Source organism: Primulina tabacum, chromosome 9, assembly GCF_025594145.1.
Source record: "Primulina tabacum isolate GXHZ01 chromosome 9, ASM2559414v2, whole genome shotgun sequence".
Lineage (NCBI taxonomy): Eukaryota > Viridiplantae > Streptophyta > Magnoliopsida > Lamiales > Gesneriaceae > Primulina > Primulina tabacum.
Genome location: NC_134558.1, coordinates 32,627,022 through 32,698,024, shown reverse-complemented (window position 1 = coordinate 32,698,024; position 71,003 = coordinate 32,627,022). Strand labels below are relative to the sequence as shown.

The 71,003-nt window shown below is 32.9% G+C and overlaps 8 protein-coding genes and 2 pseudogenes across 13 annotated transcripts; 5 read left to right on the top strand and 5 right to left on the bottom strand.

Moving 5' to 3' along the window:
- Positions 1–7,121: 7,121 nt before the first annotated feature.
- LOC142556571 (protein BIG GRAIN 1-like E) lies at positions 7,122–8,223 on the top strand. The gene has a single exon (XM_075668034.1). It carries the CDS (start codon positions 7,234–7,236, stop codon positions 8,131–8,133), a length of 900 nt encoding a protein of 299 aa, XP_075524149.1. The 5' UTR covers positions 7,122–7,233; the 3' UTR covers positions 8,134–8,223.
- Positions 8,224–17,668: 9,445 nt separating this feature from the next.
- Positions 17,669–20,691, top strand: LOC142555292 (squamosa promoter-binding-like protein 6). Of its 5 annotated transcripts, none has more exons than XM_075666094.1 (4): positions 17,669–17,757; positions 18,569–19,203; positions 19,329–19,432; positions 19,850–20,691. In XM_075666094.1, exons 2-4 carry the CDS (start codon positions 18,620–18,622, stop codon positions 20,440–20,442), a joined length of 1,281 nt encoding a protein of 426 aa, XP_075522209.1. In that variant the 5' UTR covers positions 17,669–17,757; positions 18,569–18,619; the 3' UTR covers positions 20,443–20,691. The 5 variants fall into 5 exon arrangements, with proteins under 5 accessions (XP_075522209.1, XP_075522211.1, XP_075522212.1 ...); XM_075666096.1 differs by having other exon boundaries at positions 17,714–17,757; positions 18,503–19,203; XM_075666097.1 differs by lacking the exon at positions 17,669–17,757 and adding an exon at positions 17,764–17,831.
- A 6,154-nt stretch (positions 20,692–26,845) lies between these two features.
- Positions 26,846–28,660, bottom strand: LOC142504411 (folate synthesis bifunctional protein, mitochondrial pseudogene; annotated as a pseudogene).
- A 779-nt stretch (positions 28,661–29,439) lies between these two features.
- On the bottom strand, positions 29,440–31,399 carry LOC142555291 (uncharacterized). Its single transcript, XM_075666093.1, has 5 exons — positions 31,019–31,399; positions 30,644–30,714; positions 30,367–30,542; positions 29,991–30,099; positions 29,440–29,899 (listed from the first exon to the last, which is right to left on the bottom strand). The coding sequence occupies exons 1-5, from the start codon at positions 31,287–31,289 to the stop codon at positions 29,597–29,599; spliced, it is 930 nt and encodes a 309-aa protein (XP_075522208.1). The 5' UTR covers positions 31,290–31,399; the 3' UTR covers positions 29,440–29,596.
- A 4,755-nt stretch (positions 31,400–36,154) lies between these two features.
- Positions 36,155–39,604, top strand: LOC142555290 (UDP-glucuronic acid decarboxylase 6-like; annotated as a pseudogene).
- Positions 39,605–41,144: 1,540 nt separating this feature from the next.
- LOC142555289 (UDP-glucuronic acid decarboxylase 6-like) lies at positions 41,145–45,430 on the top strand. The gene is made up of 13 exons (XM_075666092.1): positions 41,145–41,292; positions 42,024–42,139; positions 42,558–42,644; positions 42,739–42,826; positions 43,451–43,542; positions 43,873–43,937; positions 44,015–44,103; positions 44,179–44,256; positions 44,339–44,432; positions 44,574–44,640; positions 44,734–44,797; positions 44,894–44,934; positions 45,065–45,430. The coding sequence occupies exons 2-13, from the start codon at positions 42,050–42,052 to the stop codon at positions 45,248–45,250; spliced, it is 1,041 nt and encodes a 346-aa protein (XP_075522207.1). The 5' UTR covers positions 41,145–41,292; positions 42,024–42,049; the 3' UTR covers positions 45,251–45,430.
- A 3,745-nt stretch (positions 45,431–49,175) lies between these two features.
- Positions 49,176–52,086, top strand: LOC142555288 (ninja-family protein AFP3-like). The gene is made up of 2 exons (XM_075666091.1): positions 49,176–50,520; positions 51,494–52,086. Exons 1-2 carry the CDS (start codon positions 49,875–49,877, stop codon positions 51,898–51,900), a joined length of 1,053 nt encoding a protein of 350 aa, XP_075522206.1. The 5' UTR covers positions 49,176–49,874; the 3' UTR covers positions 51,901–52,086.
- Positions 52,087–56,622: 4,536 nt separating this feature from the next.
- LOC142555287 (uncharacterized) lies at positions 56,623–59,824 on the bottom strand. The gene has a single exon (XM_075666090.1). The coding sequence runs from the start codon at positions 59,452–59,454 to the stop codon at positions 56,761–56,763; it is 2,694 nt and encodes an 897-aa protein (XP_075522205.1). The 5' UTR covers positions 59,455–59,824; the 3' UTR covers positions 56,623–56,760.
- Positions 59,825–63,707: 3,883 nt separating this feature from the next.
- LOC142555286 (uncharacterized) lies at positions 63,708–67,150 on the bottom strand. Of its 2 annotated transcripts, XM_075666088.1 has the most exons (6): positions 66,883–67,150; positions 66,641–66,735; positions 66,147–66,215; positions 64,891–65,914; positions 64,358–64,768; positions 63,708–64,242 (listed from the first exon to the last, which is right to left on the bottom strand). In XM_075666088.1, exons 4-6 carry the CDS (start codon positions 65,910–65,912, stop codon positions 64,143–64,145), a joined length of 1,533 nt encoding a protein of 510 aa, XP_075522203.1. In that variant the 5' UTR covers positions 65,913–65,914; positions 66,147–66,215; positions 66,641–66,735; positions 66,883–67,150; the 3' UTR covers positions 63,708–64,142. The 2 variants fall into 2 exon arrangements, with proteins under 2 accessions (XP_075522203.1, XP_075522202.1); XM_075666087.1 differs by lacking the exon at positions 66,147–66,215.
- Positions 67,151–69,496: 2,346 nt separating this feature from the next.
- Positions 69,497–70,053, bottom strand: LOC142504410 (uncharacterized). Its single transcript, XM_075617283.1, has 2 exons — positions 69,807–70,053; positions 69,497–69,576 (listed from the first exon to the last, which is right to left on the bottom strand). The coding sequence occupies exons 1-2, from the start codon at positions 70,051–70,053 to the stop codon at positions 69,497–69,499; spliced, it is 327 nt and encodes a 108-aa protein (XP_075473398.1).
- Positions 70,054–71,003: the final 950 nt, after the last annotated feature.

Sequence of the window (71,003 nt, the reverse complement as noted above, 5' to 3'; positions counted from 1 at the left end):
TTAAGAAAACAATTTTCTCCAAGTTAAGTTTTAAAGACAATTGAGAAAAAGTTTTTTTTTTTTTTTTTTTTTTTTTATGTTTTTAGAATAAAAAACACGACCTCTCGGATTATTCAAAGGAGTCATTCCTCGTTTCTTGTGGGTTGCACCACTTGGTGGCATTATATTTTGCTGGCTATGAACTCATAAGAAAAGCGATGGACTGAGATATGGAAGCTGCTGACCAACTCTCATACAGAAGCACGAAATGAAGCTCTGTTTTGATCAAGTTTCTATAAGGTTAAAAACTCAAGTGTCCTCTCAGTGCTTTTTCATTACGCAAAATGTTTTGAGATGTTTCCGTAGTTATGTACTGTTGACTTGTATCGCTTAATTAATCGTAATCTCCGAATTTCTGTCACTGTTATGTTTCTTTCATTTTTGTACTGGTCAAGAATCATGCGTCGGGCCCTTGTGAGCAGAGCAGGAACATGGGCAATACTTTTTGATGACGTCCGTGTAGATTGGGTAAGTTGGGTAGGTAATCTATCGAGCAGAGATGATGTTATTTTCATGTAATGATTTTTGACTTGATGGGATCGGTCTGGCCTGACTTGATGGGATGAGCACGGGTGGCATGAGCTTCCCTGGCATGATGGGATAAGTCCGAGTGTCCTGACCTGTCCTGACATGATGGGGCGAGATGAACCCTTGTCAGGTGACAGAACCCTGGCCCTGATTGGCAAGATGAACCATGGTCAGGTGAGATGACCCTGATTGGATGATCTAAGCCTTGGTTAACTTCTATCGAGCTCTACTCAGTTTTCCGAGAGCAACTTGGAATCTGGTCTTGTTTTTGGCCCTCCTTTCCTGTCCGAGTCCAAGGATGACCAGGGCCTTTCTAAGGCATCACCACTTTCAAAGTGAACATTTAAACACATAACTCCACAAAAGCCAAAACTCTTTGCGTTACAACTCAAAATCATCACATATACGTCTTTATCTTGTCTTTACTAGAAAAAAAAAGAAGGAAAAACCATTAGGCCAGCAAATATGAAATACTTCAATTTCACTTTTATCTAGAATTGTTATAAATGGTGAGTGATACAGAAGTCACTCAATGAGCAAGGTGTATTCCTCCATTCAAACATTTTAAAAATAATAATACAGGAATAAAAAAGGAGAAGGACCGTTTTTATTCTCACAGAAGCATAACAGAAATAGAGCATAATTGTGCCTTATTCGAATTCAGAAACAAAGCTAGTCGTGACAGAAATTTTCGATCCACATGCACATAAATATTTATGTTATCTTAATTTGACTCAGAGACGGATCCAGAAATTAAAGTTGATGTGGACTTTAACTTAATATAATTAGTTAATATATATATACATATATATATATATAGATATATAGATAGCATAATTGTGCCTTATTCGAATTCAGAAACAAAGCTAGTACTCGTGACAAAAATTTTCGATCCACATGCACATAAATATTTATGTTATCTTAATTTAACTCAGGGACGGATCTAGAAATTAAATTTGAGATGAGCTTGAACTTAATATTATATATATATATATATATATATATATCAAATATGAGATATTAATATGAAAATAGTTAGCAAAATGACTTTGGTATTTTTTTAAAAAAAAAATTATTGTTCCTAGTGTATTCGAAATAGGAGAGTTAATTTTCAAAATAGAAGTTTATTCAATATCATTTTTCAAAATTTATATATTATTTAAATTAATATGTAACCCGTGTAATATAAGACAAGTTTCACTTAGATTCAAGATTTACATTTTAAAACTATTTTTAAATGTACTTTCAAAATTAAATTCTATTAAATAAAAGAATTGATAAAATAAATTTATCACTTTTATGAGTTATTTGCACTAAACTCTTTTTGAAATATCGAAAATCTACATTTATTTACTGTGAAAATTAAATAGGTATTCTAGATATTAACTTTTATGAGTTGTTTGTACCGTGATATCTTTAAAAAATATTAGACTGTGCTTAAATCTCTATATATATTTACCAAAAAAAATCTACAATGATTGAATCTTTGCACTCCCTAATTAAAAAAGGGTTCTTGATTATGAAAACCTTCCAGCAGACCCTAGACAACGACCCACAATATGAAGTTATGATACTAATGATAGGAATCGGGTGCGAATGACTTATTTATTAATTAAAGAGATCTTTTCGGTCTGTTCTTCATGACTTTACACAAACTGAAATAGAAATGTAAGAAAATGTTTGTTGCTAATTGGTTTCAAAAATATCCGAACTTGTTGGAGTATAACATATCCAAAAATAGTGCATATTGTTTATGCGACAATTTCATATCGTGAAAATATTGAAATTTTATAAATCTCATATCGATATTGATATCAAATATTTATGTACGATATCCCGTAACGAAAATTTCAGTATTTTCAATACATTAAGTGCGGTATATTTTCGGTAATTTCCTGCCCCTGGTTTTAGGCGTTTGTTGATTCAAGATAATTAAATGGTTTTAGGCATTTGTTAGTCTTATTCTGTTATCTTTATTCTTTGACAATTTTAGTAAATTTTTTACGTTAAGTTGATATAGCACATATGGAGCGCAAATATCGTCATCTCACATCATCTATTCTAATGAAAAATGATTAAAATTGTCAAAAATTGAAAGATACAAAACTAAAATTGAAAATTAACAATATATATGACTAAAATAGCAAAGAAACAAATATACAAGAATTTTTTCATTTATTTATCACATATTACCTTTTATTAATTTAGTCCGACTTAGAATATTAATATATTAGTAATTCATATATATTTTTTATTCCTAAAAGAAGCGTACCCTAGAAAACTAAGTGACGAGCCATTTCCTTTTATTGTGATAAAGGTACGTAGGGCTTTGTTAGATAATCGAGAAAAGGACATGACAAAGTTAAGCACGTATATGATATTTCTACAACTTGAATGATATTATAGATTCACATAATAATATTATTATTGTTTAATGAAGAAATTTATTAAAAGCAAAAAATTGTGTGAAACGTTCTCACATATCGTATTTTGAGATACAGATATCTTATTTGTGTCATCCATGAAAAAATATTACTTTTTATGCTAAGAGTACTACTTTTTACTGTGAATATCCCATCTCACAGATAAAGATTCGTGAGATCGTCTCACAAGAGACCTACTCTTTATTAAATAATCGCAATTTCTGTTTTCCATCATCATGAAGAGATCACGTCATTTTACTCTATGTTTGGAATGTAATATTGACATGTATCCTCGAAACACAAGTTACACAGCATTATGCCTTTTCCGGTCTCTTTGCTTTAACCTCTTGTTTGGTATTGAGTTGGTCATTGTCTAATCTCAATGAGATGTACATGAAAAGGTGCAATTTGATATTTTATCCCTTTTTTTTCCTTTGAAAGATAAATATTAGGTGAGAGGTTTGTTACAACTAGATTTCAAACTCGTGAAGCTGTCTCAAACTTGGAACATTGGTAAGAGATGGATTACAGACTATCGACCGTTTAAATAAAGTTTGAGGATGTCTCATGTAGCAATGACGATCTGGTCTATACTTGTAGTGAAAAATTCGTCATTGATCTATACTTGTAGTGAAAAATAATATTTTTCACTAAAATCAGCATATAATACAAAATATTTCTTCATGACATAAAGTAACCAAAAAAGTATTCGAGTCGGGTTAAAGATTTATTAGTTATTTTATGGAAAATATTGTGTACTATATATTTATTTAAATGAAAAATATTCTATTAGTTGATTCGTGAGACAGTTGCTTTATTGATAAGTTTTTAATTGAAAATTTAAGTGAATTTTTGTAGGTATTAGTAAAAAAAGTAGGTATCTTGTTAGACGGTCTCACGAATCTTTATATGTGAGATGGGTCAATCTTATTGATAATCACATTAAAGAGTAATACTTTTAGGATAAAAAGTAATTTTTTTTCATTGATGATCCAAATAAGATATTCGTTTCACAAAATACGACCTGTGAGACCGTCTCACACAAGTTTTTGCCAATTAAAATTGTGAAGTTTCAAATAATCATGATGTCCAAAAAAGTATGACCAATGCTGGAATATGTCCGGTGATGCACACCCCATGCTGGCCCAATTGAGATAACAGCTCCTCCTACTCAAACAAATATCTTTTTTCCTTCGGAACATCCAAAAAAGTATCTTTAATCGAACAAATATCTTTATTTTTTATATTAAAAAAATAATTTAAAACAAATATCTATCGGATTCCCTCATTTCCAAGTTCACGATAGAGGTTTGGAAGGATAAATAACAGAATCATGAATCTTTTCGTATCCAACCAATAATAATAAAATAAATTGAAATCTAGTTTTAGAATATCACATTTTTAATTTATAGAAATTTTCCGAATAAAATGAAATAGTAAAATACAAGTTAACCGGTTCAAGAACCGTTATATCCGGCCGATGTTATCTGAAACTTAAAACCTTAAATTTGAGATGAAGTCTGAAGCTCGATACAACTAGAAAAAAATCCGAGATTTCCTATAAAAAAATAGATATTTGTACTTTCAGATATCTCTAAAATATAAAATACATAGATGCTACCCGACTAGGACAAAGATCCCATGTGTGTTCAATATCAATGCTGTGACGTTATAAGGCAAAGAGATGTGGGACTCAGGAAAACAATGCCCAAACGAACCACTTTAAATTCTTGGAGTGTAGTAAAAGAAAGCAACCATTCATGTTACAGAGTAGATTCGGAGGATACAAAGACCCATTCAACACCAATCCATAATTCTATTAGACGGTCTCACGAATCTTTATCTGTAAGAGGGATGGGTCAACCCTACCGATATTCACAACAGAAAGTAATACTCTTAGAATAAAAAGTAATATTTTTTTATGGATGACCCAAATAAGATATATGTCTCACAAAATACGACCTGTAAGACAGTCTCACACAAAGTTTTGTCATTTATTGTTAATACATCGAAATCATGTTTTATTTTAATTTTTACACTACTAAATTATTTTATAGCATAAACTCAACAGACACAATGTGTTACTTATAATAATTGAATCATAATTGATCAACTAACTGGCTAATAACATTCGATTAGCTAGACTTCAACCTAGAGATTGATTCAAACTTCAGATTTTACATAAAAAAATATATAGGTAGAATATTTCCTTTTCGTCTATTTATTACGTAAATCAATATAGAATCGAATATTTGTTGTTTCGATTATATTCATAATCGAGGATATCGGTTCACTTTTCTTACACTAGTTAATTACACATGATTTGATAAAGATTTTATAAATTCTAGGCAAGTTTTAATCAAAGATCTTCCTCATATGGTTTTGAACTTCAAAAAAGTGAAATTTCAAGTTGTCTCTTTGGGATTTGTTCATACTGAGTATTTAGACAGAGGCCAAAATGATATCCAATAAAACCATGTGATACTGTTTTCTCAACCACAACCAAATTAATTGTTATCTTGGAAAAAGATCACTATATATATTTTTCAAACTAATCCAACTAATTAAAATCTGACCCCATTATAATAATCTCTTCATAATTAGATGATGAGCATCAAAGAAAAAAAAAGTTTATTTCTTAAATTATAATGAATGGTTGATACTTAGGATTTACATCTCATATTTTTTGATCACATCTTAACAATGTGTTTGACAACCAGGATTTGTGATATTTCATGGGATTTGAATTTTAAAATCCTATTTTTACTGTTTCGTAATGTGATTCAAAAAAAGAATCCGGATTTGTTTAGAATTTTATGAGATTTCATTCAATGAGTATATCCAAATATCAACAAATTTGATAAGATTTGGTGGGATTTGGATTTTAAAAACATACATTTACTTTTTTTATCTAAATCCCATCAAATTTTACTTAAGTTTAGATGATTTCTAGGGGTAGCTTAGTAAAATTTTAGAATTCCAAATTTGAATCATTTTTTTCTCCAAACAAGAAATGGATTTGTAATCAATTTTAAATTTTAAATCAAACTCCAAATAAAATTTCAAATATTTGAATTTTCAAATCCAATTTCAAATCCAAATCCAGATCCAAATCCAAAGCCATATTTTGAAAGAACCGAACACACTGTAAATAATATACCTAAATCCATGGTGGTCCACTCAAATTTAGGGCAAGGATTATGTTACACCGAGAGCAACAATCTTTTGATTCTGCTTCTTCAAAAATTATTATACTGTTTGGGTAAAAAAAATAGAAAATTTTCTGATTACTAGCTCCTATCCTCAAAATATTTTCATGTAATAAAAAATTTACATTTACATTCATTTATATTTCACAACACAGTCAAACATTATCTCTTGTCATGATTTTTTTGTATTTTATTATAAAAATAGTATTGAAATAACTTATTTACCAAATAGTGTATCTTCAAAAAAATAAAAACAAAAAACAGTTTTTCACTTTTATTTTCAAATATTACCTAGTTATGAACAATATACAAATTTAATCACTTTTTTAAAAATATATATTTTTACAAACACTCCCCTAAATCGAATTACTTGACTAATCAGTTTAGGATTCATGATGTCCTAAACTCGAGAGTTGGTACTAAAATATACACATGAAACACGTTTAGGTGGATTAACAAAGCTCATGGTTGGCCACGTTGATAGAGAACAACTTCATCGACATATTCTTGTATATTTTGTTGATTCTCCATGATTTATCAAGTAACGATTTATGTAATCATATTTGAAATATTGTAAATCTTCAAATCCTACAACAAAATAAATAAAGACATCTCCATGCCAATAATTAATACATGCACACGGTGAAATTCATTGAATATGTCGTCTCTTTCAGTTATAATTTTCATGCTTGTATACGTTAATAATGGTAAGAGATTTGTTTTTGTTTTTTTCCGTAAAATTTAGAAAGAAAAAGGGATTTTTTTTTAATTTACGTGAGAATTTTTATAATTGTTTTTTTACGAGAGTTATTTTTTTTATAATTTCACGAAAATTCGAAACACTGAATATCACAAGTAAACCAATCGTTTTGGTGGGGGCAAAAAGGCTGGTACGTACGTCCAACCTAACTGGAGTAGAAAAATCACCCCATTTCTTTATATACATCGCCCAACGAAACACACCCCTTTAAGCAAAAACAAACTAGTTAAATATTCTTGCATATGATATAAATATTAATTCAAGAGAACCATGTATGTCAAAAGTCCTAACAACATGTACAAGTACTCAGTTCAATTGGAGGAACGATTCCGGGGAGCTCGACGTGTTCGAGGCAGCTCAGTATTTCTCCGGTGCTGTTGATGATCAAATATTAATGGGGAACTTCAACAATGCTTCGAATTTTTCTCAGAAAGTCGTCGGAAAAGAAAGGCTGCACCAAGGTCAGAGAGCTGCAAGAATGAGCCTCGATTCGACAATGAGGGATGATATAACTCCACGAGATCAGGCAAAAGATTCATATAAGAGCAAGGAAAACAAGAAATATTACAGGCAGCCAAGTTCTCCAGGCGGTAAGCTCGCTAGTTTCCTGAATTCACTGTTCAATCAAACAAGATCGAAGAAGAAGCGTAAATCCCAATCCGTTGGCCCGAAATATTTTCAAGAAAAAGAAATACCTTGTGAAAGAAGGGAAAGGAGAAGCAGCATCAGCCATTTCCGTACCAACACTAATACTAAAAATGTTGATTCTAAATCCAGGAATTTTTGCTTGAGTTCTGGTTTTATGCAATCCAATCCCACAAAACCTGGCAAAGAAGTCAAACTCAGGGATTTGTTTGAGCGTCAGAAGCTTAAAGATGATGGGAATGAGAAGCCAAAATCTTTGCAGAATCAGTTTTGTACTGAGAAAAAGTGCACGGATGATGCCTGGATTGAGGAGATTAACAAGAATTCTGGCATGAATTGGATCGACGATCAGTACACATCGGAAGAAAAGGAGTTCAGGAAATTCAGTGATTGTGATGACTGCGGAGATACAGATTCAAGTTCGGATCTGTTTGAATTGCCAAATTGTGACTTCGAATTTTATTTAAATGGTCGGCCTGTTTCTGAAACAGCTAGGGTAAACAGCATCAGGAGAGGTGCTCCAGTTTAATTTTAATTCTTATTCATGTATTATTTTTCGACATTATTATATATGATATATATTTGGAAAACCGTCTAATTATATATATTTACTTTTATTGTCTTAACCTGTATTTATTTATTTACTAGTATTCGGGTTATTGTGGATAAGCGATGTGATATCCTTATCCCACATGTTAAAAATTAAAGATTTAAAATTAGTTTATAATGAGTTTACAATTGACTTCTATAACAATTTGAGTTAATCATTTTCGTAAAAGCGAGAACGAATACAAAGTAGTTACTAGAGGGGCCTATTGTGCAGTCACGCAGGCGAGGGCCCGAGCTCGGCGCGTGACAAATAAGATATTATAATATTTCATTTTGAGTTAGATAGCTTAAACTATCTGTACACAATTTCACATACGTATTTTATCTTCAGAAAATTTCTCTCTGGTAATTGCTTAGCTACTTTAAATATCTATTGACATCACATTTATATACAATCTGAGGCCGTAAATAGATATTAGTAAATCTATACACGTTTTGTGTGCTTGTTCAGTTGTTTTTATTTATGATTAGTTTAAAGACAAAAACTTGTGTGAGACCGGTCTCACAGATTGTATTTTTTGAGACAGATCTCTTATTTGAGTCATCATTTTTATGCTAAGAGTATTACTTTTCATTGTGAATATCGGTAGGGTTGACTCGTCTCACAGTTAAAGATTCGTAAGACCGTTTCACAGTTAAAGATTCGTGAGACCGTCTCACAAGAGACCTACTCTAGTTTAAATAAATGACGATGTAATTTGTTTCTTGCATTCAGTATGAGTTTCTATCCATTAGAGAATGATGTGATTTGAATCCTCTGCTGTGGTTGAAACACATCACCTGATGATGTGCATTTTTTATACGAGATGATCAGTTGATCATCTTATAGACCTCACTCAGTGTCAAATAAATTTAAAAAATTGTCAGATTAAATGAGATAATCAGTTGATCATCTCGTGTAAAAAGACGGTGTCGTGTTTGCAGCCACAGCAGAGGATCCAAATTCATTATGATGCAATATTGTTGTTAATCACTATTCTTATTTCATTTCAGGATAATGAAAGTGTTTAATTGATCGATATGAATACTTGGGATATTTTGTAAATGAACAACTGATCGAGTTTTACTCTAAAATTCACAAGGATTTCACCACAGTCAACTTATACTTGCAAAATTCAGATCGGAAAACGTTGTTATACGTATTGTAAAAAACAAGCTCGTTATCTTAATCGCAAAAATTAATTCAATTATTGGTTTTTTTAGTTATTCAGAAAGTGAATGTATAACCTTAGAGTATGTATCTATATCTGGATTAAAAATAATATTTTTGACATAAAAAATAATATTTTTTATTGATCGGGTTGTATGAGTTTTTGTGATAATCTTTTGGATAACAATCCTTATTATAGAAACATTCCATGCTAGCTCATTTGGATAAACTATATAAACCATGATATTTAATAAAATCAAAATAAAAAATAATATATTATTTTTTAGATTTTTATATTTCAAAAACCTTAAATCCTATGAGATCGTCTCTGTGAGAACCGGATTTTTTTTCAAATCTTGTAATTAATATTTGCATTATTTCAAGGAAATTTTAAGAGCTGAGGATTTTGAATTCTTGTATAGGAGATATATTGGAGAATTTTTTTTCATTGGAAATCTTTAATATCAAGTTAATAATATATGCACTAAGGCATGCAAATTTCTAAAATTTGGGAAGGAAATTTACAAAATCGAAATATTATACAAGTTTAGTGAAATTAGGACATGAATATTGCAAGCAAATTTCGAAAATCTTATTAAATTACATGTCTAATTATTGGGATGGATAGATACAAGGTTAATTGGAAAGAAACCATCAACCCTTTTTTCACAAAATCTTTGACCTAGCCACCTAAACTTTCAACCAATCAAAAGGGTGCTGAATCAAGGAATTATTAGGATCAAATAATGGTAAGATTCGGTGACGAAATGGAAGGGAAATCGTGTGATTTCGATACCAAACGAGCAAGAATTGGCTGCCACCTTGAGATCCCTTCTCCTGACCTATAAATACTCCATCATCCCTAGCTATTCTCACACCCTAATTTCGAGATTCCTAACTTAAAGTTTAGAAATTCCAGCAGCCTGTCCTAACTGAAACCTTGCACCAAAGATCGTCCAAAGTTAGCCTGGAGCGTGAGCCGAAGTGCTGCCTGAACAAGGAGCAAGAAGCGATCCAATCCACAAAGTCGTGCACCTGCGTCTTAGCATTCAAAAACCAAGGTAAGTGGGCTTGTTTTAAAAATTAAAGTTCATGTATGCATATTTATTTCATTTTCGAAAATGCGATCGAGTACACGTTCTTTTTCTACTCCGTTCTTGTGTTGGTTGTCATATGGTTTTGGGCACCGTGAGGATTAGACTGTATATGGATGGAAATCCCAATATGACATGTTTATGGACCCTTATATGGTGAGATTGTAATCGTTATATGGCTCGCCCCCTTATAGAAATAAAAATTAGGGACTGATATCAGTAAACCATAGAAAATAGAGGAATATCGGTGTCTGGTCAATGTTATGCATGTGTTATGAATTATGTATGCAAGTCATGTGATTTTCGAAATATATGCAGGTTGTTATATTGTGCTCGATACGGCCCCCCACTTGCTCTTACTCCTTCCTCCCAGATCAAGCTGAAGAACATATTGAGAAAGAAGAGTTCGAACAGTTTTGGGGCTGTTGAACTTCCAAGATTTTAGTTTAATTTTAAGTTTAAATTTTTATTATTCAGTTGTAACATTTCCGCATTAAATTCTATTATTTTTCGGTTATTGTGCTGTAAGGACAATGTTATTTCTATTTGAAATTATGAAATAAACTGGTTTTGGTTTATAATATGCTACGAGGCTGGTTGTTTTCGATTGTGTGATTGTTAAACAACGTCGGTGTCAACCCTGAGATTGAGGGCGTGACAGTCTCATGAGAGTTTTTCTGCGTAAACTCTACCCATATTTATAATAAAAAGTAATATTTTGGCATGAAAAATAATTTTTTTCAAGAGTTGCCTAAATAAGATATATGTATCACGAAACTGACCCGTAAGATCGTCTCATGACATTTTTTGTGTAAAATTATTGATTTCTGAGTTGTATATAATTATCATATATAGTTTCAATCATATTTTGAGGATGAAATCACATACCGTGTCTGTGAAATAGAGTTTCCGGTTAGTAGACTTGATTTTAATGCATTCTAACAAAATTTCGTAGTTGCGGTTTGATACGGGCCGGCGTTTGTGGATCTACATGAGATTTACTTGTAATATTTGAAAGCAAAACGATTGTTCACATAAATCTTGGATTTTTTTTCAAAAAAATTTTCCACTACATTTTTGTTCTGACTTTTGGACATAAATGTCATCATGCGTAATTATTGTATCTATTCAAACACTAGCATCGTTGATTATTTGATTATTATGTTTGATTTGTGGGGGGGTGTTTGTTGATTCTTAGAGATCAATCCACGATTCCTGCTTTCCTAAAAGTACTCCACAGTTTTAGCAATTAAAAAGGAATGGCAACAGGCATGGGTAGAAAGGATACCCGATAAGAACTCAATTTGATTGGGTAATGTTAAATGAACAATTTTGGAATTTCTCTCATTTCGATGTAGGATCTGTTCATTCATGTTTCCTTCACCTAAAAGCATGTCAAGAGCCGTTCATTATTCGTGCAACCTCATGACATCGACGATCACTTTCAGTCCTCTTCGGCTTCGGACATCACATTATGTATACTTTAAAATCCAATTAATATTATGTGAGATATATGAATTATTGGATTGCATAATTTGTTGTTTGTAATATTTAGTTAAAACTGTCTTATAATTTATATATATATATATATATATATATATATATATATATATGTATGTATGTACGTTCTTTATTCAATTTTTGTTATAAATGTACAAATGCAAAATTTTAAAAATATATATAAATATAGTTATCTATATATATATATATATATGTATGTATGTATGTATGTACGTTCTTTATTCAATTTTTGTTATAAATGTACAAATGCAAAATTTTAAAAATATATATAAATATAGTTATCTAACGGTTTTAATGTGTGAAACTAGTTAACTTTAGGGTATGGGTCGGAATGGACGTGAAGTCCTACCAAACTTTAGAAATGAACTAATTATTGTTGATGGGATGCAGAAAAAACATAATCATACCATATGGTTATTATTATCTAACCTCGTTATAATTTTTAAGCTTTAAGTTTAAGGTACGGTGTCATCCACTATGGGATGGGTCTGATGTTTTATGATGAGTAGGTCTCTTGTGAGACGATCTCACGAATCTTTATCTGTGATACGGGTCAATCCTACCGATATTCACAATAAAAAATAATACTCTTAGCATAAAATGTAATATTTTTTCATGGATGACCCAAATAAGATATATGTCTCACAAAATACGATCCGTGAGACTGTCTCGCACAAATTTTTGCCTTTTATGATTCCACTTATCCCTATACATTCATTTACTTTGCAGAAAAATAGCGAACATAACTTTTTACTTCCACAAACTTGTTTCCAAACATAAAATTTGATATTTTGATTTTGGTCATCTAATATACGAGTCACGACTCTAAGTATATATAATATGTTCCTTTAAGTTATACCAATACATCTTCATAAATATATCCTAATATTCGTGACAATGTAACTCATGCATTTTCGAATAACTTTATTTGAATTTAGTCACGATCCATATGGTAAATAATATTTTTCATGTGAAACATGGAGTAATCTAGCATGTTGTAATCAAATGTATTTATTTTTAATAAAATAATAATATATTTCAAATATATATATATATATATATATATATATATATTTGAAATAAGAGTAGGTCTCTTGTGAGACAGTCTAACGAATCTTTATCTGTGAGAGGGGTCAACTCTACCGATATTCACAATAAAAAATAATACTCTTAGAATAAAAAATAATATTTTTTATGGATGACTCAAATAAGATATATGTCTCATAAAATACGATCTGTGAGACCGTCTCACGCAAGTTTTTGCCATTAAAACAAAGGCATATATAATTTCAGTAAGTACAGATTATTTCTCTTTCCAAAAAACAAAAAAAAGCATGTTTTAGACAAATCATTGGATCAACATGGAACCCAACTTGATGCTTAGCTTATTACTACTACTTTTTTTCCCCTTTCCTTTTATGTTATACTTTTTTCAATACTTCAAAATCAAGTCTCAAGGAACAATGACAGAGCATTTTTCCTTTTGGCCAGTGAGATTTCGATGAATTTACAATCAAACCCTTGAGCACAGCTTTCATGAGAGAACCACGGTGATTTGTTCTGCTTCCAGATTTTATACACTTGAGTTAAAATCAATTATAAATTTATTCTGCTTCCAAATTTTAACTGTTAGTTTGTTCCATTCAATGAGCAATTTGAGCCCAACTGAAAGCCTATATATATATATATATACTCTAAAAAATTTAAGAGGAAATTGCAATTTTAATCATGTAACTTGACTTGGTTTGAGTTTTACTCTTGTAATTTGTCTGTGTTCATCAAATAACTTGAATTTTTTTTCCTAATATTTTTTCGCCTGAGTCCACTAAACCCATCGAATATTGTTTGTTTAATATCATTGTTCTGCTAATTGCTCAATTTACGAGAACAAAACATATATTACATTTATTAAATTTAGTGTAGACAAAATAAAGAAAAATGGATATGATTTTTTCATCCATTTTGAAATATTGGATGTTGTTTTTCTTTATTTTTAGTTATATGGATTATAATGTGTATAACACGAGCTCTATTTTTGTAATATGAGTTATGCAGGAGAGTATTTATGTCAAATAAGCAATATTCAATATGTTAAATGATTTTCGGTGAAAAAAGATAAAAACAAAAAATATCAAGTCATTGGATGAAAACTAAATTTTTACGAATTATATGACTAAAATACAAAAATATAAAAAAAATATTTAAGTGGTCCATAAATTTAAAGTAATGTTTAATAATAGTATATTAAGGAGCAAGGCCATTACATTGATAAGGGTTAGTTCAAGTTATAATTTGAAAATTTATATATGATATGCTAAAAATTATAAGATTTTAATTTAGTAAATTTTACAATTTTAATAGCAGAATTAACACAAACTTTTTTTTCCAGTACAACATTGGGGTCCTCTCTTCAAAAAATATATCTAATAGTAAAATGATTTCACATATTAATATTCGTGATACAGTCATCTCTACATAACTGAATTGAAAAGTCATATTTTTGACATAGAAATGAAAAATTTTCACTCAAAACACCATATATTATATAATATACTTCTGACATAAAAGTAATAGTTTTCACTCAAATCAGTACATATTACACAATATTTTTATACATAACCAATAAAAATAATATTTTTGCAGGGAAAAATAAGTTTTTGGGCATAAAAATAATATTTTATCTGGGATATATATCTTTCACTCAAATAAGCACATGTTAAAAAAAATTCTTTATGTCATAACCAACAAAATGATGATATTTTTGCAGTGAAATTAACATTTTGGACCAAAAAAATAATATGTTTCATAGATGAGATCATGTAAGAAATCTGTCTCACAAAGTTGCCTCGTGAAATAATCTAATGGGAATTTTTGTGTTCTTAAAAAAAGTTATATAACTTCATTCAAGTGGTAATCACACAGTTTTATCGTTTTCCAAATCACTATCACACCTTGAGACATACTCTGTAACATACAAGTTTTATGGTAATTAAAAGCGAGATAATTGCAACCATCATAAGTCTAAAATGTGTAAAACCCCCTAAAAAAATAGGTAAAGACAATACATCCTTCATTTTTTAAAATCAAACACATTTTCACATATATGTTATAAAAACTCAAACATATTTATCTCATCTAATAGTGTATTTTATACCTATTTTTAAAAACACATGATGTAAAATACTATTAATTTTACACATGATATTTTTTGTTTTATTTTTTATTTTTCACAGGGGCTGTTGACGTAATTTGTCCTGATTAAAAGTACAAAAACTAACATGAGACCGTCTCACATGTCAATTTTGTGAGACAAATCTCATATCCGACCTAGTCCATGAAAAATATTAATTTTCCTCTGAGTATGGATCATATCAACATGTCTCACGAAAACTGTCCATTAAAAAACCTACTCAATTAAAAGAGATGCTATGTTGATAGTAGTACAATATTATTTATTTTAAAAAAGTATTTTTCGACAGTAATAAAACATAAAACTTAAACATCCATGAGAAAAATCAATTTAAAATTTTATAATAATGAAAAAACCTCGAAGAAATCTAAGAATTTGGGTTATGACAGAATGAATCACATAATTTAAAGTTGAGGATGACATTATAGTTTTAAGACATGCGGCGTGCAAGAAAGCAAACGTAGTATCGATAGAGGTTCTTACTTTTTATCAATCCCAGGACTTTTGGGTACAAGGAGAATAATTAGATTTGAAATTCAATTACATAAATTATATTTTTTTTGAAAAAAAAAGTGCAACCATTCATATTATTAGTAAATAAGTTATTCGATAATTCCTATACTTTGTTTGTAAAAATGGTGAAAATGATATTCTAAGTTTGTTTATTCTGTGTTGTGGTTTTTGTAAGTATTTAAACTAGAGTTTCCATCATGTAAGTTATATATGTTTTGATTTCTAATACTTTTTTTCCAGAATATGTTGATATAATACCAGAATATGTTGATGTGACATCGAGAAATACTGATATATATATCCCCAAATGTCAGCACTCTGTCAAAAAATGACCAAAATCCAAAATACAACATTTTTACATGACCAAAACTCACATTTAAATACTTATGGACCAAAACATAATATATGAAAACTTAGATGACCATTTGGCTTATCACCTTTTTATCAATTAACTCATATGATTTTAGCAACACTTAAGTTTTTTGTTAACGAGGAACTCGTAGTCATTATATTTAAGTTTGTACTAAGTAAATATCAAATATATATATTAGCTTGCAAATCACACACCATGTAAGACTATAGAAGACTTCAGACAAATTCAAGCAAATAAGACTTTTATCAACTTCGAACTGCAAACTTTGACATCAAACTCTGGACGCTTACCCTCACGACAACACATTAGTTTATACACAAAAATTCACGTGAGATTGTATCACGAGTAAATTTTATGAGACATATATTCTACTTTAATCACCCATGATCTTACTTTTTATGCTAAAAGTATTATTTTTTATTGTAAATATGAGTAGAGTTGACTCGTCGCATGAATAAATATTTGTGAGACCGTCACAAGAGATCTGAAAAAAGGAAAAATAGTTATTGGTTTCCAAGATATACTATATTTCTTAATATTATCTTTTTCTTATTAATAATATTTTGTGAAATAATTAATTAAGGGTTTTTTCTTCTAGATCATCTATAATTATGTTAAGAGTTTCATGATATGACATTATTGTTCAAAATAACTTATTTCTAATAAAATTATTGTTTCCATATTTTGTAGAATTCTTTTTTGAAATAAACTCTACGAGAGAAATAATTTATATAAAGATGAGAAATTAGTGGCTGAAAAAGTTTTTTTTTTTTACACGACGAGAGATATAGATAAATAGTATGAGAGAGAAAGATCAAGTCTCAGAGAGTTGTCGTTTGAAGACTGTCGTTGCTAAAATGTATTGCCGTGATTGTTGGAGACATCTGAAGATAACACACATGGAAGTGTTAATTGAATATCATGTTTTTGTTGCTCCAGTTTTCGGTACATTGTTTGCGTTCTTTGCACACGTTTTAATCTGATTATTTGTTCTAGAATGCAATTTGATTCCTTAATATGTTAAGATAGTTTTTTTAAATATAAAATCACTAGTGCTGATTTTTATTAACTCAAGTTGTTTTCTAGTATTTTTTGTCATGAAACATCTCACAAGTATGTATGTATATTTGTGCATAATTATCTCTGCGTTATTTTGTTTAAGTTATTTATTTGTGTTATATATTATTCCGCTACGTATTATCACTAAGTGTTACAACATCTGAGACAACATTGATATCTGACTCATACAATGTTTTTATAATTTGCATTAAACTAAAATCACATACAAGACCTATTCTAATTTATGATATGAATAGTGCCATATAGTTGGATAAGAACTTTCAAAAACATATAATGTTATTAATTATTTCTTTTAATTTTATTTATCAGAAACTAACTCATGAAAAACTAAACTGTATCTATATTTTAAATGGTTTTTTTGTTTATAAGACGACCAAGAAATAGCTCACCTTTCACAAGGTATCCAAGAAGGCCGTCATTTATTAAATGAATTTTTTATTTTATATTTTTTGAAAATAATTTTTTAAATTTTTAGATAACTTAAAATATATCGATACAATACAAGACTAATATTATATTATTGCGTCAGATAAAATAAAATATACTAAGTGAACGGTTTCACTGTACATTACAATATCATGATTCATGCCACTCTCTTTCTCCTGTTCCTTCACAGTTCTGAGGTAGCTATGGAAATTCTCCCCCTGCGTCTTTTCATCGTTTATGATCCAATCTGACGCATATTACACAATTTTAGGCTGGTTTTTCTGGTTTATTCCCCTTATATTTCGTTGTTTTCCATTCAAGATTTAATCTTTAGCTGTAATTTGCAATTATTTTAAGTTTGGTTTATTGCCTTGTCAATTTTCTATTGGGAAAATCGTAAGATTGCTACTGTTGGTTTTCTGATGCAAGTACAAGGGTTTTCTTGGTACTTTGAACAAGTTTTTCTGCTGTTTGGGTGGGAAATCTGATTGTTAGATGAAGGGAAAAGATGGATGACATAAGTCAGTAGCTGTCTAAATGATTGCTTTGCGTGCTTGTAGCATCTTGAATTTCTTGATTTGGGTGGGTTGGGATCTGTCAGAGTGTTGAGAAAAATATTGAATTTGTTGAGTAAGTATAGGCATTAGAACTCCTCGGAGTTAAGATGAGAAATGCTTGGAAGAGACAAGTTAGTCTATCGTGGCTATGAATATTGGAATTTTTTCCCACTCTTATTGGTCCAGAATCATGTGCTCTTTCTTCCGCCGTAAGTTAATTGATATGTTTGTTATCAGTTTATATAGGTGGGAATTGTGTGTGAATTAAAATATTAAGATTTTCTTGAATTATCATGTCATATATTGTCCGTTATTTTTTTGGAATGAGGACAAGCATCTGATGTTAAGGTATTAATTTCATGATTTTTTAGTGGTGTTTGGAAAGTAATCACTTGCCTCCTGGATTAAGCTCGGCATTGGATTTATATTGGCTTTGTTAATGAACGTTCAGGCGTCATAAAAAACTGCTTCATAGCTTGGAAAACTTCAGTCTTGTCCTAAGATGGAATCCTTAAGCTATGGTATCGAGGGGAAAGGCCTGCACGTTTTGCAGCTTGATGATGCTCGAGTGAGGAGTGGAAATCAATTAAAAAGATGGAGAACTGAGAGCATGGAATTCGTCGAACCTATTTTGCCTGATATCATGAGAAAATTAGATCTTAGTCGCGAAAGTTCGGAAAATTTGGGATACTTCACAAATGATGGTATGGCCACTACCAACACATTGACTTCGTTTGTGGAATTTGGCACAAGATTCTCAACTTCTGCTACGAAAGCAGATAATCAAAACTTGGTACTTACCAGTTTTATGGATTACAATTTGGCTGCTCAAAAAGATGGAAACACTTATCAATTTGATGGTGAGAACTCCATCTTGTGTTCTCTGGAGAATTCGGTGTCTGCAAAACGAGCTCGTACATCAAATTCACCGTCTCTGGTTCCTGTTTGTCAAGTTCTTGATTGTAACAAGGATTTGAGTTCTTCAAAGGATTATCACAAAAGGCACAAAGTCTGTGATCTTCACTCGAAATCTTCTGTTGTTATTGTTGATGGTATCCAGCAGAGATTTTGTCAGCAATGCAGTAGGTGGAGACTCTTCTCTCTTTTGTTTTATTCGAACTTTCATGCTAAATACACCTTTTTTTTTTCTGATTGTGACAAGTTGATCCCAGATTTTTCTTGTAGAATCTGAAATAACATTTGAATTCCAGGTTTCATTTGCTTCGAGAGTTTGATGAAGATAAACGCAGTTGTCGCAAACGCCTCGCAGGCCACAATGAACGTCGGCGAAAGCCTCAATTGGACACTCGCTTGGGTATGCTTCAGAAGTACACTTTTCTTTCTATTTTTTCTATGTACTAAATGTTAAAAATCATCATGTAGTAATCCAGAAATTTCAACAGGAAAGAAATAAGGGAGGTTAATATCTGATCTAGATCTTAGTATGCATGAAGATAATCAATGCAGTCGAGTGTTAACAAAATTTCGTTTAATAAATAAACAAGTACACATGAAAGGGCACTAGTGAGCATTTGTTAATGATAGGAAATGATACAAGCAGACCTGGTCGTACAATATTTTGTGCTCTTATAACCACGGTTATGGCCCCAAGTCACTCTTTAAATCAAATTATCATTCATTTTGTGGTTTTTGTGTTATTTGGAAGTAGAAATAGAAAAAACCGAAGCCTCAAAGTTTCTGTTATTTTTGGTCTAAGTTGTTTGTTATGCAGGTTCCTCGTATTTTGCAACGGATTTATCAAGAACACCATTTCTTTTTCCAAAATTCCTTCAAGTTGGTTTATTTGGTAGTGAGCCAATGAACCGCAAATTTGGTCCTTCACTTTCAAACTCTCTTCTCCATAAGAATGCGCCATTCTCAGTTCAAGAAGTATCTGGAGAGTCAAACTCCAGCAGCGCTCTCTCTCTTCTGTCATCTCAATCACAGAACTTATCGACAAACTCAGCGGACGTAACCGTGAATCGTCCTATAATTTTTCTGGATAATCAGCATTCAACACTTCTTATCAACCGTAATTCTTTTGAATCCTTCAGCAATAGTACGTTAAAGAATTTTACATCCAGTGTTTTCAAGTCATCTAATGGAGTTGACCAAGAAAATTTCCATGTGGTTCTGGATGCCAGTGCCTCTATTGGTTTAGATATTCAACAAGATGTACTTTCGCAAGAATCAAAAGCTCTTGAAGGTGCAAACACTGTTGATTTACTGCAATTGTCATTTCATCTGCAAAGAGTAGAACATCAGAGATATTCGACCCAAGTGAATTTCGAAAAGGGTCACTTCCTCCACACTGCTGCCACTTGAATAGGACCAGGTGCTGCAATGCACCGTAGTCAAGTAGCGATTCTTCTGATATTCGAAAGTCAGGTGTCATTTAATTTTGTCAACATCATAAATTCTTCAGCATCTTGTGTATTTCGATCTTATTCATGTGCATACATTATTATGTTATTATTCGTTTCCTTGATTTGGCATGTTCCCCAAGAATAATGACTCTATGAACTAACTTCAAGTGGGATTAGTTAAAGAATTGATTAAATCTAAGTTAGGTAATGATAAAGTGTGGCATAATATTCTTTGATGAAGATATGTTATTTTTATTCATGAGTGTGACTTTATTAGTCATAAAGTTTAAGGCGTGCACTATCTTGCATATTCTATGAAAAGTTATCTTTGTATTAAAAAAAAATTAATGACAAGTTTTTTTTAATAAAAGAATGAGTTTAATTGATTTAGTATGTGTAGTTGTATGAAGTTGGCACACGATTTGACCAGTTTGTTCTGATTAGTTAAGCTAGTAGGTTGCCAACATGTTTGTAAATGAGAAAGTTAAATTATATTGGTCAGTTTGGATATAGAAATGATGGCATAAAAAGTATTTTTATTTGGTTCCACATTTTATGTGATTTTTCCCAAAAAAATAAAGGAGAATATTGAATATTTAGTTCAGAATGTTTGTTTGTTTGTTTGTTTGTTTTTTTTTTTTTTTTTTTGCGATTTCAATTCTGTATATTATCAAATTTCAAATTTGGTCTTGTATTTCTAAATTTTGGCAATTTTAAAATTTTTTTTTTGGTCAAGAGTGTTGATTTGATACTACTTCACACAACATAAAGAGCCTGAAACGCGAAGAGGCAATTTTACAGTAACAAAATGTAATTTTCCCAAAATAAAATGAGTTACAATATTATAATATGATAGTGAAATTACTCTTGAACATAACAAATAGAAAAATAAAAGAGAAGACAATTGTTCTCTACAATTTCTAAATATTGTCTTACACGTATAAATTTAAACATGATCATGTTCTTAGTCGTTCACTTCCAGTCTGGTGTTCGAACTCAAACTCCGGCCTATGAAGTTGAAAATTAGAATCAATAATTTTAAATTTTTCACAATTTTATTAAATTGACAATTTGTAACGTTCACATTATTATTTTTAAATAAATCATGTATCAGAATTTACATAATTTTTTTACTCGTGGGTGGTCTTCAATTTGTTAAATATTACAGTTCATCAAAGGTGAAATCTGTAACAGTATCAAGATTTTCTGGAGTACAGAAAGAACCATCTTTCTTGGACTTCTTGGCTATCATCAATACGTGCTTAGTCCATGGCTGGATCTTTCCCAAGTTCTTCGTTCAGATACCCCATGAGGAATGGATTCAATGATTCAATAAATCAAATAGAAGTGAGGTATCAGATTTTGGACGAAAATTTTGTAATTTTCAAATCTACGACCTTGTAAATGCAATGAACCAATGGCACCAAAGTCGATTGTGAAGCGTTTCTCACCCTGCATTAGGTCTGCCTCAACGCACACGACCAATTGGGAGTGTAAGGTTGGGTTATTTTATAAATAATTTTAAAAAATAAATTTATTTCAAAATTAATTAAAAAAATAATAATTTCACATATACTTTAATCCGTGCTAGCATCCATGCTTCGTAAGCACGTACTATGTTCCACGTTGGAGCGTCCGCGCTCGCTCCAACGTGGACGTTCCACGTGTGCTAGAGTCCGTGCTTACAAAGAACGGACTCAGTATATTATATTTTGTCCCTTACTTTATTTTTTTTTTTCGCTTCTTTTCTATCCGTTCATTTCCTGAATCGTTCACGTGAATTCTGGATGTTCACGTGAAGTTCAATAATTGAAATTTAAATATTCTTCAGTATTTTTCGTCTATATAATTGTTGTGAACTTCGACGAATGAATTATCAATTTCCTCTTTGAATATACATAAATTTTTTTCTCAAATTTTATCGGCAAAATGTCTAACATCGATGTACTCTTATATTTTGGTAGTCATGTAGTTATCGATAATGGATCGGTTGAATATATCATTCCATTTGTTAGACCGATACGAGTATTAAGATCTATTAATCTGTTGGAGTTGGTTGAAGTTGTGCATAAAATGTTAGGAATCGATCCAACGAATTTTTCTATGAAGTTGTCAACAAAATATTCATTCATGGAGAGATCATCTTGGCATGAAATTCAAGTCAATCACGTTGATGATGATGTTTTACAGTTTATAATATAATGTAACAATATGCATATGTTGCATTTATACGTGGAAGCAAATTCAATTGAGCATCATGTTGGATTTGATGATCCTGAATCCTACGTTCTACATGCATCCGATTCAGGGTTTAATAACCAACCAGGTACTTCTACATATGGTGGTTTCCAGGACGTAGAATCTTATGTTCCACATGTTACTGATGGACTCAGTAATATAAATTTCGATGATGTAAGTGAGTCTTGGGATCAATATATCAATGTCTCGCCGGAACAAAATCCTACTCCATATTGGCCGAATCCAACATTAGATAAGAGTGCTCGTTGTCCGGATCTGGCCACTAATGATGATTTTTGGAGGAATGATTCTGAACCCGATATGTCATATAGCGAGTCTGAAGAAGAAGAAGTGAATGATGATGATCAAGTAAATACATTTTCAAATCTTGATGAGGGGACATCATCTCGGCAACCACCTCGTGACACTTTATAGAAGCAGACCGTACCATTTCTTTTAAACACTTCTGAAATGCCATCATTTTTCAATAAATTTTTTGGGGAAGAGCCTCCTGATTCTGTCGATGTACTTCTGGAATGCAAACAAGCTATTACAATCCGGATAGAGGTGAATTATGCGTTAATATATTATTTAAAGATAAGAATGATCTTATTGGATCTGTGAAGGATTATTCAGTTATAGTGGTCAGGCGTGAGTACCGTGTCGTGGATAGCACATGCAGTTTGTGGAAATTACGTTGCAGAAATAATTCTTCTACGGTCATTTGTCGATGGGGACTTCGCGCTTCTTTGAAGACCAAAACTGGTTATTGGAAAATAACAAAATATGACGGGCCTCACACATGTATATCTACTTCTGTTGGTATAGACCATAAGAATTTGAACAGTGATATGGTGGCACATACGCTATTGGGAGTAGTTCGTTGTGATCCTTCGTGCGAGATTAAGTATATCATCGAAAATGTGAAAGATAAATATGGATATCAAATCTCGTATACGAAGGCATGACGAAGATTGAATCGTGCTATGAAAATTGCTTATGGTACATGGGAGAGCTCCGTTCAATTACTTCCAAAATATATGTGTGCTTTGTCAAAATATAATCCGGAAACAGCTGTGGAGTGGAAGCATCTCAGAGCCAACACTGAAATGAGTAAGACACTGAACTATGTTTTCTGAGAATTCAGGCCGTATGTTGATGGATTTCGGCACTGTCGAAAAATAATTAGTGTCGATTGTACACACTTGTATATCAAATACAAGCACAAAATGTTGATTGGTGTCACTCTGGATGCGAACAATCAGGTTCTACCGCTAGCATTTGCTATTGTGGATGAAGAAACATAAGATTCTTGGAAATGGTTCTTGGAGAACCTAGGAAGACATGTTGTTCGTGGTGAAAATGGTGTGTGTCTTATTTCTGATAGGCATAAGGGAATCGTGCGAGCAACTGATGATCTACCATATTTTCAACCTCCTTATGGTGTACATCGTTTTTGTTTGAGACATGTGTGTTCAAACTTTAACGCTAAATTCAAAGACGTGCATTTGAAAGATTTATGCTGGACGACATGCACACAAAATCAAATTTGTAAGTTTGAAGCAATAATGGAGACAATCAAGCAAAAAAAATTATTGTGCACCGATATTTGGCTGGAATTGCGAAAGAAAAATGGAGTTTGGCTCATGACGGTGGTTGGCGTAGTGGGGTGATGACAACCAATATGTCAGAGTGTTTAAATAGTATATTGAATGGTGCTCGTAGACTTCCTATATCTGCCATAGTACACCTGACACTTCTGAGGTGCGTACAATATTTCATTGAACGTTTGACAAGATGTGGTCGTATGGTTCAGGAAAATCAGCTGTGGTCAGACTATGCATGTCAGAAAGTATGAGAAATGGGCGAGAAAATCAAGTGAACATCGTGTTGCCAAATATGATGCACGTGAGCAAACTGCTTCGGTTGCAACTGTAGGAAGACCAAGTCGTGGCCAACATATGCAGGTGACCAACACATGTATCAAACAAAAACAATGCACACCATAAGGAGGTTGAAAATATGGTAGATATTCAGTTGCTCGCACGATTCCCTTATGCCTATCAGAAATAAACACACACCATTTTCACCACGAACAACATGTCTTCCTAGGTTCTCCAAGAACCATTTCCAAAAATCTTATGTTTCTTCATCCACAATAGCAAATGCTAGCGATAGAACCTGATTGTTCGCATCCAGAGTGACACCAATCAACATTTTGTGCTTGTATTTGATATACAAGTGTGTACAATCGACACTAATTATTTTTCGACAGTGCCGAAACCCATCAACATACGGCCTGAATTCTCAGAAAACATAGTTCAGTGTCTTACTCATTTCAGTGTTGGCTCTGAGATGCTTCCACTCCACAGCTGTTCCTGGATTATATTTGGACAAAGCACACATATATTTTGGAAGTAATTGAACGGAGCTCTCCCATGTACCATAAGAAATTTACATAGCACGTTTCAAACTTCGCCATGAATTCGTATACGAGATTTGATATCCATATTTATATTTCACATTTCGATGATATACTTAATCTCGTACGAAGGATCACAACGAACAACTCCCGATAGCGTATGTGCCACCATATCACTGTTCAAATTCTTATGGTCTATACTAATAGAGGTAGATATACATGTGTGAGACCCGCCATATTTTGTTATTTTTCAATAACCAGTTTTGGCCTTCAAAGAAGCGCGAAGTCCCCATCGACAAATAACCGTAGAAGAATTATTTCTGCAACGTAATTTCCACAAACTGCGTGTGCTATCCACGACACGGTACTCACGCCTGACCACTATAACTGAATAATCCTTCACAGATCCAATAAGATCATTCTTATCTTTAAATAACATATTAACACATAATTCACCTCTATCCGGATTGTAATAGCTTGTTTGCATTCCAGAAGGTACATCGACAGAATCAGGAGACTCTTCCCCAAAAAAATTATTGAAAAATGATGGCATTTCAGAAGTGTTTAAAAGAAATGGTATGGTCTGCCTCTGTAAAGTGTCACGAGGTGGTTGCCGAGATGATGTCCAAGATTTGAAAATGTATTCACTTAATCATCATCATTCACTTCTTCTTTTTCAGACTCGCTATATGACATATCGGGTTCAGAATCACTCTTCCAAATATCATCATTAGTGGCCAGATCCGGACAACGAGCACTCTTATCTAATGTTGGATTCGGCCAATATGGAGTAGGATTTTGTTCCGGCGAGACATTGATATATTGATCCCAAGACTCACTTACATCATCGAAATTTATATTACAGAGTCCTTCAGTAACATGTGGAACATAAGATTCTACATCTTGGAAACCACCATATGTAGAAGTACCGGGTTGGTTATTGAACCCTGAATCGGATGCATGTGGAACGTAGGATTCAGATCATCAAATCAAACATGATGCTCAATTGAATTTGCTTCCACGTATAAATGCAACATATGCATATTGTTACATTACATTATAAACTGTAAAACATCATCATCAACGAGATTGACTTGAATTTCATGTCTAAGATGATCTCTCCATGAATGAATATTTTGTTGACAGCTTCATAGAAAAATTCGTTGGATCGATTCCTAATATTTTATGCACAACTTCAACCAACTCCAACAAATTAATAGATCGTAATACTCGTGTCGATCTAACAAATGGAATGTTATATTCAACTGATTCCATTATCGATAATTACATGACCACCAAAATATAATAGTACATCGATATTTAGACATTTTGCCGATAAAATTGAGAGAAAATTTATGTAGATTCAAAGAGAAAATTGATAATTCATTCGTCGAAGTTCACAACAATTATATAGACGAAAAATGCTGAAGAATATTTAGATTTCAATTATTGAACTTCACGTGAACATTCTGAAATTCAAAATTCACGTGAAAGATTCAGAAAATGAACGGATAGAAAGGAAGCGAAAAAAGAAAAAATAAAGTAAGGGAAAAGAATATAATATACAGAGTCTGTGCTTACACACGTGGAGCTTCCACGTTGGAACGTCCAGTGCTTCGTAAGCACGGACGCCTTACAAAGCGCGGACGCTCCAACGTGGAGCATGCAGCGGATTAAAGTATATGTGAAATTTTTTTAAAAAAATTTAATTTTGTAATAAATTATTTATAAAAAAAAACCCCTATCAGCATGCATAGGAGCACGGGACAATGACAAGCTCCGCCGAGCAATCTCGGATCGAATAGTTGGCAATCCATTAAGAATATCAAGATTTTGTCCTGTGTCTTTTGAGAATCCAATCCCAGGATCTATAATCATTCTCCAAGCTGGGATACCAGATAACTCGGCATCTCTAGCACGTGTGTATAACTAAGATGCAACTTCCGCACAGACGTTGTCATATTTCAACTTCTCCTGATTCTGCATAGTAGATGGATCACCTCTCATGTGCATTAAAATATACGGGACTTTGAGGGCTGCAACGACGTTGTGCATATTCGAGTCTAAATTTCCTTCTGATAGTCATTAATAAGGTGCGCCCCCATGCTCACAGATTCTGCAGCAACCTGTGAATAAAAAGTGTCGACAGAAATGAGCTTTCCTTCCATCTCAGGCAAGTTCTTCATTATTTCCAAGAAAGGCAACAGTCTGTCGAGTTCTTGCTCGGGGGTTAGCTTAGTTGCCATCGGTCGGGTTGATTGTGCACCTAAATCAATGATATCTGCCCCTTTTGACAGCAATAAATGAACTTGAGAAATGAACGACATTTCTGATAAAAACCTTCCCCTGTCACTAAAACTATCGGGAGTCACGTTAAGAATACCCATGATAGAGGTTCTTGGTGACCAGTTCCACAATTTACTTGCTATTGGTAACACCCTTTTCATCCCATCTTTTCCAATGAGCGACTCACCACCTAGTTTCTTCCATGCGGCAAAAAGTCCACCAGGACTTGCTGAAAACAAATCCCACGATTGAATCGTATCATTATCTATGTTTGATCCCAAAAGATCAATCAATGGACCCATCACAAAAGGTCGCTCCCAAATTCTCTCATGGGGAATAATAAGAGTATCAGTGTTTACCCTCTGGTACCCGTAAAATAACATATCTAAGTCAATCGGTCGTGGACCATACCTAATTCCATTAACACGGCCCATATCCCGTTCTATTTCCTTCAGAATTCCTAACAGTTTATGCGGCTCGTGTTTCGTCGTTCCTCTAATAGCGGAATTGAGAAAGTGGGGTTGATCCGTTACATAAGCAGGTTTGGTCTCATATAAGCAACTATGTCTTGTGATATGTATACCTGATTTCCTCATCCGTTGCAAGGCTTCATCAAAATTATGAAGTCTATCACCCACATTACTTCCCAAAGCGAGTACAACTCCCTGTTCTTCAGAGTGAACTTCCACTGAATTAACATGAAAGAAACGAGAAGACGCAAGCTAGTTGCTGCAAAAGGAGACTGAAACTTGTTAACAAACTACACTAATCATAATTGACAAATCCGAATAGCAAGCCGAGCTCCAAATGGCAGACTGGTGAACTACAAATATTACTTATGTTGAAACAACACAAACTTGATTAGATACTCTTACATACATTAACTTGCCATTTGTCTAACTCATATAATACCTTCAAAAACACCCAATTGTTTGACCACAGTTAATTATTATTTAAGGAAACATAACTTCAGAAAGCGTAAAGGCGTCACCTTTACATGTCTTCTTAGCAACTCCAACTCCGCAGTTGGCCAACATCAACTTCTTGAAAATACTCATTTCAAGAAGCTCCGATTCGCTGCAAGTAATCTAATAATTCATTAGCCCCAACACAAATTTTGTATCATTTAAATTGAAATACCCAGGCACACAAAATCAAAACAAGAATGCAAGTAATTCAATCTTTCTATAATTCATATCCGAAGAACAAACACCCAATAATTTTACCGCATTCATACCACTAATTAAAGCAATAGTTAAAAAAAGAGGGTTGCCGAAATTACATATAGTCTCTTCATTGTCATAAATTAATAATTATTTAAAATTACATACATAACAAAGACATGACAAATAACATTTTATTATTGTTTATTTTTTTTTCTTGAAATTTAAATTTTGGAGTAGGTCTCTTATGAGACGATCTCACGAATCTTTATCTGTTAGACGGATCAACCCTACTGATATACACAATAAAAAATAATATACTTAGCATAAAAATTAATACTTTTTCATGGATGATCCAAATAAGATATATGTATCACAAAATATGACTCATGAGACCGTCTCACACAAGTTTTTACCTAAATTTTGTTCATCTTCAACTTTTGATGTTGCATTCAAAAAGGAATTGCAATAAGAATTATGAAAACTGTTTGTGGATATAGAGCTTCCTTTCATATAATTGATTCCAAATGAACTTGTGCTCACATTATAAGATAAATCATGAATGTCATTCGGTCAATCAATATAATGAATATTATTTAATCATTAAAATTAATGAATACCAATTATTTTTTTAAAAATATATGTGTACAATGAATTTTATTTTTTTAGATTAATTCAAAGAATATGACATTGACATAAGTAAAACACAACGATATTTTAATATAATCAAATTTATGTTTGGTGTATCGATAAATTACTGTTAAAATAATAAATTATTAATTTATCGATGAATAAAAATCCTCCCAAAATTAATAAAACTTTATGTTCTCAACATTATTAAGTTATAAAATCTTTATTCTACCTATAATATAAAAATTACATGCATTTTACACTTAATCCGCCCTCTGCCCACATACTCTCCACACTACATTCTGAGACAACGGAACAAAGTCTAGCTTCACTTAGACCGCACTTCAATTGCGGTTCGGGTTTGATTGTGGGCACTAGTGAGAAACGTAAAGAGTTACTTGTTTGATTGCATGATATGGTTGCTTTAGTCGCCATTCTTTCTGCTTACGGTTCAATGGCCTCCCCTTTGCAGAGGGTTCGCTATTTTCCTTTACATCTGCCAACTTCCATATGCAGCATCCTGATTCTGCTTCGATGGAGTCTAGAAAATATACACCACTCTTTTCCAGGCTGCTGGTATCTGGATATTCAATGTAGCTTACCACCATTGGCAGATCTCTGAACCTCAACAAGTCATCAGGTACTTTAAGGAGCCGCTCTGCACCAGGACTCGACACCTTCGGAAGTAAAGAAAGATGAATCAGCTGAAAACTCAACAAGATTCAGCTGCATATTGCAATTCTGAAAAAATAAAGGTGATGGTGTTACTTCAAGGGCCAAATCATCAGGTATATCTCCTGTCGAACCAACTTCATCCAATTCAGCCTTGTATTCACGACTGAACGATTTAATCTCCTCCATACTAGGGCACCCATACCTGATTTAAGACACAATGTTAGAAAATGAAATCAAACTGAATCAACCAATCTCTGAAACTTGAAATGGGAAACAGAGGTTGTCAAAACAACTAACAAAGTCTCTTGCGAGAACATCCTTCTCAAAATATGCCACAAGTGACAAGTCCACAACAACTGATGCCAACCACCAACATTTTCAAAGAAAACATGAATCCAGTACACAAATTATGCTCATATAATCAAGTCGGACACAGGAAACATAAAGCTTGTGAAGGGATAAGCCTTACTCATGTGAAAGTTTGTCTAGTCTCACATAAATGTACCCTCGAGGAGAAGTTTTGAATGCATAGAGCTCCATATCTTCACCTAACCGCTCCAGAACACTTTGGGCTATAGATAGAACTCTTTCACCCCAAGGGCAATTCTCAAGCACTACTCCACCGCCATCGCCGCCATCACCCACCTAAACTTAGAGATAATAAGATCATTGATCAACTAATACCTGACGTGAATAGTGAAATATGTAATTTTGAAAAAAAACAAACAAAAACAAACAAATGATACCTTGGGCTCAACTTCATCCTCTTCTTCCCACAGATCCATTGGTTCCACCTCTCCATTAGAATCTTCAAAAGCTTCACACACCCGTAATCCAACCAGAGCAAAAGTACCATTAAAATGTGAAATGTAGCAAAGGAAATATTAGGGAAAAAATTTCCGAATGATGATCCAAGGTTAGAGGAGAATCAAGATTTTATTTAATTTAAAGCATCATAATCCATTTCTTAATCAGCTGAAAAGTTCAAAACCATTTATTTTAAGCATTAGAATGAAAACTACACAATAACATTCACTTCCCTCTCAATTACTCTAAAAGAGAAAAAAGTACAAAATCAGAACAATAAAAAAGAAGCTACAAGGATCAAATGATGAGCTTACCTCCAACTGAGGTTGGTCTGGTTTCCTCCTCGACGGAAGAAGTAGCATTCAAATATCGAAAGGAGGTCAAAGAATCGAAATGGATTATGGGTTTAAGAGAAATCCTTCGAGTTCCGAAGGTGGAAAAAGAACGATAAAGGCCAAATATTTTGTTCGCTGGCGTTGGAAGATTACGCATGTAAAGACAGAAGATTGAAGAAGTGTAAGATTTGTTGAAACCTCTGTGTTTTAAGAAGCGGTGAATCGTATCAACATTGATTTTATTTCTCATCTCTCTTGATAGCGGTTGCTGTGGTGGCGGCAACGGCGGAGGGCGGCGGTTGGTGCCTCAAGGGACAAGGGTTTTATTATGAATAAATACTGAGTATGTGGATTAAGCTAAGTGTGATTTCGTCCCTAATAATTTCAAAATTACAGTAGGACTGCTAAAAAATTTGAATTAAAGTACTATATTATTTGAGAAATAAATAATATATCTCGTTATTGAAAATTTTAAAGATAAGATTTTTTGAAAACTTATAATCACTCATATTTATATAAAAAAAAATAGATGTATATGTGTGTTGAGTTTCTTTTAATAATAATGTTTAGAGTATGTCTAATATGAAATGAGTCGATTATGTTCATATTTATATTGAAAAGTAATATTTTGACAATATCGTAATGTTTTTTTTTTGGACTTGGTCAGCTTGGACATCTGTTCATGAAATTGACTCGTGAGACGATTTCATAATATTTTTTAATATATCATTTGGTAATATTAATATATTCATTTTTTTAGTGATATGAATAGTCAATTTCATCAATTATTTGAGATTTTTTTATTTATAATGTTAAGATCATAATTTAAGTATTCATTGTTAAATTTATTTTTTATAATAAAAAAATTAATCTATAAAATACTTTGCTTACTGTATACCAAAGACAAAAGAAAGTAAAAACATAAATAAGATGGAAGTGGATTAAGAACAAGAGTATGTCTTTTGTGAGATTGTCTCACGATCATTATTTGTGAGACGGGTCAATCTTACCGATTTTCACAATAAAAAGTAATATTCTTAGCATAAAAAGTAATATTTTTTCATTGATGACCCAAATAAAATATATGTCTCATAAAATACGATCCGTGAGACCATCTCACATAAGTTTTTGTCTAAGAACAATTGTGCAAAGATTAAAAAAAATAATTAGAACACTTAAAATAAAAACAAACTATTCAAGCGGTTGATTCAAAATTAACAGATAATATAATATAGCATCGAAGACCCCTGCGATGAAGTAGAATCAGCTTGATTTCCATTGTTTTTAGACCATTACAATTAATTAAATTATTGATTTGTCTTGTATTTCTATAATTTCAGACTACGGATCTGTGTTACCTTTTTATTTTATTGTTTGTTTTGTTTGAATAATTTTATTTAAATATTCCATTTACTCACTTTTTTCTAAAAAAATTCATTTAATTTGGAATCATATTTGATTATATTATAACTTTTTGTTGAAAATAATAGTGTATAGTTATATTAAAATAGATCTCAATAATAATGAAATTAATTTTTGGAAATATTGTTGTTGAGAGCATGAGTGATGTTATCAAAATCACATTATTTTAATTATTTTTCATAATTTATTATTTATATGTTTTAGTAATATTGTCATTGCTATCTATTGATTCTTTAAACTGTAATTAAGTTTTAACTTTTCAACTCTTGTGAGACGGTCCCAAGAATCTTTATCTGTGAGATAAGTCAACCCTACCGATATTCACAATAAAAAGTAATACTTTTTCATGGATGACTCAAATAAGAGATCTGTCTCACAAAATACGACTAGTTAGACCGTCTCACATAAGTTTTTGTTTTTTCCAATTATTAAAGTCAAAATATTTAATACTCAAACATCAGATAGAGTAGTGCATCTCTTATCATGAAAACAATCGACGAAAGATACAATGGAGAAAAACAAATCCAAAAAAAGGCAACAAGTGTCACGTCCCGAGATCGATGTTAGTCAACATCCTACTTTGTTTCACAATCACATAATCATAAACCAATAAATCTCGTAGTAAATCAAATAACTAAAAGTAGTTTATTTCATAAAATAGATAATTGTCTTTACAAATGATTGAAATCAACATAAATGCAGAAGCTTACAACGTTAATCAAAAGATAATGCAAAAATAAAAGATTCTTCTTCGTCGAACGAGGCTTGATCATCATCTCAAAAATGCTCTTGCTCTTCATTTTCTATTTATTTCTCGTTCTTATCCGGGAAGTGAAGTAAAGAGTGTGAGTGTTTTGAGAAACACTTACCAAAATAACAAATTATACATATACATATCTTTAAGAGAGTTATATTATAGAACAGAAGTCGAAAATAGAGTAGACAAAGTTCGGAACTTAGTTCATCAGATCAGATATTCAAATCATATCAGAGCATAATCATATATAACACCGAATGCATATATTATCATAATGACAATGAGTTATACTGATCTTGAGCTACTTTTAGAGCATTTTCCCGTAAACGGGATCACTACAAATGTTTTTGTTTACTGATATGCTCTGAAATCAATACAAATGTTATTAACCAAATGTTTGGAGTCTAACACTGAAAATACAAAAATTCTGAAAATGCCATTCATGTGGTGCTCTGAAATGTTTTTGAAACTCTGTCTTTATGCACTTATTCTACTCAAAATTGTATGTGAATATATATTACTATAATCGGGAATTATCCCACTCCCACTTATGGACTGTCGATAACTGTAGAACGAGTGTTTGTCGCTTTACCAAAAGCTACAGCTGACGGTAACAATGAAACTCAAATATTTTAAATCCTACAACAGTTCAAACTTCACGTTTTGATTACTCTACCCAATATGATAATTATGTTGTGAAATAACCTAAAACCCTAGAACTTAGAAAAAAAATATAATGGAACACAAGGGGATATTAATAAACACAAAAATAAAAGTCCTCCACAATAATAACCACAAAGCACCGAAATTCGACCTGAATCTATATTTAATATCCTTCCAAATAAATCTAAATTTAATAATTAATTCGAATTTAATGAACAATGAATGACACAATAACACATTTTCAATCATAATTATGATACTATTAATTTAATATCCTTGCTAATCACATCATTCAACTAATCCTGGTTGGATGAATAATAAATATCACACATTCGCGAGCAACAACAATTTACAACGCACACAGAGAGTAATGAGATAAGTGAGCTAACACAAGGTTGGTATTAATGTGTGTTCCCGCATTGGATGACGGCGGACGGGTAGTGATTGTCAGAGCTTAGAGATAGCACGAACAAAGTACGGCTCCTAACAGGCGAATAGAACGTGAATGAACTATTCCAGGCCCACACACCATTGAGAGCTTAAAAGAATGATAGATAATACTCATACTAATAAAGTGCATATTCTTTTCGAAAACTCATAAATTTAAAATTTCAAAGTTGAGTATTCTTGACATGGAATAACTCTGGGATATGTTAGTCTCGTGAAGTTTTCTCAAGAAGTGTGTGGCTGAGTACATAAATACGTTGAAAAAATTTGTGTTAGTTTGTAAGAACATCGTCAACTCGAAGCTAACCTTTTGAACAGTACGATGTGATTTGTGACAAAATCAATATCGCAAATGCTCGATCCTACCAATAGAAACGCTAATTATTTTGTGCTTGTATCGATATTGATTCGAAACTCAGTTGAATGGAAGATCGAATTTGGCTAAATATATAGTAATTAAGCCTGAGATAGTCATATGCGTTTTAAGACAAAATTAAGAAGAAATTTACTTGTCCGTATAGTTAAAGTAAAATATGAATTTTGAGACCATTCGGGGAACACTTCATGAACTAGGAATATTCTTCGTGACACGAATATTCTCATATTGGAATGTTTAAGCTTTTATTTTATGAATAACTGAATATACATTGGATAATTACAACTTTGAATTTATTCAGAAATATAATTATTATTGTATTAAAAAATAATTTTTTTTCAATTAAATTGTTCAATTTTGGGTTTTCGGTCATTAAACTTTCAAAGTTTGGTTTTGGTACATTAATTTTAAATTTTTAGTTATTTTTATCTAATTGCTGATGTAACACTGAAAATGCTGACATGACATAAAAAAATATTGACGTAACATCAGAAATATATGAATTTTCAGATGAAAGTCAACATTTATACTAAAATAGTCAAAAATTAAAATTTAGTATATCAAAACCGAATTTTGACTAATTAATATTACAAAATCTAAAATTGAGCAAGTTAGTGGACTAAAAAATCATTTTCTCTTAAATTTGAAAGATAATATACACAAAATTGGTCCGTAGTATGACCAAATTTGAAACTATCATATTGCCCTGTTAATTTTAAATATGTTCATCCTATCTTTATTTTATCTAAATTGCAAAATTATCCTTATCTCACAACCTAATTAAAAAATTGATGAAACTATATATAAAAAAACAGGATAAAACTAAAAAAACGAAAAACAAAACGCCGATTACAAAAACACACAATGCATGCACCCGAACCGGCCTAGTTTAGATTAATTATTACCATTGGAGCATTAGCCTCATATAAAAACTCATATAAGACGGTCTCATGATTCAATTTTGTGAGATAAATATTCAATTTGGGTAACAATGAAAAAATATTATGTTTTATGCCAAAAATATTATTTTTTATTCTAAATATGGGCATGAGTAACCGTCTAACGAATAAAGACATTTGAGAACTGCTCTTAGACCTATAGCAAAGATATTAGATCCCATTGTAGGATCTCATTAACGGTTTAAACAAAAGAATTAGACTAAAAATTATAAAATTACCAGTATACTATAATTAATGCACATCCAGGACTCTAAACATCATTAAATTTAAATTTTCAATATATTATATTTTATTTTTTTGTCCTAAAAAATCGGTGTAATATTAATAAATATATCATTATTATTTTTTTCTTATAAATAAGCGTACTAGTATTCAAGTCTCTGCCACAACTCCAACTGTCCCGGGATTTTGAGCGGACATAACTTTAAGGTACGATGAAACATCAAAATCTCCATGTCCTCTTGTCTTTTGAATAATCTTCACGATTTTCTGTGTTTCTCTCCTAACATAAGTTTTAAGCATTATTTTTATTATTGTTTGATCAAGTTATATTTCCTCTTCACTTGCATATTTGTTTAGTTCTATAAATCTTGAAGGTGGGATTTGATTCTAGTATATACTGGACAAGTACTTGTAATCCTTTTAGTTTCACGTTTATTTAATGTATATTATCATGATTTCTGAACGGGGAATTCTTGAAAAACAAGTATCTGTTAATAAGAAAGATTTGCGTGGATTGAAAGATAAGTAACAGTTTGATCATTGTTATGTTTGTGAGAGATTTCGTCTCTTGTTTTGGGTGTTGAGATCTGTTTCTGTGCCTCGTTTGATGATTCTGTATGGAATTTTATATTTATTTTCTCTTCTGTGATTGTTGAAAGAGTGATTTTTAATTTATTAACTTTGCATATGGATTAGAGTAAAACTCTCTCTCAATTTGCCGTGAAGATTTGATTTTTAACCCTCTAATCCTACGCCGCTCTCTGGGGACCTAAACAATGGCCTCCTTCTCTTTGCCCCCGGCCAAAGATGGAAGAAAGGTTCCCTGGTAGTTGGTGAATAGCAGCGGCTCTGTCAGACTTGGAAGATTTGGGTGGGGTAATCCTATTGAACTTTCTATGTTATAATTCATCCTGAACTTTTGTGTGTGCGTGTTATGCTTATTTTGACAAATTAACACAGAACTCAGAAGCCTAAAAACCAGATCGCGGAAATGGCCGATGGAGCGCAGAATGGAGTAAACCATGTTATAAAGAAGCCACCACCGGAGCCTTCACTACTGAGGAGAGCAAAATTCTTTAAGGTTTAACAATGATGCTTGTTAAAACAGCATGATTTTTACTTATATTTGATTTGGAAGAAACACCTTTTTATTTTGTTTTTTTTTTAGTCTTTGTCTAACACATACCTTGGACAAAATTCCACGAAAATCTATGAAGGAAATGTGTACATCGATCAAGTTTTAGTGTAGTATTAGGATTTTCTTGCTGTATCATGTCTTTCAAAACCGGTAATGCCTAATGGGCAGGGTGTCGTTCATGATCTCCCGGAATTGGCGAGCTTAAAAGACATTATTTTCTTCTGTTAATGTTTTGTTTCTAGTCACTGGACCAATACCTGGTACATGAATCTTGATATCAGGAAATCATGAGAATTTTAGTCACTGGTGGCGCTGGATTCATTGGCTCTCACTTGGTCGATAAGCTGATGGAAAATGGAAAAAACGAGGTATCTGGTATTGCATGTTTACAACTTGTTCCAGTACCAGCAGTCAGAGCCTGTGTTTAAAACACAGGTTTGATGATTTTCGTATGTCTCGTGATTTTTGTTCTTTTTTAGGTGATCGTTGTGGACAACTACTTTACGGGATCGAAGGACAATCTGAGGCATTGGATTGGTCATCCACGATTTGAGCTTATTCGGCATGGTTAGTATTCTTTGCTGTTGTTGGTTCATATGTTGGAACAACAACGTCGGATTTGTTTCACATGTATAATGCGTTGCTTACCTCAATATGGGTTTTCGATTAGCAAATCTTTCTAACTGCAGATGTCACCGAGCCATTATTTGTTGAAGTTGATCGGATATACCATCTTGCTTGTCCTGCTTCCCCAATTTTCTACAAATACAATCCTGTGAAGGCCAGTCATTGAGATGAAACTCTTCTTTTATTGGTTATTTCGTCTTTCTTATGGATAATATCGACTAAATGAAATATTTACGCGGTGATTTCTTTCCTTTCTCTATAATGAACAGACTATAAAAACAAACGTTATTGGGACGATGAACATGTTGGGACTTGCCAAGCGTGTAGGACAGTAGGAGCAAGGTTCTGCAACTCATTCAATTTTCCTACTGGTTTTCCATTTTGTTTCTTGATAAATTTATCGATTTTCTAACATGTGCTATGTATCTAGGATTTTGCTGACATCAACATCAGAGGTCTACGGAGATCCGCTGGAGCATCCTCAGATGGAGACTTACTGGGGGCAACGTGAACCCTATAGGTATCAGTTAACTGGACCAACTATTACATTTCGAGCTTTTTCCTTGCTTGAAATCGGGATTTTTTTATTATTTTTCACGATTCTTGGAGATGTATTGTTATTTGATATGGCTTTGCAGGAGTCCGGAGTTGTTATGACGAGGGAAAAAGAGTAGCTGAAACCTTGATGTTTGATTATCATAGGCAGCATGGAATCGGTAACAGATTCACTCTTACATGACAGATTAAGACAACAGGGCATATGCATACACTTGTATGAAATAGTGATCTGTTCTACAGAAATACGGATTGCTAGGATCTTCAACACGTATGGACCTCGGATGAATATCGATGATGGTCGAGTTGTGAGTAACTTCATAGCTTAAGCAATACGGTACTCAGCTCTCGCAAAAAAAAAAAAAAAAAAAGGAAGACGAATCTTGGTCCTAAATACCATCCATCACCCTGTTCTGTATGAGGATAATATTTTCTTCTTTTGTTTTTTATGAACTCGCAGTGACGAAGATCTGACAGTTCAGTTGCCTGGAACTCAGACGAGGAGCTTATGTTATGTTTCTGATATGGTATAAGAGAACTAGCGTAGCGTCTTATTTTTCGTGTTTCTTAACATCTCTTACGAGGTGATTATGAACTTCTTTCTTGAAGGTTGATGGTCTTATGCGACTCATGGAAGGAGACAACACCGGTCCGATTAACATTGGCAATCCAGGTTGCCATATTTTCTTGATTTTCAGACTACTTTGTATGAGTCCGCCTTGTTATCATCTCTTTCACTCCACTGCGTGACTCTGACGATTTGATCGGAAGGTGAATTCACGATGCTCGAGCTTGCTGAGACCGTGAAAGAGGTAACAAACATGAAATCTAAGTCCTTGTGGCTACATTTGCAAAGCCTCATTCAGATGTCAAAAAACCTTTTTCATATGGCATGCTCTTAGTAGCAGTAATGCTACATCTGATCAGCAAATCTTTATTAAAGTGATATTTATTTAGTATAATTAACTTGTTTGTGTGCTGCAGCTGATCAATCCACGAGTGAAGATCATAACCATGGAGAACACACCTGACGATCCTCGCCAACGGAAACCGGATATAGGGAAGGCGAAGGAGGAATTGGGAACCGAAGATTAAGTTGTGCGACGGCATTCGTCTGATGGAGGAGGAATTTCGCAAGAGGCTTCAATTTCAAGAAAGTGTTGGCCTTTCTTAGGTTGATGTTTTCGGGGCATAATGTTCTTCTACACGGAAGATTTATGGACACAATTCTTTACCATGCGGCTTTTAGACCTTATTTTTGGTTTGCTAGGTGTCATAATTTTTTTATCCTTTTTTTTTCGCTGATATTGAGAAAAAATATGTCCTTAAAATGATATCTGGATTATTTGGGTTTTTTTTTACATTTTTTAATTAAAAAATCTCACGTAGCAAGTTTTAATTTCGCTTAAAAGAGGAAGTATGTGTTGGATTAAATTCATAAAATTTTATTATTTAACAAGGTGAAGAAATATTTTAAGTCCAAAAATAAATCTATAAGGGTTTATATTCAAAATTGACAATATATGAAAATATGTGAGTTTATATTATTGTGAAAATATGTGAGTTTTCAAATGGAGTTTTAAAAATTAAGTACTATTCGACTTTTAAAAACTCTATAAAAATCTATATGTATTCAAATTTTAAATAGATTTTTAATAACTAAACGAAATTCACTAACATACAAATATTAAAGTCTCGAGTACAACTATGAATTGTCAAAAATTATCATTGGTTTAACCTAAAGATTTGGATGAATTTTTAAAATTTCTGACTTATACACCAACTTTTTTTCTCTCACCTCCCGTCATATCTCTCCCCATCTTCCTAGTCTCATTTATCTCAATCATTCTCTAATTTTCAAAATTTATCACTTCACATTTTTTTCATTTTCGGATTTTTCGTTTTTTGTTGATTGCTCATTTATAATTTTTTATTTTAATATCATGGGAAATTTTTAATGCAATAACTGGTTTTGTAATTTTTAATTTATGATTTATAAAAATGACCATAATATTAAATAATAACAAAAGATGATAAAAAAAATAACACCACTTAATTATCATTGGTTCAACCCAAAGATTTGGATGAATTTTTAAAACTTCTGACTTATACACCAACTTTTTTTCTCTTACCTCCCGTCATATCTCTCCCCATCTTCCTAGTCTCATTTATCTCAATCATTCTCTAATTTTCAAAATTTATCACTTCACATTTTTTCATTTTCAGATTTTTCATTTTTTGTTGATTGCTCATTTATAATTTTTTATTTTAATATCATGGGGAATTTTTAATTTAATAACTGGTTTTGTAATTTTTAATTTATGATTTATAAAAATGACCATAATATTAAATAATAACAAAAGATGATACAAAAAATAACACCACTTAATTTTTAATAGTTTAATAATCTCGCACAATGTTACATATTAGTACAATGATACATTTTTACATATTAGTACATTATGCATACAAATCTACATATATACACATACACATATACATGTAAAGATTTAATGATTTAACTTTTAAATAAATACATTTATTTATTAATATATATTTTTTTAAATGTTTCAAATTGAATGTTAATCTATTTCAATTAATTGTTAATTCAAAAAATTAGTAAAAGAATAATATGTTACAATTAAGTACAAAATTTACAAAATTTTATAATAAAAATTTACAAAGATCTATAAAAATCTTATAAAAAAATCTACAGAAATCCACATTACTCATAATTCCAAAAAAATTTGCAATTCATTTATGTTTTTTCTTCATGAATTAGACCATTAAAATATTTAGTTCAATTTTCGATAATTTATTCGTATATAGTATAATTGAATTATCATATAATATATGATTGAAAAAATAATAATATAACTAATCAAATTTACTTTAATGATTTAATAATTCCAAAATCTTTTACCGTCAAAAAAAAAAATTCAAAATCTTTTAAAGATAATTTCATCCAAAAACAACTGAATCGAACCACGCAGCCGTATCGATCTCTACTGCCTATTTATTACATGTACATGGAACTTTTTCTTGCGTAATCTTCAAGATCTTTCTCTTCCATTTTTTATTTTGCTGGTAAGCTCGGTGGAGATGGAATTATTTACCCGCATTATATCTTTCTTCTAAATTTCTTGATTTTGTTTTTATTTTACTTTCTGGGTTCATTATTTTTAAATCGTGGGCATTTGAGTACGAGACTCGGTCCTGAAAAAATGATCATTTTTTTTATGTGTCGATTCGTTAAATTGAATGGATCTGTGAATTTTTTCAAAAAAACTAAAACTACATTTTAAAAATTCTGGGTTTTGTGATATGATGATCGATGGGTTGACTCGCATCAGTATTGTAGAAGATTTATTGTTATCAGTTTCGTTGTGTGATCTGATTTGGAGTTGATTTGATCTTATTTTATCTCAAAGATTTGGTTTTTAGTGTTTCAATGATGAGGAAGCTGGGTGTTTTCCTTATGATTAATGGATCTGTTTTGATAATTTGAAAAAGATTTGCTTCATAGCTCTTCTGTTTTTATATGTAATATTCAAATTTTTTGTGGCATTGGAATTTTACGAAGATGATGGAATTGGCTTTGCTTTCCACTAACCAATTGTCTTTTTCATTATGTGATTTCGAATTGCGATTAAGGTTTATGTTATTGATTAACATTTGATTGATGATGCATTTATTTCTAGATTTTATTGAACAAACAATTAATCTTGTTGATAATGCTTGCTTAGTTTGTAATTTGTTATTGGTATGTGGGATTACCTTGGAGATTGCTATTTTGTTTAATTGGCATCGAATTTCAGCTATTCGAGTAAGGATCTTAGTACTAATGGCCCATCAAATATCTCATGGAGAAAACAACGGAACCACCAAGCCTCCTCCGGAGCCTTCACCTTTGAGGAAAGCTAAATTTTTTCAGGTTTTGATCAATGGTTGCTTGATAAATTACCATGAATTACTTTCTTTTCTCCTAGTGCTTTCTTGAATTGCACTACTAGGATTTCAAACAAGAATAAATGAAAACCGATGAAAAATAGATTTTATATGTGGATCAAACTTCCGCAGGGAGCATAAGTTGAATAAAAATATGTTGCTTGTTTTGGTTGCTAATCTATCGTTCGGGATATTTGCTCCTATATGTTACATATTGTTGTCAAAATGTATTGCTGCAAAAGGAAGAGAAAATAAAAAGCTTTATGTTTGACATTTATTCGGGCATTAGAAATTTTCACGATCGCTTGGTTCTGCCATTGTCTACCTCGTATTTCGCATGTTTGGCCATGATTTGTCAATGTTACTAGATATGCGAGACATTCTCAATTAAGTCTTAACGACAGGCAAATATGAGAATTTTGGTTACTGGTGGAGCTGGATTCATTGGCTCTCACTTGGTTGACAAGCTTATGGAAAATGAGAAGAATGAGGTAAGAACCACGTAGTTTAGTCTTTAGACTCTCCCTGACAAAGATCATTTCCTAAATGTGCATGCTTTACCCGAGTTGTACTTATTTAATTCAGGTGATTGTCATGGATAACTACTTCACTGGCTCTAAGGACAACTTAAAGCAATGGATTGGTCACCCTCGATTTGAGCTGATTCGGCATGGTGGGAGTTCTTTTGAGTTCATTAGTTATCATATTTCCTGTTTCAGATGTTATTAGGAGTGATTCGGTACGGTATACCAAAAAATTTCACTCGTTATGTACACCGCATCAAAATTTTCGGTTTTGGAAAAACTATTCCAATAAAGTACCGAAATTTTTATATACCGATTTCAAAATGGTACAAGTAGCAAAATTTCACCGAATATTTGTGGTATACCGAGAGTCGATAAAACCTTAATTTGTAAAATGAAAATGAGGGCTAGAGCAGTTTTGATTTTTGGGAATAGAATTAGTTTTAAAAATTGGTCATTTTGAGTCTTTCTTATTTTATTCATAATTTCATTACTTAAAAATATAATATTTTTTTATAAATATTGTTTTTGTATTTCGGTGAATATCTAAATTTTCAAAATTTAATATCGATATCGCGCCGTTAATTTCAGTATCATTATCATATCGTACCGAAAATTTCGGTGTTTTTTTGGTATTATAACTTCGGTGTACCGAAAATTTTGGTATTTCTCCACCCTTTGATGCTATAAAGTTCAATATGAATTACTTGATAACTGTTCTTTATTCGCTTTTCCTTTTCCTTTTATCTTTTTCTTTTTCTTTTCCTTTTCAGATGTGACAGAGCCATTGTTAGTTGAAGTCGATCAAATATACCATCTTGCTTGTCCCGCTTCCCCAATTTTTTACAAATACAATCCTGTGAAGGTTAGTTACTTGGATAAACTCTTGTTCTATTTTAGACTAGTGGCGGAGCCAAATCAGACTTGTGCATTTTTGTATCATGTAATGTATCATGTGTACAGAGATTTTACCTTTTCTACGTCTAAGTTTTTCGAGTTTTAATGCTGGCCCCCACACAAAACTTCTGGCTTCGCAGCTGCTGCATTAGACACTTAAACCTTTCTCCTTGGAGGAATAAAGCAGATTATAATAGATTTATTACAAATTTGGAATATCACCGTTTATAAGAAATTGAGAAAAATGTGGAAATTGTTATTGATATTCTTTGTTTTACCTTTTGGTGATGCTCAACAGACAATAAAGACTAATGTTATTGGTACACTTAACATGTTGGGACTCGCCAAACGAGTAGGAGCGAGGTTCGACAACTCGTCCGTGTTACTTTGGTGTTACTTAATATGGATCCGTTAATTTAATTTATTCACCTTCCCCATAGGATTTTGTTGACATCAACATCCGAAGTTTATGGCGATCCGCTTGTGCATCCCCAGACTGAGGATTACTGGGGCAATGTTAACCCTATTGGTATTATAATTTTAGTAAGAATACTTACATTCTTCTCGAAGCACCATATTTACCATTTATCGTGTGTCATTGCAGGAGTTAGGAGTTGTTACGACGAGGGAAAAAGGGTAGCGGAAACTTTGATGTTTGATTATCATAGGCAGCATGGAATTGGTATTTACCTCTCTGCCGCTGTATAGTTGACCTTCAACGTCTTGAATCGGTATAATCATATTGAAATTTCAAATTTACACAGAAATAAGGATTGCAAGAATCTTTAACACCTATGGACCCCGTATGAATATTGACGATGGTCGGGTTGTCAGTAATTTCATAGCTCAAGCTATACGGTAACCTTACTCCGTACTTTTTTTTGGTCTCCAAAACATTCCAAGATTGATAAAGAATAAAGATAAATAAACGTGAATATTCTTCATCCGCATACTGCCAAGTGTATTTGCTAATTATTTGATATTCATGTAACTTCGCAGTAACGAATCTTTGACTGTTCAGTTGCCCGGAACACAGACAAGAAGCTTTTGTTATGTCTCAGATATGGTAACATAGAATATCTCCTTGTTTTGCCCATTCAATCATTAATGCCTATGAGATTATTTGAACGCAGTCTTAGTATGTATCTCTTTTGTTAAGGTCGATGGACTTATTCGGTTAATGGAAGGAGATAATACAGGGCCGATCAACATTGGCAATCCAGGTTTACATCAATACTCATTGTCACACCAAGATTCCGGCGCTTAAAAACACAACTTTCGGTTCAATTAAAAGAACTAACTGATTTGTATGTGTTCAGGTGAATTTACTATGCTTGAGCTTGCCGAGACTGTGAAAGAGGTAAATTTGAATCCGGGACAAGCTCTATCTTGCTAAAATATTTTCGACGTAATTTTTTGGCGTAAATTCAGAACAAGCCAGCCAGTTTGCATGTTTCTGAAACTAACACACGGTTGTCTGGATGTTGCAGATGATAAATCCAGAAGTGAAAATGATAACCACGGAGAATACACCAGATGACCCTCGGCAGAGAAAGCCAGACATAACCAAGGCAAACCAGTTACTAGGCTGGGAGCCAAAGATCAAGTTGCGTGAAGGCATCCCTCTCATGGAGGGCGATTTTCGTGAGAGGCTCGGTATTCCTCGGAAAAATTGAGTTCTTGTTTTGGGATGCCACTTTCTATCTTGCAGTCTAGACATACTGATAAACAACTATTCGCGTAATATTTCCAGTTCTTGCACTTGATGATGTAGATGATACACAGAATTACAGAGTTCTTGTATTATCTAGTCGTCGCGTTAAATCTTTACATCTATTTTAACACGAGTTCTTCCATTTCTTGGAGAATCTATATTACTTCTGATAATTTAATTATGTATTTAAAAATGATAAGCCACCAACCTATTAGGACCGACTACGGTGTTTAGAAAGGGCTTTTCAATATTTATGGTGCTTTACACTTACGTGAACAGTAAAGAGCTAATCTCGATATGCGGAGTGCGTAAGATTACTTTTAAACTAAAGTGCGTCTCACCGAATTCAGGTGAACCAGAAATCAGTGGACCAAAATTAGTAGCAAGTATTTAAATCCAAAAATACATAGAGACTAAGACTTTTGTTTTGAAAGTTCAAAGGATGAATTTCTTCTGCGTCTTTTTTTTGTTTCTAGAAAATATTATTAAAGACTTTGATTAATACGATATTTAGCAAAAACCAATTTCAGCAAGACTTACTTATGACCCACTTGAACTCCTAGAACACAACTTCAATAATACCTTTTTTTTGTCATATTTAGAAGTTTTTCTTTGATTACTAAAGCCGAATCATCATCAAGGAGTTTATTGTGGTTACACTGTTCTTGCATTGTTTCCCTGCGTACCGGCTCGGCAAGCTCGTCCTTCCTAAGTTTGAATGTTTCTGGCCATATTACTAATCATGTAGCGCAATCTATTGATGTATGAAACTTTCCCACATTAAAATCAAGAGTTTTAATATATTTTTTTCTTCATCTTCACTGAGTAAGTTATCATATCCTCCGTAGCCGACCTGCCAAATCCGACTTGTTTATTTTTTACCTAGTTCCTCTCTTCTAGCAACTGCCATTTTCCTTATCAACCTTCTTTTTTGAGTGCTGGAGTGACCTAGGTAAATTTTTTTATGTTGTACCACTCTCCAAGTTTCCCATATTTGACTTTGAGACGACAATACAATTCTTGCAATTTTTCACTAGGATCTTTTCACTTTCTCATGATCTCTGCTATGAAAATCACTTCCAATTCTTTGGTAAGATGACTCGCTATATAATTTTCGGTTCTGTCTATTGCTAGAAAAAGACACGTCACCACGGGCTACGAGCTTATGATTCTAACTTCATTGCATGATATTTTGAGTTGTGAGGGTGTTAGGTGCTCCGAACATCAAATAGAATGAAAAATAGTAAAAATCTAACTTCTAACTATTCAAATGATTTGAATCCTAAATTAGATTGTTAGTTTTAATCTCTTAAACTAATATATTTTGGAAATTGATTGAAACAACATTGGAAATTGAAAAAACAAACTTCCAACATGATTTTATTTTATGAATTCGTAATTATGAAAATTACAATAAACTTGCTGAAATCTGGATGAAAAATATGTGAAATTCTTGGAATTAGGCTAAAATATAAAGGCAAAGACTTGTGTGAAAAGGTCGTATTTTGTGAGACAAATCTCTTATTTGGGTCATCCATGAAGAAATATTATTTTTTATGTTAAGAGTATTACTTTTTATTGTGAATATCGGTAGGGTTGACGCGTATCACGCATAAAATTCGTAAGACCGTCTCACAAGAGACCTACTCAAAAATAAATTGCTTGAAGATAAAAACTAGATATTTCGCAGAGAGTTTTCAGAATTTGTGTTGTTGAGTTGAGCTGTGTCCTACTGCTGCTTAGTTTCTCCATTTATTCACCCTTGAGATAGTTTTTCCAACTCTCAACTGTTCAACTCCCCATTTTCTTCACTGTCCATAATCTCTTCAACTTCTGCCTTCCTTCCACGATCTCCTTGTTTATACGTTATCTTATTTATTCACGACTTTTTATTATATCCTCGTTCTTCTTAAATTTCTGGGCTTGGATTTAATTGATTTAGATTTAAATTTAATTTTTATGCAAAAATTAACAAATACACAAAGTTGAGGATAAATATCCAATAGGTGACACTTATGTGCCCAAAATCTTGAGTTACTAACATAGCAATAACGCCAGGTACAAAATTTGGTGAAAAATCGTAATATGAGAGGACATTTTGATATGAAATAAGCAAAAGAGATCTAACCTCAAAAACCTTAAACTATGGGATAAATGGATGTTTAACCTTAAGAATAAGTAGTATATTAATACATAGAAACACTCCCTTCTAGAAAATCAATTATTATGAATTAAAAAAATCACAAAAACTCTTATGAGATAGTTATATTATTCGATTTTATAAGACATATCTCTTATTTCAACCACACATAAAAAAATATTATTTTTATATTATTGATATTAATTTTTATTATAAATATAATTTATCAATAAAAATATCAACGCCGAAACAGATGGAATCAACAACACAAGCATCGAGAAACGAGCCAGCGCATAAACCTGGTGGAAGAACGCAATCTTCTGAGTGGGGACCCGAATTATTTGTGCACTGACACGTGTATATCGGGAACTAATTTGACACAGTTATCGACGGATTTGGATCCTCTACTGTGTTGAAAACACAGCATTAGGTACTGTGCAATTTTTACACTAGATGATCACGTGATCATCTTGTGGACATCTTGTCATATAAGATAAATTTAAAAAGTTATCAGATTAAACGAGATGATCATGATCATCTCGTGTAAAAAGTTCACAGCACTTAGTGCTGTGTTTTCAACACAGCAGAGGATCTAAATCCGTTATCGACACGTTTAAAATTATCTTGAAAAAGTTATCAGCTGTGAAAAGTTAAACTATCTGTCCAATCTGCGTCTCACCATGTTTGACCAATTTTTGTGTGTGAATTTATTTTATATGGTATGATAATATGAGCAAAAAAAGTATTGCTTACAATTTCATAGATTGGGTCGAGTGTGAGATATATATAATAAAATTGACACATGAAACGATTTCATTATAGTTTTTGTGATATTATAATTAATTAAGACTGCATTTGGATGGAAGATTTAACAGGAAACCGTAACAACAAATTCACTCGTTTAATTGTGACAATTGTGTTTTGTCGAAAATTATGCCGATAATCTACAGTTCACCATCATTAAGGTTTCAGATCTCGGACAAAATTTATTGTCTGATTCAAAATGTTTTTTTTTCACGTGGGGCTTAATCCTTGTTTTTCACGCTTAATAAAAAACTTTTATTTAACACAAAAACTATTGTGAGATCATCTCAAAGATTAATTTTTTAAGATATATCTCTCGTTCGACCATGAAAAATGTTATTTTTTTATGTGAAAAATTTAATTTTTCACTTCGTATATATCAAGTCAACTCGTTTTACGAATAAAATTTTCACTTCAACTATACATCAGTTCAACTCATCTTACGAATATAAATCTATAAGATTATGAGTAAGTCTCATGTGAGACGGTCTCACGAATCTTTATCTGTGAGACGGTTCAACCCTACCGATATTCACAATAAAAGTAATACTTTTAGCATAAAAAGTAATAATTTTTTATAGATAACCTAAATAAAAAATCCGTCTTATAAAATACGACCCATGAGATTGTGTCACACAAATTTTTCTCTAAGATTATATAATAGAAAACATACTATTTATTTAACATTTACATAATAATATTATATTTTTCATGATATTGTGAGCCGACAACTTGGCCACACAATTTTTGTAACACACGCCTTGGGTTATGACAGATATGAGAAATGAAAAAGAAACACAATCTTGCATTGACACATCACACATACCCCGCCCCTAACCCCTAACCCACTCCCCACGCCCACCCCTACCCCTACCTCTACCCGTATGTAAAATCCGCCATTATTATATTTCGATTCAAAGTTGGAACACCACATCAAAGAAAGTTGCGCCCACGCAGTCTTCCATGAGCCCACACACAGGCTACAATCTCCCATCTTTCAGACACTTTCTCCACGCTCACTTCGCTAGCGACGCCACCTGCAAGGGCTCATTCATCCACGCCCACGTGTCGCATTTCCACCTCTATCGATTCCGGCCACTTGTTTTTACCTAGTACCTCGAACACTAACCTCCCAGAGCCACAGGCATTTTCGTCATTCCATCTCCCTCCTCTCTCCCCAGCATTGGTTTTGTTTGTCACACGTACAAGCTTTCCATCTCCTCCATCTCTGTCATTAATCCCTGTTTCATTTTGATTATTTTTAGAGAAAATAGATATATATATATATATTTTACTTCTGTTATTTTTTTTGTTAGAGAGAACCCTTTTTTGCTTTTCTTGATTTTCATAGTTGATTCATTGGTTTTCTTCCTTGTATTGAAGTAGTAGTTCTTGTTCTGATCTTTTTAAGGGAAGCATTGGTGAAGTGGAATCTTGTGTTCGTAACTCAATTCTTGCTTAATTTTTTTTATCAAAATCGAATCTTGGAGCTTCCGGGGGCTAACATGGTGTTAGAAATAAGATTATTCCATGCGAGCTTGTGCGAATCATGTCGTGAGAAACTTCAACATGTGTCTATATACCCTGATGGTTGAAAATATGCTTCTATAGTTTTTTCTTGTGTATTTTTCGATGCTTGTCCATGGGGGATGGTGATGTTATCACGAAAATATTGACAACAAGTGATATGGAGAATCTTTCGTTGGATGTTTCGGCAAGCAAGTATTCAAGGGACTTGTTGCAGAGGTTTAGGGGTAGTGTGAGTCAATTCGAGGTATTGGAAGAGAAGGGTGAGGATATTGAATTGAATCTTGGGCTGTCATTGGGGGGGAGATTTGGAGTGGACAAGAGTTGCAAGAGCTTGGTGCGGTCTTCTTCAATAGCAGTGTGTTCACATGTTGTTAGAGATGATAGTGATAATGTGAAATCGACACCAATTACGGGTCTGGTGAGGACGTCTTCACTACCTGTGGAGACTGAGGAAGAGTGGAGGAAGAGGAAGGGATTGCAGACATTGAGAAGGATGGAGGCTAAGAGGAGGAGGTCTGAGAAGCAGAGGATTTTAAGGGGTGATAAAGAAGCAGGTGGAATTTATGTTGGCGGCGGTGTTGGTGGTGGAAGTTTGAGCTCGGAAGCCGAATCGGCAGTCAAAAGTTTTGGTTCGATTTCTCGGGCGGCCAGACGAGCCATTTGTGGAGGTGGAACTGATGTGGCTATGGCTAAAGTGGCGTCCCCGGGGTCGGGAAGCTCGTCGTGTGTGTCGGATTCGGAGGGTAAATTTCGACAAGGTAATTTAATCTTTTGAAGATATATATCTGGCTATATATTTCTTGATCTGATTGCATATGTTTGATGATTAATCTTTTGTTGTTATGGGTTGGATCCTGTTGTGTAGAAGTTTGAAGAAATGAATTATCATCAACTGTAGCCTCTCAAGTATATTGTGTTGTGTTTTTGTATATATCTTAGATTCAATGTTCTGTCCGAATTCATGGATTTTTTTCCAGATTCTCATCATTTATAGTCTTTGTTTCTCTTGCCGCACCGTGTGTTTTTGTGATCTCAAGGGGATACTTCGAAATACGAATGATAAGAAAGATCAGGCATAAAATTTTAAAGATCTTTCACTTCTTCATCCCTAGGCATGGATTTGTTTTCGTAGAGTTAATATGATTTCAAATGTGGATGCTAAACGATCATAGTAACTGAAAGATGTCTCATATCGGTTAAGTTTTTAGGAGGTACCCCGCTAATATCTTGTAAAACTTTACGTGGACGTGAGAGATGTGTTAGATGTCCCATATTTGTTGGATTAAGTTTTTGATAGTTGTATATATGGACAATCCCCTTCCCATTCAGTTTCTTGCATATGTTTCTGAGGTTTGAAGATTAGTTACATTACATTTAGTTTCTGTCTCTCATTTTTCATGAACATGTCCCTGTATTATCCTTGTGGCACCAATGATCTCAAATCTTTTTGTTTTGCGCTCTAGTGTTCGCGTTTAATCTGCCCTACACTTATCGGGAGGTGATGAGGTGCTTTTATCTGGCAAAAAATTCATTTCATGGTTTCTGCTAAAATTAAGGAATGTTGCATGCGGGATCAGAATTTGTTATTAGATAACTTATATAACATATGTTGTTAATACATTCCTTCATTTGAAATTTCAGTTTAGGTACCTGATATGATATTTATCATATTAACTAGAACACAAATTTTTTTTGTTGACATGTTTTTTCTACATTAAATATCTATCGTAGGATCGAGCGATGAACCAAGTCCCACCAGCACTCGACCGTTGAAAGTACATAACCAAGATGTTTGTTCTTCCAGCTCGAAATCTCAAGAAAATACAAGTAAAACCACCGGATCAGACATATCTGCGAGTCCATCTAAGAAGTCTGATACCTCCAGAACCGGAGGAAGAAAAGTCCGGACAAATGCAATAGAGGACATGCCTTGTGTTTTTACAGTGGGAGACGGTCCCAACGGAAGAAGAGTCGATGGAATACTGTACAAATACGGGAAAGGAGAAGTTAGAATAATGTGCATCTGCTGTGGAAAGTTTCATTCGCCTTCTGAGTTCGTCGGGCATGCAGGAGGCACGGATCTGGATCATCCCCTCAAACATATAGTCGTAAATTCCTACGCTTCTTCCCTGCTGTAATGGTGGAGTCGAGATCAGAGCGAGCAATGGTTTTCTTATGGTTCGAAAGGACCTTTGTGCTAACAAATTTTTAGTTATCCTTCATGTTTAACCAACTGTAATGCAACAAAAATCCTCAAGTTCACAACTACTTCACTTGTAAACCTAAAAATACATTTTCCTAAATAAATAGTTGCTCTGCAAAGCCTATCACATGAATCTCCACATACTCAGTACTTCTAATAGCCACACACAAAAAAAAAATTCAGTAGTGCATCCAAAAATCATTAGTGTAGCAAACTCTGTGTAGTCTAATTTTTTTTTACCAAGTTTACACCATGGATAAAGTTTTTATTTCTACTTTATTTGTATAGGAAAATGTTGTTTTCAATTTGGCAAAAACTTGTGGGACGGTTTCACTGGTCGTATTTTGTAAGATGGATCTCTTATTTGGGTCATCTATGAAAAATATTACTTTTTATGCTAATAGTATTATTTTTTATTGTGAATATCGGTGGAGTTGACTCGTCTCACAGATAAAATTCTTGAGACCGTCTCACAAAAGACTTACTCTTTTAATTTTTTTTTTTACAAAATCGAGTTCTCTCATAAGATAATCTTCAATTAAACTATTAAATTGCAAAGAAAAACTGCAATTTCAGTATAATACATTTATTTATTTTTCTAAAATTTTTGTTTCATATGCCGTCAAATATCTGTTTATCAATCTATGTATTTTCAATTTTATTAATTATGACTTGACATTAATGTGACATTAATATGAGTTGATACGAAATCAATATGATGTTAATGTATTTAAATCACATCAACACTTCACAAAAGAAAGATTAAAGTGCCGATTAAATGACTTAAGATTCTGACAATATAGATAATCAAAAATTTACCTTAATGATTAATGATCGTTATTAATCAATTAACTAATAATTACTAATCTTCTTAAAAGGTTTCGTGGTGACAAAAAAAAAAACAAAAATTTGTGTGAGACGGTCTCACGGATCGTATTTTGTGAAACGGATCTCTTATTTGGGTTATCCATTGGAAAATATTACTTTCTATGTTAAGAATATTATTTTTTTTATTGTGAAGATCGGTAGGGTTGACTCGTCTCACAAATAAAAATTCATGAGACCGTCTCACAAAAGACCTACTCGACAAAAAAATAATTGAGACTCCCTCAAATTATTATAAGAAACGGACCAGAATTAATAGTGCGTCCTTGTTCCTTTTGAATTTGTTTTTGGTATATGTGGTTTGTTGACATTTGCGGGATATACCCGTTGTTTTTTCCGTCGTTTTATTTGTTAGCTCCTGTTATATTTATGGTACTCATATGAGTAGTGCTCTCATCCACTCGACATGTGATACGTGTGAAATCATAATCATCTATTCAATCATAGATGAAAGCACTACTTATATGGATATCATCTGTCAAGTCGTTAGCTCTATCGGTGATTAAAATTGTCTATTAATTCAATTCAGATTTACTTTTGACTCCCTCCGTAATTTTAATTTGTGCTATGCATATATTTATTCGGCTGTGCCCTCCATTTGTTTAAGGGTTAGTCATTAATTCCTTCATAGTTCGACCATAATACACGGTGCATTAATTTGAATGTATGGATTTTTTTAATTAATTATTCTGGTTGGATTTATTCATTATATTTAAACTTTATTAGGAGAAATGAAAAATTAAAGCCAACAGAACTAGAAAACAACACCGATAAAGAGCTATAACTATATTCACTTTCATTTTTTGTTTCGAACATCAAGCTATATAATCTAATTAAAAAAAAGTGACTAATCCTTATTTTTACTAGTGTGTTTGAATATACATTATTGATAATTTTTGGGAAGTTTTCGTGTGTCAAGTTGTTGATGTTGTACTGTTTGATCTGGTTGGCTGGATGGGCCGTAAAAGAGTTAAAAGACATTTTTTAATGGGCAATATTATCTTTGTTGAAGATAGGACTGACGATAGAGAAATGTAAGACTAATTTCTAAGGGGTACGAGACATCACCAATAGATAGACGCGCACATCTTCGAACTCATGGACCTAACAGCCCGACCCATAGCACCTAAGTAAGTGCACTATGTGCTATCACAAGTATAAGAAAATAAAGTTGTGCCTTGCTTAACAAATATAACTTTTGGACCTAGTTGTGAGCACTTGATCCTAACAATTGATAGCAGAGTGAGGTCATGTATTCAAGTCACCTCCCAAGAAGCATATTTTTATACTTTTTGGGGGAGATGATGAGTTAATCATGTATGAGTGAAACTAGTACTAAGATGACGACCTCATGAGAAGTTATCGTACGTCAAACTACTGACGTTACGCCACTTGATCTGGTCGGTTAAGTGAATTGTAAAATAGTGACATCAGATCTTGACAGGTAATACTGTCCATGTTGGGACAAGGTTGACTGTAGGGAAAATGGTAATACTGATCTCTAAAAGATATGAGACACCACCAGCAGATAGACACGCATCTCCTCGAACTCATGAGCCTAACAGTCCGACCCATTAGCACCCAAGTAGATGTACTCTACGCTGCCACAAGTATAAGAAAATAAAGTTATGTCATGGCTAACAACTTTATAGCTTTTAACCTAACAGTAAACGTTTGATTTTAACATCTACGTAAAATATATTAAAGCTTTGTATTTTGAAAATTGAAATTACATGTATATACTTTAAAATCTATCATCATCATCATCATGTATGAGTTTCATTTGTGAGTTAATGTTTCTTAAGAAATTTTTTGTATGCATGGGGTTAGTTGTCGTCTCCGACATCTTTCCGAGGTTATCTTGGTAATCGTCTGCACTAGTTTAGTAAGATTTATTTTAGTTTGGTTTTACATGTAATGGTGAATTGTATTTATGTTTGTAAAAATAATGTTTTACCAACTACTGAAATATGAATATGTGTTACCTATGATATTTTGTTCAGAGGAAAAAACTAAAAATTTTTAATATATTTTTTATGATGATTAATTATAATATTTTTTGTTTCCCCTCATAAAAATGTCTAGCTCTATCGCTTATTAAAATCTAAATATATTAATTGCTCTGGAATTGTCATGTATCTTCGCAAAATTTTTTATATCAAGTAATTAATCAACATTTTGAAACTATTATTGTATACATATATTTTCAAGTGTCTTTCATTTATTTATGTTTATACTTCAAAATTCAAGCGCATATTTTTTATCATTAACAATTAGTTATGTTCCTTGTGTTTATTGCAGTACGATCTGATTAGTTTGATTATTTTAAGTTTTATTTATAAAACGAGAAATTAATAAGAAAATTTTTAAAAATAAAAATTAATTTCTACTTTTGAATTCAACATACCAAACAATCTTTATAAAAATATGAATTATAGTGATCATTTATGAAAATTTACTAGAGATTAAAGCTTTTACAGATGATATTTTTTTCTGATTATTTTGCATATCATCATATTTAAATATATATTGATTACATATATTTATTTGGTTCAAAATATTTTAAAATTTTAAGCACTTGAAATTAATAATCAACGCTATTAATTTATAAATTATCTATTTTGATATAAAATTAATTGACTATAATATATAATTCCTTAAAAAAATAGAGAAAGACAAACTATTTTTTTTTATATAGAAGAGGTGAAAATTTTAACAAATGCATAATTAAATAGAATATTAATGTTTGTATTTTAACATTAGTACAATAATTTTTGTTAATTAAGAAAATTTTAGTGGATAATCAAAATCTAATTTTGTTGAACTTTCCATTTTTGGAATGTAATATGATCATCAAACCTTATTTCATGGTATTTACATGAGGTTTTTCTTTAAGAAAGTCCTCGAGAGGACTTAGTTGATTCATGTTTCAATATGTGTGCTCTATTTACATAAAAAAAAAAGTGTTTTGAACATTGGTAAAATCTATTTATATGTTAATTTCTTTTTATTTCTTTCCCTTATGATAGATATTTGGATGAATTACTATTTTTTATTAGAAGTATTTGTCATTATGTCAAAATCATGCAAGAAGTGCACTAGCAAACATATTTGACTTCTAGTCATGCTACTTTTTCTTTTTGTGTACATTTTAATATATTTAGATTGATAACTGCTTCTAAACATGATATTGTACAAACGTCTTTAAGCATAGTTCAAATTTTGTAACATATTTTTAACCGTTAGTTACTCACGTACAAAACACGTGCATTTTTTTTAATTATATTAAGTTTCTATATAAAATATAATTATGGTAGAAGAAAAATTTTATAATCTTATTTTTCCGTGGATAAAACAATCACTTTACTTTATCATTATTAGTAAAAAAACTAGACAGAAAACATACATTTAGTGATCATGAATGCCACCCATTTTTAATATATAGTATAAATATATATTTATGCTATGATTAAATTGATACGTGACAAGTATTATTCAAGTATTAACTATTTCACATTTCTCTTAAAAACAAAAAAAAAAAAAAAAAAACACCAAACTTCTCCATGATTTAAAAATAATCTCGGGATGGTTCATATGGTTTAGAGTCAAATTAATTGAAGTTTTAAATCGCAACATATATGTATGTGAATTCCATCACATAATGCAAGAATTTTCTTGGCCATTTGAAATATATATCAAGAATCATGTATACATTTAATATATGTAAACTTTAAATGTATGTAGTTTTCCAAAACTTGACAGAGTCAACAGAATAGGATCATTGTTATGAAATCAACCTATTCTAGGTCATCTTTACTTTTAAAAGCTACATAATCAGAAATCTATAGTCATGTTTTATTCCTTATGTCACAACAATTAATCAGTTCAGAGAATTCCCACCTTCTTGGAACTAGCCAGGGCCAGGAGATTGAAGCGCCTTCAACCGTTCGACCACTTGCTTCATCGTCGGTCTTGAAGAAAGTGATTCAACAGTACAAAAAATGGCCAAATGCAACATTTCCTCAAGTTTGTCCTGAGGACCAGAATGCCATAAAGTTTCCACAAATGCATCCTTGATCCGACCTTGATTCATCAGCAGGCATGCCCATGAAACAATGTTGAAGCCATCTTCATGTGAGTAAAATGAAGGATCAAGAACCATCTTATCTGACATTAGTTCCAGCAGCACCACACCGTAGCTATAGACATCTGCCTTATTCGATACACGGCCAGTCAAGGCGTACTCTGGCGCTATATAACCGTACGTTCCAGCTACACGGGTGGTGGCGTGAGTTTCAGTGTTAGCAAGAATTTTTGACAGCCCGAAATCTGACAGATAAGCGTTATATTCATCATCCAGTAAGATGTTACTCGGCTTGATATCTCGGTGTACGATCCGGGGAACACATTGATCGTGAAGATAGGAAAGTGCAGAGGCTATGTTCAGAGCGATCTTGTGAAGTATGCTCCAATCAAACGGTCTATTTGCTCGTTCTCTGATGAATTTACGTAGATTTCCTCCGGGAAGATAATTATATATCAAGAACATCTCGTCGTCGCTGGAACAGTACCCGATCAAAGTAATAAGATTTGGATGTCTGATTCGGCCAAGGGTTCGGATTTCCGCATGAAACTGTGGAGCGCCTTGGTGCCGTTCAGCTGTGAGCCTTTTGACCGCCACCGTATTTCCAGGTGAAATGTCGGCCCTGTATGTTGCACCAAATCCACCAGTTCCGATACACTTGCTTTGGCTAAAATTCCAGGTTGCCTGAACAATGTTCTCGTATGTTAAAGGTACCCCATTGGGATTGAAAAGCACGATTTTCCTTGACTCAGGTGATGCAGAAATCTCGACCCTCGAATTCTGTTGATTCTTTTTCATACAACAACATAATACAGCAACAAAGACGAGAGAAAGTACACAAACGACTGCTGAAGATATAATGGCTTCCAAAATACGGGGGGAAAGCCCGTTTCTTTCACTTTTCAAATGGCGTCCTGCTTTAGGAACATGTTTTTTTGGCTTGTGACCTTTGTGCTGATGTGGTGGTGGTGCAGATGAATGGACTGAAGTTAAGGGATAAAAATGGTTTTCCTGATGAATGCTACATAGTATCCTTTCGTCGACAGCTGATGTTTCTAAAAACAGAAGATTTCGCGAGTGGATCAATGGTATTTTTCCCAATACTCTGTCACAATTCAGCAAACACTGACAGGTGAAGTTGCTATCTTTCAAATCAAGCACAAACAAAGTATTTTCATTGCCAACAGATTTCGCCATCGATTCAGAAACTCCATTCTTAACGAAGACATGGACCAACGCTCGACCAAATCTGTAAGGGTGTAGGTTAAGGTAATGAAGATCAAAGATCTCAGCAGTAAAAAAGCTGCCTTTGAAATTTACCATCTTGAGGCTCTGACAACTGCTCGGACTTCTTGGAAAACTGCCTTTGAAATTGGCACAGGGGGCCTGAATAATCGTCAGCTTTGGAAGCTTTGTAATGTCATCAGTAATAAAACCTTCGAAAACGTTGTTATCATTCCATTCTATGCAAGATAGATCCGGAGACGCCTCGCCACGTGGACATCTCTTGCTCGGAAGAACATTAAAGTGACTTGAGAGGACAAGAACCGTTAGATTGACACAATTATGAAGATTCACGGTTAAAGGACCGGTTAGGTTGTTTCTCGAAACATCCAAAACTTCAAGGCTTTGAAGTCTACCAAGCTCGTTGGGGATAACGCCATGTAACACATTCGAGGAAAGCAAAAGTGTCTTTAAACGGATACAATTTCCCAAAGCGCGCGGAATTTCCCCCTTGAGGAAATTAAATGAGAAGTCCAAATGCTCAAGATTCGCACAATCATATCCTAAAGTACTCGGAACATATCCAACGAACCGATTAAAGGACAAATTCAACGTTCTTAACGACCATAAACAGCCAACGAATCCAGGAATATCCCCATTTATCTCATTTCGCGCCAAATTCAAAATCATCAAACCCTTACATTCCGAAAAGGAAGGTGGAAACTTCCCAAATATCTTGTTGAAAGCTAGATTAAGAACCCTCAAATTCCCCAGAACCGAGAACTCAAATCCTGAAAAGTTCCCAACAATGAAATTCCCCTCAAGATCAATCACTTCAAGATTATTCAATCCCCACATTTCAACAGGGATTTCCCCATAAAGTTCATTGAATGGAAGTGATAGAACCCTAAGTTCTGTAAGGTTTCCAATAACAGGTGAGATTTTCCCCATTAACTTTCCATTTACTTGAGAACAATTTCTCCTGATATCAAATCCGTGAAAACAATGAGGAGCAAAGGAAAAGTTACCTCCTAAAGACAGCCCTGTGACTCTGAAATTTGAATCACAGGAAACTCCAAACCAAGAGCAGTGGTTGGGAGAATCATCATCATTCCAGCTTGCAAGAATCCCAGTAGGGTCAGAAATCGATTTCTTGAATTCAAGTAGAGCCATTTTGTCATCAAGAATTTTCCCATAAACGGACAAAAAAATGCACAGAAGAAGAAAACAAGAAACCAAACCCTTGGTTGCAGAAAACACGGAGTTCTCCCTCCCCATTGCACCCAATGACACCATTTTTCCCACTTTTCAGGAACTAAAACAGAACACTTGCCAGGGAAAAAAAAATTGAAAAAATACCCAGAAACGAAGATTGAGACGAATTTCGTTTGCTGTGCTCCTCAAAACAAAACCTTGAAATTTGAAATGGGAAAGGACCGAAAAGGGAAAGCAAGAGGAGAGGAAGCACGGCCCAAGAATCTTAAAAAGGAACACCAAAAAATGGAGTCTTGAGACAGTTTTCAAACAAGATCTTTCAGTTCTTGCAGAAAACTAGAGAATTTTCTGGTATATGGAAGCAGCAGACTCGATGGGTTCAGAAAAAGAGAAGATTTTTAAAGCTTCTTCTTCTCCTCCTGCCGCAGATTTGCTAGTGTTTGCTTGTTTGCTATGTCCAATACTACGTCTCAATCACAAACGCCCTTTAAGCCTATTGGTTTTTTATAATGTGAAACAAGCAGGGCCCCAACTAGATTTAGGCAACTACACTCAATCTACATATTTAATTAAAAAAAAAATCTACAAATTTAATCAACACCCAAAATTAAACATTTTATTTTTTGACAATTTATTTTTTTCTCGTATATATTTCATATTATATAATATGAAAATTTGTAGAAATTACATAAACATTAATTTATTATTATAAGTGAGGCAAATATATTATGAAAATAAATTAAAAAAAAATTAATATTTTGGGAACATCTCGATAATGTGGGTTCCATGGGGACCAAAAGGGTGCAACGTTAGGCGGGGCAATTGTCGGAGATGGACCCATGCTTTCTGTGGGGCCCAGGGGACCCACAGACACATCTCACACGTGGAGCATCTCTGCGAAATATAACGGCTGATTGTTCGAATTTGTACAGGACACGACGTCGTGTGGACTATCGAAAATCTTTCGATTGCGTGGGACCCACAGAAAAAGCCCCCCACCCCCCCCCCCCTCGGGTTGGGGGGTGTGTCCCTATGACCTCTACAAACAATTTAGTTAAGATTTTGTGAAATTTTAATTTATTTCGACGATTTGATGTGTATTCACTTGGGGATGAAGCGCGTAACCTTAGAATTTACAGTGAATTTATGTTATCATATGTAGATAATTATTATATTATATGCTGAAAATTTAATGTAAAACAAGAATTGGGTTACTTTAAAAAATATATATATATATAATAATAATAAATTCGACTGGCACAAAAAAACAAATGAGAAAGTGAGAATGGGAAAATGTTTAAAGCATTTATTTTTCGAATAGCGCGAGATTGCATAAATCTGGCAAGATTACGAAATTTAAAAGAGAAACAATTAGTAAGGTAAAAAGAAAAGGATAAAAACTTGTATGAGACGGTATCACGGATCGTATTTTATGAGACAAATCTCTTATTTGGATCATCCATGAAAAAGTATTATTTTTTATGATAAGATTATTATTTTTTATTGAACATATCGGTAGGGTTGACCCGTTTCATAGATAAAAATTCGTGAGACAGTCTCACAAGAGACCTACTCAAAGAAAAAATAAGGTGGCTCAGTGGTAAATGTTTTAGAAAAAATTACATTTTTTAGTCGTAAATGTCATATTCTTTGCGATTTTGGTCATTTATGTTAAATTTTATTTTTATTTCATTATCTTTGTTTTTTCGATAAATTTAGTTGTGTTTCCAACGTGGCACCAATGAGACACTGATATATTACTATTGTATACAGTGATACATCAACACTGAGAAATACAAATGGGACAATTGCAACACATGAAATGTGTGATTTAATCTTTATAGTTCCCACAATAATTACAAAGTTCTCATGACGTCATTGTGAAAAAGCGAGACCCTTGAGTTCGTAATCTAGAAATCTACTCATAAATGCATTGCTTTTCCAGTGCTTTTTTCCATTCAACCAGATGTGTAAAGCTAGTTTATTACTTCATTTCTTCCAATTATATAATTTTTTTTTATTTTTCGACTATATCCAACTCATGTAACCTTGTGCGTGTTTTCACACAGATTAAGAAAGTGTTTGGGAAAGTAAATGTCACGAAATAATTTCATATTTCGCTCTTATTTCAATTATCTAGATGTTGCCAATTTCACGAGAGACTTGAGAAAAACTTCAAGGGAGATTAGTTGGGAATAGTGTATTTATAAGCTGAAGTTAGCAACTAAGCTATAATACAATAATTCAATTTCTGTGTTTGATAATTTATTTGAAATTTGATAAATAATATAAATAGTTTTTTTATATCTGCTTTATTTTAAATATTGAATTATCCACGAGATATTTTTCATATGCATTTTTTTATGAAAATTGTATGATTTACTTTTATATGGCAAAGCAAGAAGACATATCCATTATCGATATTGATGATAGTTGTTACATTCCACAAACTTCAACTGGAATAGAAACATGTACAAATTTTAAAGTGAAGATAATCAAACGAAAAGCAATGAAACCAAGAAGTGAGGTATGAGAGCATTTCATAAAATTTTCCAATTCTGAAAGTGAAATTAAAGCTAAATGCAAGTATTGTGAGAAGGAATTTTATTGTGATCCATATAAAAATGGAAATGTGAGTTTGAGGGCTTATATGAATTCGTGTAGAAAAAACCCACATGTTATTGAAACAAATCAGGCGCAATTGAGTCTACAACAAGGTGCAAAAGATGGTGAGGCGTGTTTAACTACTTGGAAAATTGATCAAGAAATATGTAGGAAAGCTTTGGCTAGAATGATTGTGGTTAATGAACTCACTTCAAATTTGTAGAAGGGGATGAATTTAAACTGTTTATGGCTATAACATGTCCAAAGTTTCGAATCCCTTCAAGATGGACAGTTGCACGTGATATTGTTGGTTTATATAAAGTTGAGAGAGAAAGTTTAAAAAGCTTCTTAAAAAATTCATCACAAAGAGTTTGTTTGACCACATATACATGGACACCGATTCAAAAGATCAATTATATGTGCCTGTCAGCTCACTTTATTGGTAAAAATTGGACTTTACGAAAAAGATTATCAATTTTTGTCCAGTTACAAGTCATAAAGATGAATCCATTAGGTTAGCAATTGAGACATGCTTAAGAATTGAAGAATTAACAAAATTTTGATGATTATCATTGACAATGCAAGTTTGAATGATGTTGCAATAAGTAATTCTGAATATTTTGACATTTTGGGATGGTGGAAGCAAAATTATCATACATTTCCCATACTTATTGAAGTCGTGATGTGTTGGCTATTCAATTATCAGCTGTTGCTTCAGAATCTACTTTTAGTACCGGTGGTCGAGTATTTGATTGTTTTAGGAGTTCATTTATTCCTAAGTTAGTGGAAAGTCTTATTTACATAAAAGATTGGCTTTGTTCATGCCCAATTCCAATCAATGTTGAAGAGACTTTGGAGGATATGGAAAACCTAGAAGATCGTAAGTTTTCTTATAAAAATGTTAAAGTTAGATTTTTTAATTGCAATAAACTTCTAATTTATTATACTTGTATGTCATGATTTCTTTTTTTCAGATATAGCAAAACTTAGGTTGAACTCACCTTCCTTAACAACACCGGTGGATAATTCGTAAATGAATTACGTTGAAGAGAACGATCAATGATACATTTTGTCATGTATTTTTATTATGATGGGAATATTGTACACCAAGCTTGAATATTCCTCCAAATTGTGAAGGTTTTTTTGTGTATTAGTTTAATACTCGGTTGATACAGAAATTGAAGGTAGTGCTTCAGAAATCATTTTATCGAATTGTCTTGTGGGGCTGAAATGGTCTGTAGTTATTTCCTTAATCTTTATATCAATTATTTTTATATATATTTATTCATCCAATGATTTTATTTTCAATATTTCTATTTGTTATTGATATTTTTTCTCCAACGTTTCTTGTTATTTACGAGCTCTGCACGTTTTCTTTGTGTGTATTAAAATTCGCAATTTTTTTTGCCGAAATAACCGATTTAAAAAAATCGGTTCGGTTAATTCGGTTTCTATGAAAATTTCGGTCGGTTTGGTTACTCAGAAATAAAATCGGTTATAGATCTATTCAGTTCAGACGGTAACCGAATAGATCGATTGCACACCCCTAATGAGAGTACCTTAACTCGACCTAGAAGAAGATAGTTATCAGTAAATATCCAAAGTATTTCTACGATGGCTATAAAAACACTTAACATGTTTGCGGATCCAGAGTCCGACAAACGGAAGAGTTTATCCAAAACAATCAAGGAATGCTAAACAAAAACGATCTCTGAAAAAACCAACGACTAATTTATGTGCAACAAGCGTTCTTGAGACGAATATGGCCACATGTTTTATAGTGAATTCAACTAGGCGAGCAAGGTCATAAATCCAAATAAACACGTCCATAGAGGCATGCTTCAATTAAGTACGACCAATAAGTGGAAAATTGTACTATCTTATTTTCTAACACTGTCCCGGATCATGTAACAAACCGTTTTTGGAACGAAATACTAAAACAAAGTTTGATTCTTCTCCGGGACCCAAGACTGGCACCGAATGCAACTGATTAACGGAGTTTTACCTAAGCTGTGGGTTCTTAATTTACGATTACAAGTTGTTCCATTTCTCTATTAGATTTAAATCCAAATCTTCTTGCTTTGTTGTATGAATCATTACGGTTTTAAACTATAAAACCAGAGAACATCTCATAAACGAGAAGGCCAAGTAAAGCTCATACTTTCTCAACAGCAGTGTGAGCAGGAATGGCATGAAAAACAATAGCAACGTTTACTGGATGATGCCTTCACCGAGATTGGATACGCCATTCTAGAACCAGCTAAACTGCATTGAGAAACAAATATTTCAGCATGCCTATATATAAAGTAACAGCATAAATATAAGAATTAAAGTTGCATGTTTGTTAGCCAAACACCCCAAGATATGGACCGAAGCATACCTGTAAGAAGAATCAAGACTTGAAGTTTTCGGTTTACTCCAACAGCAACAGCACAACCAACTGCTATCAAGACAGTGGCATTTACAGCTAGGCCAAGAAGGGCAGTTACAGCAGCAGCTTGGCCATGATGAACACCAACAGCAGCTTGAAAAGGTTGGAACCTTACAGTGACAACTTGGGCAAGAGGGACACTTGCAAATGCAGCTTGGCCAGCACGATTTCCAGTGGCAACTTGGGCAGTTTAAACAACTATTGGAGCAGCTTGGACAGCCAAACGACCTACAGGAGCAACAAGACCACCATTCGCAAGAGAAATCTGACCATTTATAGCTACAGCTAGGCCAACTACAGGAGCAGAAGAGCCGTCTACAATTGGAACAATGACAAAAGGAACATGCAGACTTCTTCTTTCTGCAACACACAAAAGGGTATTGTCCCAATCATAGAGAATTAGCAATTCAAAATACGAATGATTAATGAGTAATTTGAACACAAAAGTAGTTTAATTGAGTTAGCCTGAAAATAACACTAACTTGGTAAAACTATTTGATTGGACAATAGCTTCACTTCTATCAGGGAGTTGGTTGGTGCTGAAAGAATCCTTGGGTTCTCCAAGATTTATGCCACCTTGATCGATATGAGCCTCGGAAATAACCGGTACATCAATGGCTCCTTTAGCTCCAGGCTTCCAATTCTGACTCAAATTCTTTTCCATGTCTATATTTTCGTCAGGTTGCACTTCCTTGGAAGCTGAAAAATTTAGCTCAGACCCACTTAACTCACTAGTTCTTTTCGGATCACCAGATTTAAAAGGTTCTTCAGATTGATATAATTCTTCAGACATGTAAAGTTCTCCAGATTGGTATATTTGCTTTGAGTTAAAAGGTTCTTCGGATTTGAGTAGTTCTCCTGATCTGTACATGTCTTTACCCATCTTTGAAGCACGACCCCTGAAACTATGGTTCCCAATATGAATGCTGAACAATGATTCATTTGAAGCAACACTCCACTCCATTGGTGACAAGGGTTTAGAGAAAATAGAAGACGGAATCCTGCCAGGATCAAAATTTCCAGGCCTTTCCATCACTTGGATGAAAGGAGATTGAGTTGGTGACATTTGTGGCAGTAAAGATTCATGGGTAATGTCTGAAAATCGTGAAGTGGATTCTGGAGAGCCGGTGATAGATTCTTCTAGCCTGTACAAGGCCTCATTTGAAACATCAACCCTGTCATTTTTATACAACTGTTTGATACCCCCATTAGGTTTGGGAATGCCAATTGATGGATGGGACCTGGGAAGCGTATGAGGAATAACTTGGAAGAAATCACCGGATGAGGAGTTTGATGAGGTTGAAGACCTTCCCGAAGAATCTAAACTTTGCACCGAGTCACGCCCAATTTCTATTTCTTCTAGATTAATCTCTGACTCTGGTAGGCTGCCACTTCCATTGTCCGAATCAACGAGTGAAATCAGGGGTGCCCATGAATCACGTTTATTATGAGAAGCATTAGTGCTTGCCTTTAAATCATTTTTGCTTTCACGTCCATGATCCATGCCTGAAATGGAGTAAACGTCTTCAAAGCATATAAATTCTTTATCATCATCACACAGGTAATCCGTCCGATGTCAATTAACATTGAGTAAATATCCAGAAACAATGTCAAGATCAAGAAGCCATGAAACTACAGAAAGTATTCATGAATTTCATTAACTAAGAGTGGACGATGAAAAGTCGTGTCCTATTATAGACCTTGTAATTGATTAAGCAGAGGATCAATCGGAAGTCACCTTAACTAGCTCCAAACTATGTTCAAAATAAATCACGATGACTTCCCCAGAAACAGAAGCAAAATGCTACTGCAACCAAAAAAAATTCAGATTTTAATTTGTTTAAGCTATGTCTAATTCTTGCATTATAGTTTGCAACAGATGAGAAAGTAGCCTTGAATTTCCAATTAATGAAGTATAAATAACTTCTGACCAAACTACATAAATTTCTTCAGAAAACTGTCAATCCTCCTCTTAATAATACTCTAGGGTCCAAAAAAAACCAACTAACACGGGGAATTTTTTTAGATTGATAGTACATAATACTTAATCTGCTTCTTCATGAAATCAACCATTAGTCTTTTCACCCAACCCACAATTACAAATAAAAATACCATTGCAATCTTTCCATGGTCTAAAACTAACATTAATAGAAACACAATGCGATAGCAAAAAACGAAAATCGCAACAAGTGAACCACTAAATTGACATCAGTATAGAGGAAGCAACCACACCTTTGCTCAAAAGATGTCCAAGCTAATGAAGCTAACTGGCAGCCCAGCATCGGTTTTCCGAATGGAGAATTATCGGCCGTCACCAATCTCAGAATCTGAAAACAAGTCATCATCAACAAATCGACCCATGTTTCTCAACCAAATGGAACCACCTCTTCCAAGATCAAGCTAAAACATAAGAACCCGTGACTAATAGAAAAGGATCACAAATTCACAACCGATTATCGATAAAGGGACATAACCTCAATCCGATGATTCAAAAGATGTAAAATGTTGAGGCGCTCCTCTGTTTCTTGATTTCTGACACATACCTTTTAAATAAAAATAAAAATCTAGCATTTCTTCTTCGTGAAAGAAGAAATGGGATTATGAAAATTCCTCAAAGATGGCAAGAAAACAAGGAAATGTATTAGGGTTTTGGGGGAGAGGAATTTGGGCATGGGTCCGTGGAATGGTAATGGAAGGAGAAACGAATTTTTCGGGTGGAAATTCAAGAAATGATAAGAACAAACTGACATCAGGGTCCCTTTGGCGCCAGTATTTTCAACTAACTATATATATGTATCTATGTATGCATGTATGTTATGCGTCTTCATGCTTGCTTCAACTTTGTGCTACTTTTTATAATTACATACTTTCATTTTAAAAACATCGTTGTTAAATAAATTATTTCAGTTCTAAATTATTACGAGATAAAATTAGAGATTAGAGTATACTATTCAATAAATAAAAAATATAAATAGATTCTTAATATATATATATATATATATATATATATATAATAATAATACGTTGTTCCGTCAAATCTCATACTCATTATGAACCCACTTTGACCGAGCCTAAATCCATTAGGTCGGAACGAGTTTAATACGGCGCCGGTTTTAGATTCGATTCATTGTCGTCATCACTACAGTGAGATCTCTCGATATCAATCGATTGTTAGCTACTTCGATTTTTATTGGAGTAGACTATAACCAAATATTTTATTTTATGTTATCGGATGAGTTCTTATCGATTTTGTGAAATATCAAAAATGTTAATAAACCCACTATGAAAGATAAAATAGGAGCTTAACTCCTTATGCTTTTTTTTTTTTTTTTAAAAAGAAGCTCAAATAATTTCAACTTCATAATTTTATATGTTTGAATGTAACAAATGTTTTCATAGTAAATGTAATATTATTTTACAACATGACAGTATAGAATTATCAAAAAATAAAATATCACAACTTGACTAAAAAATAATTTAATTTATATTATTTTGTACTAATTAGATTTTGAATTATATGAATGAAATATGATGAACAATTATTTTGTATACAACAAAAGATGTTACAATCATATTAATAATTTTTATAGGAGGTCTCTAAGCATTTTTTTAAATAAACATAAGTGATTAAACGTCTATTTATTTTTCATAAGGGTTTATTAACTCTTTTGAGATTTCCCATTGATTCGGGCATATGTTTCGAATTTAATATATATTACTATTTGCACAGCGAGGCACAAATTGCTGGAATAGCTATATATTACTAGGAAAAAATTTATGTGAGACGGTCTCACGGATCGTATTTTATGAGATGGATCTCTTATTTGATTAATCCATAAAAAAATATTATTTTTTATGCTAAGAGTATTACTTTTAATTGTAAATAACGGTAGGATCGACCTGTCTCACATATAAAGATACGTGAGACCGTCTCACAAGAGACCTACTCATATTACTATTAGTAATGTGTTTTATTCCTTACCAACATCTTCTTAGACGAGCTTGTCACGCGAGACTTGACTAGTAAGTTTACCTGGTTGATATGAATTTGTAAGCTACTGTCTTCGGCCCGAATATTTGTATCGTATATTCATATGATTTTTCAAAAACCTTTTGTCAAAACCTTATAAAAACGCATATTTTTTGTTCTGTTCACTTATCAAATACTTAAAACTTTTTTTTTAAAAATACTTATCCCAACAAAGACTCTTATTCATTACTAATATATTAATTTATCAATATACTAATATTTTTTTATTACATGAAAGATTATGTTATATTTTGATTATTATTGCACATGCTTGACATGCTATTACAAAAATATCCTCGCTATATATTTTTCCCAAAGGGTGACATAAGGTCATGGCTTGCAATAAGTTTTTTATTTTTATCAATAAGTTAGGCTCTTTATTTTTTTGTCAATAAGTACGACGCACGTGCGATGCACGATAAATTAAAAGTTTAATAAATCATTACATAAAATATCAAACAAACATGTAATTTGATTAGATCCTATCAAACAAACCTAAATATAACCTTAAGATATTATTAATATATTAATTGTATCAATATACTAATATTTTTTTTTTTGATAACATAAAAAATTATGTTATAGTTTGATGATTATTACACATGATTGGCTTGCCATTACAAAAATATCTTCACTATATTTTGTCTCAAATGGCAACATGGTGGTCATAGCTTACTAGTAGTAAGGCACACTCACGTGTGTTGCACGATAGTTAAAATTTTAACACAAAAAATTAAAATATTGTTTAACAATTAAACTTGTATTAAATTAGTAATAAATAATAATTTCTTGAATTTTGTTATTTTCTTGTCATTATTATGACTCTTCGCGTAATTATTCCTTTAAACGTCTTCGTTTTCGACGGACTCTTTCTTTAAAAAAAAAAAGGAAACGGGGTGATTGTCAAAGTTTATGAATGCGAACGAGTATAATTTTATTTATTCGACTCCCCCGAAAATCTTATCTCACCGTGATTATGACAAACAAAACTTGAAATATTTGTGTTCTCAGGAATTCAATTCAGATACCCAAAAAAGCACAGATTTTGCACTCTCTTTTCATTTAAACGGCTGGTAGACGTCAAACTCCTCCAATGGAAACTCAACACCAGCATCCATTGATGGGCCACTGGATGATCCTTCACCCAAGTTGGACGTATATAAGTCTTATTTAGATCCTCTGCTGTGGTTGAAAGCACAGCACCGGTGATGTGCTCTTTTTATACGAGGTGATCAACTGATTATCTCGTTTCGTCTGATAATTTTTTAAATTTATCTGACACTGTGTGAGTTCCATCAAATAATCAACTGATCATCTAGTATAAAAAGTGCAGTGGTATTTCAAATCTATAAGTCATCATAATTGAACCGGTTAGCCCATCCTGAGGCCCAGGATCCACCACTTGCTGGGCTAGCACTTGGTCTTGAGCCTGGACGGAGTCGATGACATTGGGCCAAATCAAAGGCCTGTCACGCATGAAGTCGCGCGCCAGGTGCTCCTCCCTCTGCCTCCTCAAGAACTGAGTCAGAGTTTCTGCATAGTTGTGGAACTTGGTCGTCTCCATGGCGTAAAGCAAATCCTCAGGATTGATGGTCTTCCGATGTCTCCATGGCATATCGTGTTGGCTTCTCGAGTGAAGTGGATGGAACTCCCACACACATTCTTGAACCGTCTCTTTCGCGTGCGATCTCGTTCACTTGCAGCACATGCATGATTTGGCTACGTACCCATTAGAAAGTAGATTAACGTCACATTTCAACAGTCAATCGGAAGCAAAGATGTTTAGAGAAATAATTATGCGAGAGTGATAGTAATGACGATAAAATAACAAATTCAAGAAATTATTTATTACTAGATTACTACAAGTTTAAACGTTAAACAACGTTCTAATTTTTTTAAATAAAATTTTAACTATTGTGCAACACATGTGCACGGTGCGCCTTACTAGTTGACAAAAATAAAAAAAACTTACCTCAGGCCATGACCTCATGTCCTCATTTGAGGCAAAAGATAGTGAATGTTTTATGCTTTCGATAATTCAGACCTCATAGGGTTAATAATTGTAATTTGCCCCACCTTCAATGGCTGATAAAGAAATAAACATAAGTTTAAGGACTCGGATGAAATGAACAAAGTCGAGGGGACTTGGATTTCCCAATTCTACCCATGAAAAGAACCGAGAAAAGCTCATGAAGCTACGATGGGAGGACGAACCAGTAAGACGAGGCTTCGCCGATCGGAAACGTAACCGCCGTCACAGAGGATCTAGTTGAACATAACCGCTAATACACTCTCAACTTTTTGATATTTGGTGGGACTGTTGGTAATCACCGTTTGAGTCCTTAGCATTAGTTGGAGAATTTTTAAAATAAGAAATTTTCAATTTTAAATGTAAGTGAATAAAAGGAAGATTAACGAAAATTGAGACATTGTGTGGGTTCATTAAAAACAAATGAGATTTGGATTTGCAACTGGATTTGGATTTGAAGTCCAATTTCGTTTTGATATTTGGCTAAAATTTAAAATGTGATTTGAAATTTGATTTGAAAATTAAAAATTAAAATT

What these genes read in the sequence shown, in the direction of transcription:
- LOC142504410 (XM_075617283.1), bottom strand. Translation starts at nt 70,053, where the DNA reads ATGCCATGGAGACATCGGAAGACCATCAATCCTGAGGATTTGCTTTAC. An exon ending in GCCTCAGGATGGGCTAACCG is followed by an intron (nt 69,577 to 69,806) that starts GTTCAATTATGA and finishes ACTTGGGTGAAG; the next exon opens with GATCATCCAGTGGCCCATCA.
- LOC142555287 (XM_075666090.1), bottom strand. Translation starts at nt 59,454, where the DNA reads ATGGTGTCATTGGGTGCAATGGGGAGGGAGAACTCCGTGTTTTCTGCA.
- LOC142555288 (XM_075666091.1), top strand. Translation starts at nt 49,875, where the DNA reads ATGGGGGATGGTGATGTTATCACGAAAATATTGACAACAAGTGATATG. An exon ending in GGAGGGTAAATTTCGACAAG is followed by an intron (nt 50,521 to 51,493) that starts GTAATTTAATCT and finishes TATCTATCGTAG; the next exon opens with GATCGAGCGATGAACCAAGT.
- LOC142555291 (XM_075666093.1), bottom strand. Translation starts at nt 31,289, where the DNA reads ATGAGAAATAAAATCAATGTTGATACGATTCACCGCTTCTTAAAACAC. An exon ending in AGGATGAAGTTGAGCCCAAG is followed by an intron (nt 30,543 to 30,643) that starts GTATCATTTGTT and finishes CTCTAAGTTTAG; the next exon opens with GTGGGTGATGGCGGCGATGG. An exon ending in CTGATGATTTGGCCCTTGAA is followed by an intron (nt 29,900 to 29,990) that starts GTAACACCATCA and finishes TTACTTCCGAAG; the next exon opens with GTGTCGAGTCCTGGTGCAGA.
- LOC142555286 (XM_075666088.1), bottom strand. Translation starts at nt 65,912, where the DNA reads ATGGATCATGGACGTGAAAGCAAAAATGATTTAAAGGCAAGCACTAAT. An exon ending in CAATCAAATAGTTTTACCAA is followed by an intron (nt 64,769 to 64,890) that starts GTTAGTGTTATT and finishes TGTGTGTTGCAG; the next exon opens with AAAGAAGAAGTCTGCATGTT. An exon ending in AGTCTTGATTCTTCTTACAG is followed by an intron (nt 64,243 to 64,357) that starts GTATGCTTCGGT and finishes TTCTCAATGCAG; the next exon opens with TTTAGCTGGTTCTAGAATGG.
- LOC142556571 (XM_075668034.1), top strand. Translation starts at nt 7,234, where the DNA reads ATGTCAAAAGTCCTAACAACATGTACAAGTACTCAGTTCAATTGGAGG.
- LOC142555289 (XM_075666092.1), top strand. Translation starts at nt 42,050, where the DNA reads ATGGCCCATCAAATATCTCATGGAGAAAACAACGGAACCACCAAGCCT. An exon ending in TCATAGGCAGCATGGAATTG is followed by an intron (nt 44,257 to 44,338) that starts GTATTTACCTCT and finishes AAATTTACACAG; the next exon opens with AAATAAGGATTGCAAGAATC. An exon ending in TTTGTTATGTCTCAGATATG is followed by an intron (nt 44,641 to 44,733) that starts GTAACATAGAAT and finishes TCTTTTGTTAAG; the next exon opens with GTCGATGGACTTATTCGGTT.
- LOC142555292 (XM_075666094.1), top strand. Translation starts at nt 18,620, where the DNA reads ATGGAATCCTTAAGCTATGGTATCGAGGGGAAAGGCCTGCACGTTTTG. An exon ending in TTTTGTCAGCAATGCAGTAG is followed by an intron (nt 19,204 to 19,328) that starts GTGGAGACTCTT and finishes TTTGAATTCCAG; the next exon opens with GTTTCATTTGCTTCGAGAGT. An exon ending in TCAATTGGACACTCGCTTGG is followed by an intron (nt 19,433 to 19,849) that starts GTATGCTTCAGA and finishes TTTGTTATGCAG; the next exon opens with GTTCCTCGTATTTTGCAACG.